Raw genomic sequence first — 72,089 nt, 5'->3', positions numbered from 1 at the left:
AGAGGCTTGCTTGGTAGACCATAAAAAGTAAGAACGTGGAAAGTGTAAAATCATGGGAATTTTCAATTCCCACAAAATATGGGAATTTAATTACCAAGGTCCCCCTTGGTAATTCAAAATTTCCATGATTTATAAATACCAATATATCAACCAAACAAGTTAAGTAAATTCCTAGGAAATTTGATGTGGGATTTTAATTCCCATGAAATACAATTGCTCATAGGAAATAAATTCTTTTGTCGACCAATTTCTATTGCACTATAGTTGGGGCAACATTTGCTTCTAAGTCAGTGTTTTACACATGTCACAATGTCTATATATACTTAAATAATTCGACTCACATTTCAATTTATAAGTTGATTTTACCAAGTTGTTTTTATTTCCTACAATACTAATTCCTTTCTTGATACAAATCTATAGTTTTAACAATCACAACATGATTTTGTTATAAATTTGGCCACATCCATCATCATTAAGAGAGAGTCCAATTTATAAGATGTTTTTTTTTTTTCAATGTGCGACACCCTCATATGAGAATTCCCATAATTCCATGCATGTTCATAAATTTTATTTTTTTATTGCCCACTATTTCACGCATAACACACACATACTTTTTGACTTTTCTGAAGTGTGAATGGGCATGTATGAGTAGTAAAAGACATAGATAATCCTCTAGATAGTGGAATATTATATATGGCTTTTGGTTGAATTTAAGGATCGATCTTCTATGATCGACTTACTGATGGTTAGTGCTCTGGATCTCTATCGATTATGTATTGCTCAATGATTATACTTTTACAGTTAAGATTATAAATTATTATTACATACAAAAGAACAAAATAATAGGAGGAATATTATTATAAACATTCATATTAGAAAGATCTTACAATACGTGACAAGTGAGGGTTCTACTAATGGGGTACAAGTAGATTTCCAAATTCAACAAACATTCTCTTCTAGCATATTGTAACCCTAGATGAGAGTAAGGGATAGATCAAGTGGTTAGAGCTCCCCTCCCGGTTTCAAGAGATCTTGGGATCGATTCTCATCACTTGCCCTTGTGGCTCTTTAAGCACCAAAAAAAAAAATATTGTAACCCTAGATAACATTGCCCTTTCGAATTTATTTCCATATATGCCAGGTTAACATACATCATATATATGGAGACGACGTAAATAAATCCATTTAGTTCGTACGTGCTTTTAGCCTTAAAATTTTATGTAACAAAATTAATAGAATGTCGATCACCAACTAATTAACTCATTACATACACTTAGCTTGTATATTCTAGCATTACTCCTTAATTATACACGGTGCACCCTTATTCTCAAGTCACGATATTGGGGTGAGGAGAAAACACTCCACATGACCACTTGGCCTCTTAGAAAACTCAATAACACAATTATAACAACATGAGACTTCTATTCCACCACACTATAACTACTGGCTAAAGAGTAGAGTGACGCCAAACAATTAAGATGTTTCCTCTTCACTTTATGCTTACATATGTTGCAATTAGCCAGCATGTATGTACTGTTCTATTCTTATATCTCATGTTGCATTCTTTAGAGCACTATACAATAACACCTCCGATCTTATCCAATGGCTTACAAAACTATGCCCCCAATCTCCTCCCTACAATCCTACATACAAGTACTAGCTCATCACCGATGAGCCACCATGAGGCCCATGACTGCATAACTCTTGGCCTAGGTTTGAGATTCATTGCCATCTACGACTGTACGAGTGACTTCTATACTTGTACATCCATCGCTTGTATGGTCATTCAAGATCTCTCGTTGCTCACTTGCCAATTTATTGGCTACTCTTATCTCGCTTGCTATATCTTGGAATTCAACACATGCGTATATGCTTCACTTGTACTCTACGAAGTTGGCCTAATTTAGGCAATCCATTCTTAGCATGCACAACTTATATGACCAATGAATTTTGATGTATTCATTATATATATAATCATTAAATTATAGCTAGATATAAATATTAGAAAAATTACATGAATTGGGAAGTAATGAAGTATCTGATTTCAATAAATGAATTGGAAAGCTTTGATCGTTTTGTGTCTTAACAATGAAAGTTAAGTTTTGAACACTCTTTTTAGCCTTTTAGGTATACTATTCATTATTCATGCAATGCTATTTTCCTATAGTAACATGTGCTTACCCTAAGAATATGTACACAAAAATAATTAGCTAATGAAACAGTTTAAATAGGGAAGGTTGCATAACTAACGTAAATAACTCAATAAGAACAATAGTTTAAATTATTACGGAGTATTTTATATATATAAGATATACTTCGTACAAGATATGCAGAATATTTATACATACATTAAAAATAAATGAATAAATTAAAGACTAAAATTCGCACTCAATATTGTATTAGCGCTAACCATTCATAACTGATCCTCGAATCCGAATTAGCTCAAAAGGTGAACCGGGTTGAACACCCATAAAAAAAAAATCCTAGAGAGGAATCATATAAATAAAAGATTTTGGCACTTGAGCTAAGAGCATCCTTATTCATGAACAAAAAAAAATTTGTTCATGTTACTATTTATTAAAAAAATATTTTCAGTCTCATATACATAAACCAAACAAATAATTTCCAAAATCCTCCTCTTAACCATAAATAAAAAAAATAAAAAAATAAAAAAAAAAAGTGTTCATGTTACTATTCACCTACCACACCTCAATTTATCTTTTATTAAAAATTAAAATACATACATAAATAATAATATTATAATCTCATGGATGGACAAACAATTTTCATGAATGGTTTGGAAAACCAAATCATTCATACTTGTTTATCCCACTATTCACACTTTTTTTACATTATTTTATTCAAATAGTAACCCAAACAATTTTATTTATTTATGGTTAAGGTTGCTCTAAGGTAGCTCCTCTCGAAGGTTTACAACAACTTAATATAGTTTGAACAACGATTTGCTATAAATTTATCCTTTGTGTCTTTTCTCCATACTATCTAATGGACCATTTAATTAGCTCAATCTGTAAAGTTGCAAGGTCTGAATAGGTTTATCCTATCTTCTTAGTGTTCTTACTATGAGTAGTTGTTTAAAATAGATACTATTGTGTAAAATGTTGTTAGATTAGTGTTATACTGTTATTGCATACATCCAAATACTCAATCACTATAATCATATTTTAATTTTATAAAAATAATATTAATGATCAAAATTATACTTTATTAAATGTGAAATTTCATGATGTAACAATTTTAAAAAGGGGTTAAGTATATAATTGTTGTCCGAATCGAATATACAAGTTGGTGAAAACTTGCTTGAGAAAGTGAAGAAATAAATGGTTAAATATATAGAAAGAACAAAAGGGAATTGAATAGTCTAATTCAAGCTAGAGTGGATTAGAGAATCAGGGATTAACTTAACAAAGAGATATTAATGTAAACTTGTAAAGTAATCTTTTGTAATTATGGTGGAAAGTGGGCTCATAATTCATATAAGAGGTTTAATTAGCAAAAAAAATGATAGGGTCGAATCACAATTAGCTAGCTAGCTACTTACAAGAATCCATTATATCTACTTTTTTGTACTATATGACTATAAAATAAATTGATCCAAAGCTTCCAAAAACTCGTGATATTATAAATATCTACAAATAATGCACACTATGCTAATTAAGCTAAGACTAGTAATCGACCTTTATTTTCTTAAGTATAGTTAGCCTAACCACCGTCAAAAAAAAATAAAAATAAAAAGTATAGCCTAACCAATCTAGAAATTTGCTGTTAATATAGTCATAAATTAGGTTAATTAATTAATGGTAAAATATTATAATTTTAAGAACTTAGGTCACCTACTCACCTCGTGACCTCTAATTATGAAAGTATCATGAAAGTTCTAAGATGGTCAAAATTTCTTCAAACTTAAGACACCACTGTAATTTTATATTAGTCCTAATATAAGCACAATGGTCTTATTTTCTTATCTGATTTTTTAATTTAACAAAAGTTTATTTAGCCTTGTTTTTACACCTATATAAAAAATTAAATGAAATTTTATAGATTCATTTTAATATGTACGGTCGTATAGAAAAGATGTAGTCAAATTACTATATATTAACGTACAAGAAGATAAAGTTAAATTCACACTCCGTATTAAGGTTTAGATTTTGTTACATAAACACTTTCAATAGAAATTATCATCTATCAAACGAATACTATACGATATCATCGTTAACATGTTTATCCCTTAATACAAAATTCTCAAGTCGACAAATAGGTGAAATTTTGCACCACGTAGAGAACACATTGAAAAAGAAATACTCCCTTCGTCCCTTTTTTACATTCTTATTTTTCTTTTTGGGTATTTTAAAATTACATTCCTACTTTCCTTTTTTAGTACTCCCTTCATTCCCGAAATTTTGATTCTTTTGGCCTAATTTTAGTCTCAAAATAATTGACCCATTTGTTTTTCCCAACAACTATTAATATCATGAAATTCCCAATATTTCCTCAAATATTTTTATTGGGCATAGGATAAAGATAAAAAAAACCCAAAGGTTTTCTCTTAGAAAATCGGTGAAGGACAAAAAAACAAGGACTTTCTCTCTCTAGGTATTAATTTACAAATTATTGTAACTTGTGTTTTCCCATACATTTGTACTTACAAATTAAGTTTCTTAATATCCGTAAAATCAACCCAAAAGGGTCGAAGTTACGGGGACGGAGGGAGTAAGTAAATTTTTACCAAATATCCCAAATTATCCCTATTTTTCTGTTTTGTAATTAATGCTTTCTCTATTTTCTCACTCTTATTTTCTAATTTTCACTCTTATTTTCTCACACTTATTTTTGGTCCTTTTTTTCACAAAAAAAATTATTGATCCTTTTTCTTTTCAAAGGATTGATGACATGTGCATCATTAAATATTATTCTATCTTTGTTTTACTCAAAGACATCAATTAATGTTTTGTAATTTCCATTATACTTTGTTTTATTGTTCCTTGTTTTATTTCAAGTTTCTTAATTTCCAAGTAATTTTACAAGTAGAAATGTAAAAAGGGACGGAGGGAGTAGGAAAGAACGCCAACAACGATAGTGGTAAATTAGATTATAGAAAGGATAGGACATCACTAGCAATAAATTTTCAGCTTTTATTAATTTTGCGTGTAATAACTTTCAAGTTTCTATGCCACATAATTTATTTTGTATTTATTTGTCGAGCTTTATATGATGGTCAAATTAACATTTGACGCAAAACATAACCAAATAATTAATGTGTTCACTTTAATTTTAGTCAAACTCAAATGTAATTTTGTCTAGCTTGACAGTGTTGAATCTCCTGAAAGAATTTATTTTCATCACGTAAATTTAATTAAAAATTTATGTTGCCGCGTTGATAATTATAGTATTTCTATGGCGCCTTGAACCTTTCACTTCCAATTTTTCGAATGAAAATGATCTACATTTATGCATGCGTAGAAATGTCTTAGGTATTCTGGTAACTTAACTAAGAATAATAATGCATATTATGGTCGGCTAATAAGTACGAACTATAAAAATTTGTTACTCCTTCTGTCCCTTTATTAAAAGTCTATTTTTAATACTCACATAATAAAGAGAAATAGGTTTCTAATTTAGAAACGGAGTAATATATACTTGTATAATACTAGGAGTACTATAAAGAAGTATTGAATATTGACATGAGATTAATTAATATAATCCCTCCTTGACTCCTTGTATATATACTTAATTCAATAATTCGTAATAAGAACCATTGTACCAATGATGTAAGAATGTGACTTTTATATTATCTAATATGGTTGAATACTGATACATTTGCCCTCTTAATATTATATTATATGAAGTATTATTGTACTGATTGTTATATGTTAGGAGAATGTTACTCTTATAAGTTATTCATTAACATTGAAGTTAGTTGTAATTAAACTAATAGGTGTGTGTTAAAAAAAAAAAAAAAAACCTAATAGGTGTTGGTATATGTACCTCATCATTCTATTATATTCTATTATGTTGCAAATACGAGTATCTTTTATATTACAATATTAACACATGCGATGTCCCTCTTGGAAAAATAACGAAAGAAATCTCATTGTTAATGGCGTTACTTTCTCCTACAATAATTATAAAAAAATGTCCATATAAGTGTATAATACTCTTACATACGGAGTACTCTTAAATAGTGATTTTTCCATATATACTTTAAATTCTTAAATATGGCTTAATGTGATTGAGTTTAGTCCACCACGCTAGGGGGTATTTCTATCTTGAAATCAATTAATGATTAAAAGGCCTCATTTTAAACAAAGAATTATACGTATCTTTCATGGAGTAATATAAAACGATTAACTCATACATGAATAATAAAAAAGGGATTTTACTCGATTTTCATACTATTTAGTATGTACCTACCAAGAGCAACTAGTAAGCTAAGTGCTTTCAATCACGAGTATCATGCATTCATGCTCTAGTTGTCCACTCCACGACCACGATTGAACATTCTAACATAGAGAGCTAAAATGAGTCGAATGGAGGCTTTTGAGCTATAAAATGTTTACAGAAAGGCAAATCGGTGGATTGGATGATTTATCCACTTATTTTTTTTATTTCATTTTTTTTGTCTTTTTTATTTGGTTTTTTTGCCTTTTTTAGCATCCCCATGAATTCGAATTGATATTTCTGTCACTTGTACAATGTATTAAAAATACGGAGTTAACACAAGTGATTTCGGCGGAGAAAATGGAAGGACGGAACACAACTCATAATTTGCCCCTATGTAATGCACCCAAAGATAAAAGAAATCAATTTCTTCTATATCCTTCTTTCAAAAAAAATAAAAATAAAATAAAAAGGATTAAGGAGGTTCCATACTAAAATCAAAATCAATTGCAATAATAGAAATAACTCCTTTACTGTATATTTCATTCAGGGTATATGACTATATGAGAGTCCACTTTAAGGCTAAAGAGGTTCCACTTTAAAACCGTATGACAATGAGGGGGCAAAAAATCTTACGTGGATCAGACCTGAGGTTTATATACACACAACTGACATTATATTAAACATAGTGACCCTACTTTTAACATATATCTAACCTTAATTTTAACATTATAACATTTATTAAAACTTGTGTGACCTTTAATGTTATTATTGTGAACCTAAAGTACGACGTTATGTTGAATATAATGACCTAATTTTAATATAGTGATCTTTTATAATGTCACAATGACTTTGCACCAAAAAAAAATAAAAAATAATGTCACAATGACTTACTATTCATGTTGATCAGTATATTAAAAATTCAATTAAAAAAACATATTATACGAGTAGCTTTTATAATGTCACAATGACTTTTATTTAAACATCATAACCATGTTTCAAAAAAAATAAATAAATAAAAATAAAAATCATAACCTTTATTTTAAAATAGTGACCCTTTTTTTATTAGTAAAACAATCATATTGTCTATAATGTTAGTGATCCACAATTAGTGTTGATGAGGTCCATTTAAGAAATTGTATGTTAAGGGTAGTCCTGTAAGAATTCCAGAAAAAGCTTCGAGAAATCAAATGAACAGTAAAAATGGAGAACAGAGGAGAGGTAGAAGGACGGATTTTATTGAGTCCTTAGAGAGAGAAAATGTTTACAGAGAATTGAAAATCAAAGAGAGAGAAAGTACTGAATTAATTAATTAAGGAAAAGACAACTTGCTGGTTATTAATACCAGCTAACCAGCTGTAAACGAAAGAAGAAATGAGCTGTAAAAGCTCCAACCACCTAGCAGACGTGGCAAAGTTGTTATAACAACCTGAGCTGAGCTGTCATACTTAACAAGTCCTTAATCTTCTAAATTGAGTACTACTTTCTTGTTTATTTCTTTATTGTGGGATGCACATCTCAAGTCTCAACACTCCCTCCTTTCCCCTCACTTACAGAAGGAACAACATGTCTCAACTGACTAAATGGCATATGCCCTAGTCTTAGGTGCCAAAGTTTAACACTATCATCTACATTACATTCAGAAGTGTTATTAGTACTAACAGCAGAAGCAAGATGCTGCATGGATTGAGAAACATTTGAAGACATGTCCTCCACTGCATAGTAGAGTCCGGATTTGAGTTTTCCAAGAACATTCTCCTTTCCCAAAAGAGGATCCTGTATCATGCATTTATCAGATGCAAAATACACACTGCATTTCATATCCTCAGTTAATTTGTGTACTGGCACCAAATTAAACTGAAAATCAGGAACATAAAGTACATCCTTCAGTATTATGTCTGGAGATAACTTAACAGTCCCTATATGAGTAATTTGTGTTTGACTTCCATCAGGGATTGTGATAGTGTTTTCATTACTATTCAGCAAGGTATAAGAGTCAAACAATTTTAGGTCATGACATATATGATCAGTGGCCCCACTATCAATAATCCAACCAAGATTAGAATGAGAGAAAAGACAGAGTTTACCTGCAAAGTAAGCACTGCCATTTTTGTCATCTGCCTGAGTAATATCCTGAGATTCATCCTTAGCAACTGAATCAACTTGTTCACCAATCATGCTCAAGATTTTGGAATACTGATCCTTGGTAAAAGTAGCAGTTACAGATTCTTCTCCATCCTCATAGTCTGGATAGTCATCTCCTTGTGCCATATGAGCAAACTTTCTTTGCCCTCCATTTTGACCCGCACTCTTAAAATCAGGTGGAAAGCCATAGAGCTGATAACATCTGTCAATTGTGTGTCCGTTCATCTTGCAATGAGTGCAGAAAAGCCTTCTTCCACTACCAGAATTTTGTCCACCAAAATTATGTCCACCAAAATTCTGTCTGCCAGCAAATATGTTACCATTCCCCCCTTTATTCTGATAAGAATAACGATTCTGAGCCTGAAAGAATAACCACCATTGCCAAAACGACCATTATTGTCATGGAATCTCCTTCTATCAGCACCAAAAGCCATGACATCATGAGAAGAGCCAGAAAGATCACTCAGCTGCTTATGATTCTGCTCTTGTAATAACATTCTATAAGCAACAGTCATTTGAGGTAATGGATGCATCATGATTATGTTACTCCTGATTTGCTGATAACTATCTTTAAGTTTCATAAGAAACCTTAGAAGTCTCTGATCCTGCTGAATTTTCAAGAACTTAGCAGTAAGGTTACATGTGCAACCAGCACATGCACAAACAGGTAAAGGACATATATCATCTAATTCGTCCCAAAGCACCTTGAGTCTAGCAAAATACTCAGCTATCTCATCAGAATCCTGTTTCACCTCATTGATTTCCTCTTGTAAGGCATAGAGTTGTGCAGAAAACACATGACCATATCGTTCCTCTAGGTCTTGCCACATTTCTCTCGCAGTTTTATAGAAAAACACAGATTTCTTAGTCACTAGACCTAATACCCCCAAAATCCAACCAATTACCAGATCATTACAACGTACCCAAGCCTTATACGTTGCTGAAGTAGATTGAGGCTTAGGCAGTGAGCCATCGACAAAACTCATCTTATTCCTAGTAGAGAATCCAATAATCATAGACCTCTTCCAGGAGCTATAATTGTCTCCATCAAAAACCTCATTGATAAACTAGCTATTATTGTTATCAGAAGGATGAATGTAATAGACAGAACTAGGATCTTGAGTTAATTCCACATATCTAGCGTTATCTCCAGCCATGATTAACAAACCTCAACAAAAAAAATATCTCCAAAAAATTCCAGAAAACCAGAAAACCTCCAGAAAATCTCTAGAAAACCTCAAGAAGAAAAAACCAGAAGTTCGACTTCAAACAACACTCCAAGCAACTAAACAGAGAGGAATTAATCAAGAAAACAACAATCGAACAATCGATTGAACCTCAAACTCAAGAAAATCCAGCAGCAGATCAGAAATTCGCAAAAACAGACCAAAAATTCGATTCAATCATAAAATCAACCAGTAATTGATCAAACAACATCACAATGAAGATCATCCACAAGAAAACTACTCAAAACACCAAAACACAAGAAGAATACCAGAAATCGGATCAAAAACAAGGAAAAAAAGATCGCGGAAGAAGAATTACCAGACAAGCAACTCAGCAATCGAAGACTCGCTCTGATACCATGTAAGAATTCCAGAAAAAGCTTCGAGAAATCAAATGAACAGTAAAAATGGAGAACAGAGGAGAGGTAGAAGGACGGATTTTATTGAGTCCTTAGAGAGAGAAAATGTTTACAGAGAATTGAAAATCAAAGAGAGAGAAAGTACTGAATTAATTAATTAAGGAAAAGACAACTTGCTGGTTATTAATACCAGCTAACCAACTGTAAACGAAAGAAGAAATGAGCTGTAAAAGCTCCAACCACCTAGCAGACGTGGCAAAGTTGTTATAACAACTTGAGCTGAGCTGTCATACTTAACAAGTCCTTAATCTTCTAAATTGAGTACTACTTTCTTGTTTATTTCTTTATTGTGGGATGCACATCTCAAGTCTCAACACTCCCTCCTTTCCCCTCACTTTTTACGATCTTTCAATTTAATATGGGACAAATAATAGTTCTTCTTACACAGTCACATGTGGATCGGTTCATGGGTTTAACATTAACACCTGTTTATGATTGACTTACATCATAAACTTCTACACACTTATTTTAATGATTGAAATAGCTTACTTTATTGCTCATGGGGCCATGGCACTATAATGTAGCATGAAGATAAATCACAAATTCACAATCTATTATCATTAAAAAAGGATAAATCATAATAATGTAACCAAAAAAATGGTCCAAATGGAGGCTAATAAAGAGTTGAAAGACTTGGCGTGTGAACTTGTGACCGTGTAGGAGGGGACGAGTGAGTGACGACGTCGACGGTTCCAAAAAGAGTTTCTACATTTTACGAACTACATTATTATTTCCAACTTAGAATATACCCACCCTTTTATATTCAATCCGTGTTGCGTTTCCTTTTCAGTTTTACTCATAAGTCATAACCACTGGCGGATCTAGGGGGTACATAGATTTACAGTTGTACCCCCATTCTGCCAGGAAAAAAAAAAAAAAAAGTCTGGTAAGAAAAGAGATCGCCTTTATCAAAGAGGTGGTCTCTTAGGTTCTGTTATGTAGTTAGTTATTCAGCCCGCCTTTTTGTGTAGCATCAAAGAGACCGCCTACTTTAAAAACAGGTCTCTTAGCCTCTTTGGTGATAATTTTAATTTTTTCAGCGGAGATAAGTATTTTTTCAATCAAAGAGACCTGTTGTTCCAGATAACAGGTCTCTTAGATAATCTCTTTATAAAACTTATCGTCGGAGGACGGGATGTATTGTACACGCCATTAGTAATACAAAGTAAAATGATTTATGACTTATTAATTCAAAATTTAGTTAGGAAAAAATTATTGCAATTTACATTATTTTGTAAATTTTTTTTTATTGAAATTCATTTCGTACCCCCATTTTACAAATCCTGGATCCGCCACTGGTCATAACAAGTTCCAACAGTAAGAAAAAGGGACAGTAAAATAACTATAGTGTGAAAACTTTCTTCTTCTTGTGTGGCTTTTGCTTAATTAGTAATTTTGACGGAAAAATAGAGAAGGAATGATCGAAATGGAGGTACTCGTAAATGTTAGGAAATCAATTTAACCAATACTTGTATATAATTGGATAGACTTAGGGCATGTTTTGATTAACTGAATTGAGCTGAACTGAACTGAACTGAATATTTTATGAGAGAAGGAAATTAAGATATGAACTAAACTGAATTGAACTAAGCTGAACTGAACTGAACTTTTTGGAGCTGAACTGAACTGAACAGGCTCTTAGATTCAGGACATTTTTGTTAAAATGACCCTAATACCATATTAAAGGATCAAGTCAACCATAAACTTAATTACTTGTATATATTTGAAGTTTATAATTTGTTTATGTACACTATTAATTAGGGGTGTCCATTATTCGGATAAAAACCGAAATCCAATCTAATCCAAACCGAATTATCAATTCGGATCGGATCCAAACTTTAAATCGAATCGGATCGGATTGAATTTTATTTAAAATTCGTATTTTCGGATTGGATCGGATTGACCTTGTTCGGATCGAAAAAACCGAAATAACCGAATTATGAAAGCGTTATTTTACAAAAAAAATATTGTTAATATTAATCATGTTAAACTATGTTTATGATTATAAAAATATTAATCATGTAAACCTATGTTTTCAATACTTGTATAAATCATGTACTACTATAATTTCAAGAATTAAAATTTTATTATTGCAATTTTATTTTTATAATCAAATAAGACCCAAAAAAATTAGCAACGTATTTTAATTCGGATTTTCAGATTGGATCCAAATAACTGAATTATAATTCGGATTGGATTTGGTAAGTAATTCGGATCGGATTGGATTTGAAAATTAAAAACCGAAATTTATTTCGGATTAGATTGGATTTGGGCTAAATCCAAACCGAAAACCGAATGGACACCCCTACTATTAATATCCGTAGGAAAAGGGGAGTTTAAAGTTTCTTTTAGGGCCCGCCTGGATTCCAAGAAGTAATTAAGGTAGTAAAAATCAATGGGGCAAAAGTTACAGAAGGATTTGTTATTGGGTGATATTTACTTTTTCAAGAGTTTGGCATCTTTACCGGGTAAAAGCAATAAAACTTTCATTCGCCTCATCCTCCATAGCAAGCCAAGCTTGAAATAGAGCTACACCAGTACACCATTGAACGGACCACCACATCAACCACCTTATAAACCTAATCCTACCTTGCAAACTACCATTAAATGCCCTGCTTATAAAAAATAAAACAGCAGATCTGAAGAAGAGGAGAGGCGAAAGAAAGAAATAATTCATCAAAAATACTCAATGAAGGTATAATTCAACTCTTTTGGGGTGAAATTTGAGTATGAAGGTTGTCAATCTGAAATTATTGGTCAATTTCAATCGCTAATTGATTGAATATAGCACACCTTGTTTATAAAAAAATGGAGTAAAGATGATGGTGAAAAGAAGTGATGGCGGTAGAAGGGAGATGGTGGCAGTAATCGGTAAGAAGCCTTGGCAGTGGCTGGCGGCGGAAGGTTGAGGAAGGGCTGGTGGTAAATGCTACGGGTAGAAGATGGAAGAAAAGAGGAGAGAGATGGAAGAGAGAGGAGTGAGTTGTTCAGGGGAAAAAAATTACGCTAGGGGGGCCTGGGTAATTTTTACCCCCATTTTTAGGGAAACATATTACCCTTCTAAAATATTACTTCCCAACCAGGCAAATAAAAAAGCTGAATTTTTTCTCCCATAGCTTTTACCCTTCTTTTACTGGTAATCTAAACGGGCCCTTAATGTTATACTCCGTAAGTGGTGTAGATGCAATTTAATGCTGAAATTTGAAGTGAACACTCCTAACCTGACATGCAAGGGATCGAAAATGTTTTTTTAAAAAAATTTCTTTGTTGTCACATGAAGACGTGAAGTGCGTAAGTGTAATGGTTGTACCATATACGAAGTAAATTACTATTCCGTGTCTAGGTAAGTAGACATCCAATGGTCAAGAGTTCAAGACCAAAGTCTGTATTTTTTTTAAAGGTAAGATTAATGACTCTACTACATCGGCATTTCTAATAGGATTAGTCAATTCAGGCATGTAGGTCAACGCTTGAGAGTAAAGGGGGGAGGTAAGGAAATCCTCCTACTCCCAAGCATTTTGTAGTTAGTGGAGCTCAAACTTATGACCTCAAAGTAACAAGGTGAGTTCTCCACCAATTTTACCAAACTTTGCTTGGTTAAGACCAAAGTCTGTATTATTCATTGGAAAATGGATATATTTAGGCTTATTGTTGTTGATGGTGGTGGTGATGGTGTTATACTGTTATTATAGTTTTTCAATTTTTGTTTTTAGATTCAAAAGGTCATATGACCTAATTTGTATGATGAGCTTATACTTGATCATAAACTTAACTAATCATGTTAGTTTTCAAATACTCCTTCCATTTTTTTTTTTCGGTGTATCATTATTTTGACCGATACACATTTTGGCCATCAATATTTCTACATTCCGTTAGTAAATACATAAAATTAAAAAAGAAAATATATAAATATGCATTGTGACTAATCTAATACAAACATTTAACATAATAAAACTAACATTTATATATTATCAATAATACTTGGTCAAAATTAGTATATAAAAATTGCAAAATTCAAAGTGATACACTAAAAAAAATAAAAACGGAGGGACGAGTAGTTTTTACTTTTCAAAAAACTGAAACCTGAATACGATACCTAACAAGACCTTAATTTTAACATAAGACAAGCGCGAGTATATCAAAATGAAAAATAAAATATTATAATTAGGGGATTCTAAGAGCACATATATATGATTTTATCATAATGATTCATTTGTCATTCACTCATCCCCCCTTTAAGCTACAAGTGATGATTCATAATGATGCTTTAGAAAAATGGGCAACCCAGTGTCCAAAAAAACTTTAGTTTTCAACAGTATAATTCCTTTTATAATGCATCAATTAAAGGGTATGATGAAGCTAATACCTGGGAAATATAAGGTGGTCAATGGCTGCCTTAGTGAACAACCAAGGAAGGTTTTATTTGATAGTGATCAACACACTTGTAAACTAACGTTGGTTGTTGCAACTGTTTTTACTCGATTTTCTTGTTTGAAAACGCAGCAGGTAGGGTTTCAGCAACATTTGATACCAACACAACACTAATGCTTACTTTCTAGTTTCAACGGTCCATTGTCTTAATTTGTCCTTTGATGAGCAATAAACCTATTCTTACGTATGATTTAGAATCGCCTCATTATTTATTATTGTTTTTGTCAATTTCATCGAAAATGTTAGCTAGCTAGGACATTTTTCAAATTAAATCCTTTTCTGTATATGAACGTTATGTCATATGATCTCGTCGTGACTAACATGTACTATGTATGTTACCAGTTTGAATCAAAGCTACACAAACTTGTATCGATAGGCTCTTTATTACCATAACTACACAATTTCTTAAATCGGAATCGATTATGCCTTTGTTCAATTTATACTATTAGTTTTCTATTTAATTATTTGACATTAGCATGTAAGAGATATGTTGGAAATTTTTCTAGCCAAAAATTAATTCTACGTACCAATAACCATTATTTTTAATAATAAACAAATTATTATCTTACTAATCATGTGCTTCATGTCATTATCTATTGACATTAAAATTAACATGATATGGTAATCTTAAAACATACGATTCTTTTAGATCCTTGAAAATTCTTTTTGTATTAATTCGAGTCATTTATTTGGTCACATCTACTTCAAGTAAACTTCATTTTAATCATCTAAGGTCAAACAAAAAAACCTTTGTTTGTACGAAAACTCTTAAGCAGTTCAAACTTATAACATTGCATGATGTAATTCATTGTACAAACTTAGATCATCATTTTGGACCAATAACAAGGTTCTGCCACATTAGATCATAAGAAATAATAAAAACTCCGTGTTTGATTTAATATTTTACTCGTCTAATTAAATTAAATGTGAAAATAATTAAATGTGAACCATAATACAAGAGTTATGGATGCTCCACCATTTGAATTTCAGGTTCAATCTTGGTAGTAAGTAATATAGTACGAAGTAATAAATCCTATGCTAGTACCGTTGAATTTTGTGTGTCTAGTTCATGATCATGAATGCTTAGAAGGTAATAAAATGGTCCATATTTTAGGTGCAATTGCTGAGGATATCTATTGCTTCCAGAATTCCAGCAGGTAGGCATAAATTTTTTATTGAACTCTTTATTCTCTAGTTTGACTTTCATGGTTTGCATTGGAACCATTAGTTTGTTTTTTTTTTTTTTTTCCTAGAGATTTGGGGCCGTGGTTAGGTTCCATTCCCCTTCCAATTATTGCTGCAGGAGATTGAATATGTGATCCCTTATAAATAATGCAGTTTCAATCACCGCTACACCAATAATCAATTGGTACATAAGTTGTGTATATAGTTACGTGTTACAACACACATGTAAGCTTGCACATACATCTCATACCCAAAGACCCACCCTCCTATCTCACCCTACTATGACTTGACCCTTAGAATTCCAAATTCTATTTTGCTATTATTTTGAATTTTATCGGAATATTATAGTTTTAGTAAGCATAAGAAAACAAAGTAGACAATTACAACTTATTGTCGAGTACCAATTTTTTGTTTTATCGATCGTCACTATGAAACAAAATACAATGCAAATTGATTTGGAAAACAATTGTGACTGAATGTCTTGTATCCCTGTATATTAGTCACAAGTTAAACAGATCTTTTTTTTTTTAGACAAAAAGTTAAACAGAATTAGCAGCCAGAAATAAATATTTGTTTTTATAAACTATAAACGGCAATTACCGGACATCAAAACAATGTCAAAGACAGTACATTGTTAATTATTTGTTACCCGTGTTTACTATTTAATTATGTACTTTGGAAAACTAAAGACAATGATCAGATTGATCACAGAAGATTTTCGCTTGATGAAAAAATTAAATAGGTAAGGTACTGTAATTTCTTTTGGAAGATATTCAATCAAATTTTCCAAGATTTACAACAATGTCGTAAACACGAAGTGTTCCCGAATTTAGTGATATCCCAAAATATTAACCAAATAAACTATATTTGACATCTACAATTTGTCAATTTGTACTAGTTTGACCGTACGAATGAGTTTTATTCATTTGATTTTTACTTATTTGAATTTATCTTATCTTTTTTGAATTTACCTGATCTTATCTAGACTTATTATGCCTTATACAAACTTATTTTAGTTGTAATTTTTACTTAGCTAACCTTTATTAGAACTTATTTCCTGATATGAACTTATCTAAACTTGTATAAACTTATTTGATGAATTTATTACTCTTGAAATAAGTGAAATAATGTGAATTGAACATACACTAATGGTCCATAATTATTATCTCATACAAGTACATTTGAAATAAGTTTTTGGTTAAGTTGGTCTCAAATCAAAAGCTATGTCATGTCCATAATTCAACCCCAAAAGATTCTCATATAAGTGGACATGATAGAGTATATAAATCAATTGGGCTATAACAATCCGCTTAAAGAAGTAATTTAATACTCTTGTAGTAATCAACTAATCATCATTGTCGAGTATTTGGAATTTGGAAACTTTAAAGGAATCTACCATATGATAATTTTATTTATTTATTTATTTATTTTATTTTTTTTTATTGAGGGAATCTACCATATGATTTTTTTTTCTACTTTACTAGGTTAAAAAGAGTTATAAATCACATTTATATAAAGCAACTAGATGAAGCCCGTGCGATGCACGGTTTGTTAGTATTTTTTTAAAAAATATTTTTCATATTTATGCGATTAAAATTGTTATTATATTAGTTTTAAAATATTAGATAAAATTCCTAATCTCAAAAGATAATATTTTGTATTTAATTAATTTAAACTTTAAAATCTCATTCGTCAATTTTGCTTACGTGTCATTTGAATTGTTTAATTGCAAAAGAAATTAATAATCTCTTATTTAATTGGCTACAACTTAAATTTATAATCCTACATGGCGCACTAAGAAAATTAAATCCTTCGTGGCTCTCTAAAAACTCGGGAAAAAACTTCCCTTTATATATATATATATTAGATTTAGGGAAATTCTCAATGGTAGCCTTGTGTTTTTGCTTTTTCTCAATGGTAGCCAATTTTTTTTTTCAATTCTCAATGGTAGCCTCAAACTTTTAAAAAGTTACAAACGTAATCTTATTAAGCTTAAAACGTCATTTTCCCGTTAAGTTTAATGATTTGTGGTTACATATGTGTACTAAGGTTAGGTTACCCATATTTTTGGCTCCAAAGTTTCCCTCCAAAACAAATATTTCCTTTATAAAACCCCATTCCTATCCTCTGTTTCTCATATCTCTCTCTTTCTCACCAAACACTTTCTCTCTCCTGCCAACTTTCTCTCTCCTGCAAATTTCAGTTTGGTGTCAATGGCTGAACAATGGACGAAGATGAAAAGGTGCAACTGCTATCCACCCAAGTACGCAGACATTAGGATATCTGATACAAGAACCAATCCTGGGAGAGCATATTACAAGTGCAACTTATGTGGATATTTTTCGTGGGTTCATGAAGTGGATGAAGCTGTATTCTGGAGCAAAGGAGTTGGGTCAGATGTTCTTGCTGCCATGAAAGATGGGTTGAAGATGTGTGTGAAGATTGTTGTTGTGCTGGTTTTCCTTTTTCTTTTCATGAATATGATGTACTGAATATATGTATGGTTGGGGAAGGGTACTGATTATATGTATGCGTGGTTGAGGGTAGTTAAGGTTGTAAGCATCTCAGTTGATAATTGAATAAAAATGTTGTTTGCTAGTTTACTTCAATTTGCAAATCAATTCTTACCATAAAATAGCAAAAAAATTTGTACTTTTCAGAAGTCTGACCAAAGTTGCCTACAAAATAAAAACAGAGTTATAATGTCATACACATAACTAGGACATCAAAGCTAATAGTGTTCACTTTCAAACAGATACATCACATTTCTGTGAACTTGAGTGGGAATCAAAAAGGCTGGGAAGCAGCTAATGGGCCAACAGATCTTGACTTTCCTCTTGTGACTGGCTGAGAAGTAGTTGCAGGCTGCTCTTTCTGTTGTTGCTTTGTTTGCTTTTTCTTCTGCTTTGCTGTCAACCCTCCTTTGCAAGTCAACTGATTGTGGCCAAATGCATTGCACTTACTGCATCTGATGGTCTTAGCCCTTTTGCCCTTCCTGTCTTCATCATCAGCCCTTTTTCTCTCTCTACTTGGCCTCCCTATGGCCCTTTTCATAGTTGGTGGCTGAATTGCTGGCATGTTGATGTCTGGCCACTGATCTACATCTGGTATAGATCTAATGCCAGAGATATATGCTTCCCTGTATTTGCTCACAGAATACCACTCACTTACAAATGAGTGTGGGTCTAGCCTTGCATGAATTATGGCCCTAATTCCATGCTTACATGGTATTCCAGTGAGCTGCCAGACATTACACAAACAAGTGTGTTTGTTTAGGCTCACTGGAAGCACAGACTTACCATCCATTACCTCATACTCTCCTTCACCACACATGTATGGTATGCAAGTCCTGCTGTCTTGACAGAGCTGTTGAATTCTTCTGACAATGTTAGGGCAAATGTCCTGCCTCTCCCAAGTCTCACAAACTTGTCTCCTTGTGGCAATCCTAACCATTGTGTTTCTTCTTATTCCTACAATTATTACAGTCATTGTTAAACATACATATAAATATGGAAAGTGATGTAACTTGATGTATAATGCAATACCTTCAAGTAATGTAAGGACAGGCCTGCATCTGTCTATCCACAGAGTAGCATTAAAGCTCTCTACAAAATTTGATTTATTGACATCACACTTCAAGTCAGGGTTGAATTTGTGTTTGGTCCACCTCTTTTGTTCACCTAACTTTGAAAACCAAATTCTTCCAGCTGGGTTAACCTTCTGCATTTTTTCCATTGCTTTCCTAAAAGTAAATTCTAAATTTGCCCCAACAGTCCTCCAAAACAAAGAGAATAGCAATGGTCCTGGGAAAGATTTCTTCCAATTTGCACAAAGGTGCTTGCAGCAGTACCTCCTATCAACATCTGACCAAATCTCAGTCAATGCCACATCAATCCCCTGCACATGGTAATGAAGTCAGTTTAAGTGATTACTAAGCAATTATTGCAAACGAAAAATGAATTAAAAAAAGCAATACAAGCTCACCTTCTGCCTATCTGAAATAATACACCAACTATCTCCCCTTCCCAAGTCTTGCAGCAGGTTTTTCAAATGCCAGACAAAGAACATCCAGCTGTCTGAGTCTTCAGCAGTGACAATTGCCCAAGCAAATAGGAACAACTCATTGTTCCCATCCAAAGCTACAGCAGAGAGTAGAACACCTCCATGATTGCCCTTGAGGTGTGCACCATCAACACCTATCAACCCCCTACACCCTTTCAAACCATTTGTGACCCCTTTGAATGCAACAAAAATGGTTTTGAACACTAGTGGCTTCTCAGGCTGTTCTGCTGACTCAACCCATGCACAGTGAGCAGCAGATCCTTGGTTTGTACTCTTTATCATCTCACAGTACTTGGGAAGTAAAGCATAGCTTTCATCATGAGATCCATGAATCTCATTTAAAGCATGTGTTCTCACCCTATAAAGTGTACTCTGGGCCATTTGGACACCATACCTCTGGAAAAGTATAGCATTTAGGGACTTTGCTGATATATCGTTGTTGGCCCTCACATCTTCCATCAGTACCCTTGTAGCCCATGCACAGTTCACCATTGGATTATTCACATCTAACCCAGAACAAGTGTGTTCAGCATTTTTAATGGACTTAATTGCCCATGTCATTCCATCAGGTAACTTAGATGAGTGCAGTCTCCACTCACAGCCCATTGCACTGCACTTCACAGTGTACCTGCTGTTTGTTGCCCTCTCAACTATGACTGAAAAGCCACTTTGAATACAATAATCCCTCACCACATCCCTCACATGTTGCTTATCAGTAAATAGAAGCCATGGTTTAAGGACTATCTTGCCAAATTCTGCATCTTTGTAAAGCTCACCATTCCTATATAAGTTGATGAAATAATTATCATCATCTTTCCCATCATCAAATACCTCATCATTGAAAGGATCAAAGTTGTCATTTATTCCAAAAGCCCCATCCATCTCATCTTCATCTTCCTCATCATCAACACTCTCATCATCATCATCGTCCATCAACAATCCCTCATCATCATCAGGGATGTAATCATCCTCATCATCATCTTCAAACCCTTGTTGCCCATCATCACCTAAATTGACAGTGACCTCCCTTCTCCTTCTAGTCCCAACCCCTTGACTAAGACTGTTGCTCCCCCCACTGACTGAGTTTTCTATTAATATCCCTTTCCTCCTAGCTTTTGTAAGAGGAATCTTCCTCTTAATAGCGGTGAAAGCTTGGGAAGACCTAGTTGACCCTGATGTTTTTCCTTGCTCCCCTATTTCAGGTGTAGGGTTGACTGGAGTAGGAATGACAGAAGGTACAATAGGGTTATCTTGTGTTTGAATTTCAGCATGCTCATTGGGAAGAGGTGGTTGGGTTAGGCGTGCAGGATCAGTGGGTTGAATTTCAGCTAGTGATGACTGGTTAGCATTTTCTGGAACAGGGATTGGGGCTTTCTTGCCTTGTTTTCTTGGGCTCCTCCTTACTATAAGAACTGGGGGTGTGTGTAATTCAGTATTGGGAATGTGATCTGCAGCAGGTATTTGGGTTTGAGTCTGATTTTGAACCCCAGGATTGTCAATACCCAACCACTGCTCAAAAGTGAACCCAATACTTCTACCCCTCCCTCTGCTCCCTCTGCCCCCTCTACTTCCTCTCCCTCTGCCCCCTCTGCTACCTCTCCCTACCCCCCCTCTCCCTCTCCCTGTATCCCCTCTTCCTCTCCCTCTTCTTCCTCTACCTCTTCCAGTACTAGATTCCCTATATATTTCTTTTTCTATTTCTATGTCAGCCATTGTCATGTCAGGGTCAATCTGCATATCACTTAATTGCTGGTGCAAAATTTGATCTTCCCTAGCCTGCATTGTACTTTTCCAAGGTACTAATTTCTTTGTTGGTTCCTTTGGTACAGATTCTACTAATTTCTCAGTTTGATTAGATTCATTGACAGCTTTTCTTGCTTCCTCTGCCCATTCTTCATGCAGTTTTTTTGTTAACCTACTAGTTCTTAAATTAAATGCAGCTTGTGCAATATCTGTTTCACACTCACCATTATCAACCCAAATATGAATCAGAGTTTTACCAGGTAGCCTCTCAAACATTTCCATGAAATCAAAATCATTCCTAAGCTCATATTGTCTCATCTTCCAACAATACTCAAACCTAGGGTATCTAGGTGTTTCCAATTCCTCTATCCTACATATTTCCAAGTAGTCTACGATCACATCAACCAAAGAAGCCTTATCAATGTCATCTATAATAACCTCAACATCAGTATGCTTATATTGAAACTTAAGCACCACTGGATAATCCATTCTGCAACAATTTCATATGAAAAAAATTCAAAAAATAGAATACAGATCTACAAAAACAAGATACATGCTTTCTCACAACGCATGCAATGCAATTTTACCCCTAAACACATACAAACTTGCGCATTTCATGCAATTTTACCCAAAACTAACAAAAACATCAAAACCCAAACCAAAAAAACATAAAATTTATACAAATAACATCATACAACTGCGTAATTCAGCAAAAATAACCCTAATTGTTCCAAATTCAACACCAAAATAACCATTTCGCAACTCATACAACATCAAACAGCAAAATCAACCAAACCAAGAATAATTGGACATACCTTGCGTCTTCCAAACAAATTATAACAAGATCGCTTCCTTTTACTTGAAATCCTGCCCAAAGATCTTCCCAGAAATCGAAATCCTCAAGCAGAACCAAGGTCGAAGATGAATGAGATGAGTGATAGAGAGAGAAAAGCTTTTCGAGTTAAATGAGGGTTGGTGGGAGTTTTTATTACTCACCAGATTTAAATGTAACCACAAATCATTAAACTTAACGGGCAAATGACGTTTTAAGCTTAATAAGTTTACGTTTGTAACTTTTTAAAAGTTTGAGGCTACCATTGAGAATTGAAAAAAAAATTGGCTACCATTGAGAAAAAGCAAAAACACAAGGCTACCATTGAGAATTTCCCTTAGATTTATAACCTTTTGTTTTTAGGAAAACTTTTTAAATTTCTTTTATACATATATCAATTAATTCAACTCTCAAACTTCTCCAAGAAAAAATGATGTAATTTTTAGTTTCACAAAAAAAAAAAAAAAAAAAAAAAAAGAAAAAAAAATTGTAATTTTAATTTTAACGTACATCTTATCCAAATTACCCGTCACTTCTCTATCATCACACTCCCACTAATTACCTCAAAACACAAATTTTTTCACTCTATATAAACCCACAATTTTCTCTAACTTCTTCACCTAACTTCCTCTCATTCTCCTCTGTTTCCCCTCTATTTCTTCTCCTCTATTTTATTTTTCCCTCTGTTTTCACAAACTCCAAATCCAGAAAACCAATTAACAAAAAACCACAACAATGGAGGACGGAAATTACGATCATACCCATCACCACAATGTGAACTTTGCTCAACCAAGAAAATTTAAACAAAAATTAAAATCCAGTCTTGCTGAAACATTTTTTCCCGACGATCCTTTTAGAGGATATAGCAATGACCCTCCAAAAAAGAGATTAATAAAAGGAATTAAGTATTTTGTTCCGATTTTCGAGTGGCTTCCGAGTTATAATTTTAGCCTTTTTAGGTATGATGTTCTTGCTGGTCTTACCATTGCTAGTCTTGCTATTCCTCAAGGTATCAGTTACGCCAATCTTACCAAAATTCCTCCCGTCATTGGCCTCTGTAAGTACCTACCTCTTTTCTCGCTTCTTCTTCCGTTTTTATTAACAATCAATTAATTATTAGCGAAGACATGTGGCAAACTAAGAGAGAGAGTCCACTTCACAAGTCCAAGGAGGTTCCATCCCAAAATCATATGGCAATAGGAGGAGTAGCCTCTTAGCCTTATAAAGTGTTTAATTCTCTCTTCTTCAACCAATGTGGGACACTTACATGTGGTGACACTTGAGAGGTTTATTCTTCAACACTCCCCCTCACATGTAAGGTCCCTTTAACTCAAGGATCACTTGATCCAATTTAATTTGGCCCAGAATACTTGATGCCATTAAAGGTCCCAAACTTTGGGCCTGGCAATATACTCAAACCATTAGAGGTCCCATACCGTGGGCCTTGCTCTGATACCATGACAAATTAATAGAGACGAGTGAATAGAATGGTTTCTGTATTGCTTGTTTATTATTTATCAATAGGTTGAGTATTTATACAAAACCTAAGAACATAAGATATGAAACAATCTTCCTAAAAGATATACTTAAATAATATCTTAACATATAATAAACCTAAATATATTATTCTTCTAATAAGATCAATACAGAAAATATATCACACATATATTTTCCATATTATCTCTAACAGAGTGAGAGAATTCTCAAGTGGTTAGAACTTTCCTCCCGATTAGGAGATCCTAGGATCGATTCTCACCCCGCCCTTGGCTCTCTAAACACCAAAAAAAATAATCAGCGAATTTATTTCTATAAATGTCGTAAGAAATAGTCTATCGATATAACTCCTTAGAGTTTCCTTCTAATGTGGATCGTGCATTAGTCTTTGACTGTGTTTATGCGGTTATATAAGTTATACTATAGTCGGAGATTCATATATACACATGGTGCAAGATGAACATACGAATTTGGTCATTTTCAATTTGTATAAGTCTGTGGTATAAATCACAAATGCAAATGTCACAATGATGGGTTTAAATTATGAATCTGGTGTGCACGTTTAATCTTTGCCAAGTAGTGCATCATGGTAAATTTAGATTATGGAAGATACATTTAGGTTTTCTTTTGGTGAAGAAAATCCACTTTGTTTTTAATTTTTTTTTACTTCAACTGTAATCTAATTTCATATCTATTAAACTTTAAAAAGTTATCTCAAATATGTACAGTTTATATCTCAAATCAATCTTGATTTGTTTTGTTTTATTACTTTTAATCAGCTATTTGGTTTATATATAAGTACTCCATAGTAATTATTCTTAGTATTTTCCTTTTGATAAAAAAAACCATTATCAATGGGCACTTTTTAAGCTAAGTTAGATGCTATATAAAGGGATTAAAATTAATTTTATAAATACGAATATAAAGTTTTATCATAAAATATAATATATTCTTTTCATGTCTTTTCTTGTTGCTAGAAAATAAATTGAACTTAACAACTGTCCATAATAGATAATATTGTAGGTCCTAAAATTGAATATGAATAAATTAATGTCACCAAGATCGCAAAAACTAGAATATATATCTTGAAATATCAACTTAAAATTATTGTACACAACTTAGAAAAAATCATGCATGTCAGCATGTGTATTGAAGGAGATAAGACATTTTTTTTGTCGTATGATATAGGAATAGAGATGGGTGCAGTAGCAGCAAGGATAAAATTAAAGGTTTGACGCCAAGCTATATTATGTCTACTAGTGTGACTTGTGTCTATCAAGATCGTCGTCTAAGATACGTAAATTGGGGCTAGAAGGCGACATCGGGCCTCACGTATGTGTTAATTGTCTTCTGTGACTAATATATGTGTCACGTATGTGTTAATTGTCTTCTGTGACTAATATATGTGTCGATTATGTCGAAAAAACTTGGTTTATCGACCAGTTAAATCAATTGGTAGTTGGAAATTCAAACACGCTCAATTTATTTCATTTAATGATATTGGTTACATTATTAAATACCCATTATCAATAAAGTCGTGGTCTCGTGGAATGGTTAATGTTGAAGCTAAAAATTTAACCTACCATTTGTTAGCTTATTGGATGTCCGTGTGTATTTCAATTTTTAGATGTTAAACTTAAACTCATTGTTGCAAAAACTTTTTAAAATTTTAATTAAAATTAATTAAATGCAGATTCAAGTTTTGTGCCACCATTTATATATGCTGTATTTGGGAGTTCAAAGAATTTGGCGGTGGGAACAGTGGCGGCTTGCTCCTTACTCATAGCAAACACTATCGGAGAGACAGTTTCGCCAACGGACAACCCGTCTTTGTATCTCAGCTTGGTGTTCACTGCTACTTTCTTCTGTGGAATCATTGAAACTGCTTTGGGTCTATTAAGGTAATGCATGTCTTTATATGTATGCATATTGCATAACATACACGGAGTATTTCATGGATATTTTAGATCGAAACGACCGAAGGATGAGTCAATCATACGGAGTAGTAATTAAATTACATAGGGTGTATTCTTTCTACTTAAACGTATGATTAAACGATAAACTACTCCGTATAATTTTACCTTATCAATGATTATTATATTTAATTAATCTTGAACTCATTTATATAAGACGAAGAGAATACACCCATAGTAATAATATGTAGATTAGATTTCTTTTAATGGTGAGTCGACTTTTGGTGACATAGGAGTATACTATTCTATTATGTGCACGACTTAATGGGTTGGTATGTCAAATTACCTTTTCCTATCACATCGGAGTTTCTTAATGATTTAATACTAAAAAGTATTAACATTATAAGTAGAGGGGAGTTGGGAAATAGTCCAGGTTGTATCTGAATTTATGGTTTAGGGGTCCATAACTCCATTTCCTAGTCAAAAACATGTCTACTTTTCATATGGTTTCATGGATGAGTCAAAGTTAATGATTTCACGTTCGATTAGTTGTTACAATAAGTTAAATTTTTTAAATAGTATGGTTAATGCTTGCTATTAATTAATTAAAATTGAAGTCGACGAAATGACTTTACTAAAATGGAAATATTGCTGTTTGTATATATTAACTTTGGTTTATAGAGAGTAACAAAGGAATATAGACTTTAAAGTCAACGAGTTGGATCTATTACGAGTATAATGTAAAATCACGCAAGTATTAATTTTAATGGACGATATTAATTTGTGCTTTCCTAGTGTTATACTACGTAGTTGGTTACTTTGAACCATATATACCATGACGTGCCACCAACCTCTTGCTTATTTTATGAGACCAATTAGCGTGTCAAGATCGATCATTTTCCAAAAATAATGAAAGATGTACCAAAGAGGTGATGAAATTTGAAATGAGAATTTGATCTAGTGTTCCAAATTATCTATAAAACGGATCAAAATTAGGTAGGATATTGTGATCTGTCTATGATGTAGATTTTCCAAACACGACTAATGCTCACATGTGATATACCTAAGTATATACTTATATCAAGTATTTCAATGATAGAAATGTTATTAAGGCCTTGTTCAATTCATGTTAAAAAAATAATATTAAGTAAAAATAATTTCAATTTAGTAAAAATAAGTTCAGTTCAGGAAAATTAATTTCAGTACAGTAAAAATAATTTCAGTTCAGTAAAAATAAGTTTAGTTCGATAAAATTCAGTTATCTTAAAGAAGAATTATAATAGAAAATCTGTAAAAATAATTTCAGTTTAGCAAAAATAATTTCAGTTCAGTAAAATTAATTTAAGTTCAGTAAAAATAATTTAAGTTCAGCAAATATAATTTTGTTTCAATAAAAATAATTTCAATTCAACAAAAATAAAGTGAAGTGAACGTGGATTTAATCGTATCATACACCCGTGCAATAAAGCATTTAAATCTAATCCTAAATTGCATGAACCCTATAAACATAAATTATTTGTTCCATTTAATATGCAGATTAGGAATTCTGGTGGATTTCTTATCGCATTCAACGATTACTGGGTTTATGGGAGGAACAGCAGTGATAATTATTCTGCAACAGTTAAAGGGATTTTTGGGGTTAACACATTTTACTGCTAAGACTGATATTATCTCAGTAACGAAAACCTTGCTCAGCCACAAAAAAGAGGTACATTACACATCTTACCTTTTCAATTCTATCCTTTAAATTTATGGCTGTTTTTATTATTATAAAGATTAAGGCCCTACTACTTTGTTCTGTCGTTTTATGCCTTTATTAGTATTATCCTTGATTGATAGTAACAATAATTCCCTTAGTTTGTAAAGCACACCAAATACAAAATTGAGTTTTTTTTTTTTGTCACCTTTAAATCGCGATATATGTTGTACTACTATTTAATATGTACAAATATGAAATTATACATATGCGACATATGTTGTACTCCGTATGTACCATCAAATGCACAATTGCATATGCCTTGTGAGCACATAATTATAAAGATAACTTACCAAGCTTCGGTGGAAACTCACCTTAGGTTCAAGCCCCACCAATTACATTTCCTAGGGAGTTGGGAGATTCCCTTATCACCCCTTCTCCCTCTACTCTTAAGGGTTGACCTATGGAACTTAACCTAACTTGAGTACATTTGTACAATTGTACATAACAAGATCCGTACATATTAGTATATATTAGTAAAGGGATACTCATTTTTTTATGATTTTTTTTTATTGAATATATTAGTATATATTAGTAAAGGGATACTCAATTTTTATCATTCAACAATTTCTGTTTGATTTTTGTTGGATGAAGTGGGACCCAAGGTTATAAGTTGCAAAATTGAATTTTCCTGATTACTTGCATGATTGAGAAAACAGATCATCACTCTCCTTTGTATGTTGCAACGATAGTCAAATTAGCAGTTATTGAATTGAGTTGTAATTTTAATGTTTGAATTATTTGGTGTATATGCAGTGGCATTGGCAGAGTGCACTTATTGGTATAATCTTCCTTGTTTTCCTACAGTTCACTAGATACGTGGTTAGACTCCTTACCTTCCTTATTCTACTTTTTCATTTACTTTTAATTTCGTCTTTAATTAAAAATGTTGATTTATTCAAAAAAAACATTATGGGTTAAACAATCACAGAGATAAACATGGGCGTCCTTAAATTAATTAAATGCGCTTTATTATTTATTTTAAAACAAAGGGTGTAACAATCTCTAAAATCATACTTACCTACGACTGATTTTTGTAAAAAACAAATAGAAAAAAAAAAACGAAACAATACTTGATTGACATTTTGGCATAGTGTATAAATGGATCTTTGGACGGTCCAAAACTTGGTCCTGTATGACTCGTGATGTATGGAATATGTATGCTGATAATTATAATGTATTGTAATCAAAGATTCTATAACTCGTGATTTCATGAATCATGTAAGCATGCTAATTTATATTTTTAATCCTTTTTTTTTTAAAAAAAATTCTGTGGACAGAAAACCAAAAGACCAAAGCTATTTTGGATTTCAGCCATGGCTCCTCTGGTGGTTGTCATAGTCGGCGGCCTTTTCGCCTATCTTGCCCATGCCGAAAAATTTGGTGTCCAAATTGTGAGTTGCCACATTTTGTTACTTACTGCTCTTATATTTTAAGTGATTAAGCAAAATATGACATGAGATTGTCTTGAACAATTAAAATTAAGACCATAACACAATTATCACAAAATACCGTGATCTAGGTATACAAACAATAAACGTGACATGATCATAGATGGGTTTAAAATGTATTCTAGTATGTATTAAGTTGCAAAATCATGACATGTTTCCATACCTTTGGAATGTTGGACTTATTTTAGTTTTGGTATATTATTCATAGGTTAAGAGTTACGTGTATCATTTTCCTATGTTAGAAACAATTTTTCCATTGAATTAACGATTGATGGTGCATATTGCAGGTTGGTCATTTGAATAGAGGGATTAATCCATCCTCCATTAAACAATTGAACTTTGATCCCAAGTACATTGCTACACCTATTAAAGCTGGAATACTTACTGCTATTCTAGGTCTTGCTGTAAGGCTACTAATTCGTCTTTGCTCTAATCAGTACTTGGTGTTAATGTTCCAAAAATAATTGAATTCATTAATCAATATAAGAAAAAAAATTTAATTTGAGGTCTGGAATCTAACGTAACAGGAAGGAATTGCCATTGGAAGAAGTTTCGCGATAATGAAGAATCAACAGACTGATGGCAACAAAGAGATGATTGCGTTTGGTCTTATGAACATTGTTGGCTCATTTACTTCTTGTTACTTGACTACAGGTTTGTCTAAATTTCTTCAACTCTGAAAAAAATTATTAGACTTGATCAGGATTTCATGTTTCTTATGATGTATTTATGCAGGGCCATTTTCGAAGACTGCTGTAAACTTCAATGCAGGATGCAGAACACAAATGTCCAATGTGGTGATGGCAATAATTATGATGATGACATTGTTGTTCTTGGCACCATTGTTTAGTTACACTCCTATGGTTGCGCTTTCTGCAATCATCATGTCTGCCATGTTCGGTCTAATTGAGTATGACAAGGCGTACCACCTCTTCAAAGTTGATAAATTTGACTTCTGTATTTGCATGGTTGCCTTCTTAGGAGTCACCTTCCTCAGTATGGATATTGGCCTTGGGATGTCGGTAAGAATAGCCTCGTTTATCTGAGTCTTTTGATCTTGTTTTTATGTACTCCGAAAATTTACTTCCTTGCTTGGTTCAATGTATTCATGCATTTTGTAGATTGGATTGGGAATTATAAGGGCACTACTATACACAGCAAGGCCAGCAACTTGTAAGTTAGGGAACCTTCCTAACACAAATCTGTACCGCGACATTGAGCAATACCCTAATGCACAAGGGACTGCAGGAGTTCTGATTCTTCAACTAGGCTCCCCGATTTTATACTCAAACAGCACATATGTTCGAGAAAGGTGAGTGATTATTATCAAACTCGTTTATGCCCCCATAGTTTCTTATTAGGATGTTCTTATAGCCTAAAATACTTTTGTTTTATGTCATGCAGAGTTCTAAGGTGGATTAGAGATGAGGAATTGAACAAGGATTATCAAGGGGATTCCATTGAGCACCTTATTTTGGAATTAGGAGGTAATTACATTTATCTCACTTTCCTTATCTCTAACATTAATATATCATCAACAGTACATGTAGGGTAGAGAGGTGACAAGTTTGATATTTTCTTATTATAGGAGTGACAACTATAGACATGACCGGAATTGAGGCTTTGTACGAATTGAAAAGACTCCTAGGAGCAAAAGAAATCAAGGTATGTCACATTCTTTCATCTTTCTAGTTGAGTATATACTTCTCGGATTCTTTGTTTTATGTTTATAGTGTGTATGAAAAGATCGTGACTAATAGTTGGTTGTTCATAAAAAATGCAGATGATACTGGTTAATCCAAGGATTGAAGTAATGGAGAAGTTGATAGCTTCAAAGTTCATTGATGTAATTGGCAAAGAATCTGTATTTTTGTCGATTGATGATGCAGTTGAGGCCTGTAGATTTAGATTGGGCGGCCCAAGTAAATTGAATGGGGCAGAACAAGCATGAAGCTCCCACATTTTTGTGTAAAGAAGGGATAAATTTGCAATGCTATTGCAATTGCCATGTAATATTTAAAATGGGCTTTTAAATTTTGTAACAATTGTCGGCCCAAGTATACTTTGAGGCTGAATGGGTGCAAAATGTTCTACTACTTCTAAAAGAAGAGGAACAAAGAGAGGTGGAGGGATGGGGAAGATGTGCTAATGTATGTAGTATTTTAGAAGGTATATTAAGGTTTTCATTCTTTTTTGGAGCTTTAAATTTGTATAAATGATGTTGTATGGTTGTCGAATTTATAATGAAAGCCATATTAATAGGCATTTGCCTAGTTTTGCAATAGAAATTTTACAATCTAAGTCATTCAGAATACTTTATCGATCCTAAATTTTATTTTACAACATATATTTTTAGTTCACAATCTGTTAAACAAACTATTGTAAGGTTATTTATCAAAACAAATCACAACCACTTGTTATAAAATTGGTTTGACTTTATGAGCCCATCGTAAGTTTGAAATAATATGAGAGGCATGATGGTGGGCCATTACCTACACATGAAAGACATCGTATTTGAAATTGGGCACAAGCATAAAAGACTGACATTGCTCCTTTAATAAGTAGGTCCGCTGTCAGCATGGCACTATACCAGACCATGCATGAGCTTCGTTTATGAAATAGTGACACAACCACAAGTACAACCACAACATTCCACAACACGTTTCAATTTTGACCCACTCGAGCACGAGGCCAAGCTATGGCTAGATAATTAATTAAAGCTTTAAACAGGCCAACAAAGCCCATCAAAAGCAAGAAACTCCTAACTATAAAAGCAACACAAAGTGATCAAGATTAGGGTAAATGGAAAGAACAAGAAAGAGGCAAGGAGAGGCCATGGGAGTTTTTGAGGACCGTTTGCCACTCTCCTCTTTGCCGATGATTTCTGCGACCAAATTAAACGGCCCTCAAACCATCATCATCATCAACAACAAAAACAACAATTATACTAGTACTACTACTCCTTCATTTTTCTTGCGTTAACCAAACGCCCCCTTATTTTATACGGAGTACAAATTACATGAAACCATAATAATAATAATAATAATAATAGTAATAATAATTTTATGAGGCCGTGATGATTTTGTTCTTTCCATTGTTGTCGATTTCAGTTTGGATTTGTGGCTAATTTCTTTGAGTTGGGTAATTTTCCCATTTGGCTTGGCAGCAATTTAATTTAGATTTGGGGTTTTTGCAATTGTTGGTGATTTTTCTCTCCTCAAATGCTTAAACTCAAGTCTTGTTATTTTGATTTGCCGCCTTTTGGTTGAATTTTTTCCCTCTCTTGAATTTTGCTGCACCAAATTGGTTGATGAATTCCAGATCTGAGCCTCCAAAAATTAAAAATGATTTTTTTTTTTTCCTCGACTAAATCGGTTTTTGGGGTGTGATTTTTGGAGAAAATTAATTGCTCAAAATATTAATTTTCAGAAATTATTGATGGGTTTAAAGAGGGCGTCTTTGATTTTCTGGGTTGTCAAAGATTGAAGCTTTAATGGGCATTTTAAGACTATTTGATGGATATTGAAATGTGTAGTTCAAAGTACTACTATTATAGATGAACTTATAATCTTACCATTGCAATTGTAACATTGTGAACATACTGCATAGCAAGTGAGCGACACTGTTCAGCTCTATACCAAAAGACATTACATAGCAAGTTGTGTTATTAGTCACAGTTGAACACAATTATTGACGGAAACTAGAGTTGTACATGAGTCAAGTCGGCCTAGTATGGCTCGTTCCGGTTATATTGGGTATTGTATTGATCATATTCGACCTATTATCACGAGTTATTGATCAACAAACGAAATAGGGCAAATTGGTACTCCATATGTGGAACTAACGAATTGCATAGCTAAATGGAGTAAACCCTATATCATATTAGCAAATTAAATCAAAATCATTTGGAACTGAATGGTTAGACACCTAAACCCCATATCACACAAGCAAATTAAATCAAAATCATTTCCGATTAAATGGTTAAACTCTAATCTACTCTTACATAATTGAACAATTGCTTGCAGGATTATAACAGGACATACTCCGCCCTCAGCGAAAGTCTGCTGCTGGAGGTTAGTTCTCTTTCAACCCCATTTCTTTCTTATTTTCCCCTTTTTTTTTATGTTAAAATTATAATTGTGATTTAATTACATAGAATTTACTTGCTTCTTTCGTTTATTTGGATTTACTGGCTCCTGCATAATTCTGTATTTTCATCAATTTAGAAGTGAAAATTCTAATTCGAAATATAAAGGGGAGTTATAGAATAATGTTTTCATGTTAATTCTCTGTATTCTGAATTATCTTATCAATTAACTCCCGATAAAAATAAATAAATAAATGCTGAAATGTCGATTTTAAGCTAGTTATCTTTCTTGAATGAATTTTGCAGAACACAATTGAATAATACTAATGCGTAGAATCAGACTACTGTAATTGAGTTGCAAAAGCAGAAAATTGGGTTTATAAAGCTGATTTTTATAGAATTTTGCAGTCCATAATTTATAAGATGATTTAGCAGTATTGCAGTGACTATTGATTAAGGCTGAAAATCCTAAGATTAAGACAATAGCAAGATTTTTAGCGAGTTATTGCTGTTATCAGGCTAGTGTATAATGTATATTAAGTTTGAAGTTGCGATTTGAAGATAGGAGGATGGAATGAGTAAAAGAGCACCAGAAAAGTTGTTATGTAACAACTTAGTGTTAAAGCTGCTTCTTTTGTTGAATTGAGTTTTGTTGAGGTTAGTGCAAATTTGCTAATCCGGAACCTTGGGAACCTGCCAGATTTTTATGGACTGTTTATCTAGAGTTAGAAGAACAGAAGCTTTCAAAATTAGCCTGCTGCGATTCGTGACTGTAATGGGGCTGTACAATTGTGGAGTTTTATAGCAGTAAATTTAGTATATGTATAAGCCGGTCCTTGTGTAAGGTTAAGCCTGCAATTAGGTTGCCCAGGAGCATGTATAAGGGTTACATTTGTAGGAAGACATCTAAAAGGATTGAAAGAAAGTCTAGAATTTTGTTTGGGTCCATTGGTTGACCCACTAGAGAGAGTGAATATGATATCACTAGTGCAGAAAACGTCTATCATCCTGCACTTTGAGGAGGGTAAGGCGTTGATGTTTAAAGTAGAAAGAGAGTAAAGAGAAGAACTTTTAAGAGAAGAACCTTTGTGGATGTTGAAGAACAATAGGTCCAAAACATAGATGGTATATTAAGAACTTAAAATCCACAGTTTGCTTGTCGGTGTACGCAAGGAGTATTACATCATATATATTTTTGCATATGAACGTGGAATTGACTGCATTACATCATCAAATAAGGTAAAAGAAACAAAATTTATTAAAGAAAGCCCTTTAATTGCCTTGACCGACTTCACATAACCTTCTGAAGGTTTCTGTATGATCTAGTTATCCATTTCATGTTGTGGAGGACGCAGTAGAGAAATTGCTTTGGGACTTGAATACTTGATACAAATCCGTTGATGGTATTTTGTGATTCTATTACCTTGACGAAGCTAATACTAAAGGCTATAATACACGGCTTTTGAGGCCCTTTAAGAGTTCATCAGAACATCTTGAAGGAGGGGAAGAGGGGTGGAGGTTTCTAGGTCGCTTATAGTTAACAGGCGGTTGAACAATCAACACCCATTATGATAGGCTGTTTTTTTTAAAAAAAAATTGCTTGGCTACACGTCATTTTATAGAACAAACCTTGGGCATGTAGACTTATATGCTGTTTTGATAGTGGATTAAGCAAAGAAAGAGTATTTATGAGATTGCTACCTTATGGAAACCGGGATAAATAGTCATCAAAGAAATGCAGTTACTTTTTCCAGGAGAAATTATTGTTTATATGATTGGTAAAGAGGATTCATGATGGTAGAATTGATCATCAACTCATAGATCATAGGGCTTTAATTATTACATTGATGATGATGATGTATGACGATTGATAAATCAATTGTTATTAAAAGTTATGTTTCATGAGAGCTTTCCGTTTCATGAGAGCTTTCCAAAACCTCAACTCTCAACCCACAACCAATCTTGCTAAAATGTTTTGAGTTTCGTTAAATCCCTTCAACTTAACATACCACCTGCTCAGCTTTTTTGACCTGATCCTGGGCCAAGTCCAACTTCTTTTTTGTTATTTCCAGCTGGGAGTATTGAGCACTGATTATAGCTGTTGAGCATCAAGTCTTGAGCTCATAGGGCATATAGCATGAGAGAAGTGTTTGCTTTATTTTCTAAATTTCTGGACTGTAGTGCCCAACTCTTAAACCTTCATGTTTTCTGTGTATACTTTCTTTTTCTTTTTCTTTTTTTTGTCCAAAGAGAGCAGCGATATTATCAACTCGTGAATACAAAGGTCTTTCTTCATGCTTTATTTTGGCTGTGACCAGATTTAAAGTGTTGCTGATGGTTTCTGGATGAATTACATCAGAATACTTTACATTTTGGGTGAAAGGAATTTGTCATATACTTCGTATATTATCTCATTTTTCGATATAGATGTTTGCTACAGAGTATATCACAACATGTCTTTGCAAAGCTGGAAGAACTGAATTAACATGTCCAAGACATCAAGTTATTGTTTGTCTTGAATCCCTTTTTCTCTTTTGAACTGAACCTTCATCTGTCTCAATTTGCTAATGATCTATTGCATCATCAGTTGTTAAATTGCCTCTGATATGAATTTTACAAGAATAGAGTTTGATCTGACAATTTGAACCTGCTATTTACCGCTTCATAGGGTGGTGACATAGGCTGTACTGAATTCAAACCTTATCTGATAACCAAAGATATCATACTAAGAACATGTTGATAACGCAACAATACTTTAGTTTAGACACACTACCGACAATTTTTTCCTTTAACCTTTCATTTAGCTCTTTTGCGAATAACTTCCTTTTTAAAATGTTTTAAAACTGAAAAGTTGCTTGCAAACAGTTCTATATACATGTAAAGTGGTAATATCAAACACATTTTTTTTCTTTTTCTTTTACTTTTCCTTCAATGCTGTAAAGTTTTTTCCTTTAGGTTTATCATGCTAGCTTGTTTTGATGTCGTACAATCTTTATAGTGACTTTTATAAACTGTGATCAAGTGAAGCATAAATACGGATACAAAATGACTTTTGTTTGTATAATGAGCCCTGACTATGGTGGCCACATGTTCAAGTCCATCCTCTAGATAAATGCTGTCTTTGATCTCATATATGTGACAGTGTGACTCCTTGTTTCAGTCATTATGCTCTTATCTTTAAGTTTCAAATGTTGATTTCAACCCTCTGGAAGTCTAGAATTATCTCTTTACAAGGCTTGTATTCGCTCACAAGTTCACATTTTATGTCTGTTTTAGGGTTTATTTAGTTCATGATGTTATTAATGGTAAGGACTAAGGAGTAATTTGAGGTTCTTAACTGTGTTTGTCTTTGGTGTACTAGTCAGTGCAAGTAATTTGAATTTCCACACCTAAATTACTCAAGTCGTGGGTCAGACTGTCTTCCTCTCAAATTTTCATTGGGCGCTTTTATACTTGAGTCAGTGGGACTACTTTGCTTGATTACCTTAGAACAGATTCCAGCTGTCTTAATACATCATTTGATGATAATAATGTCTCTTTTAGATCTTTTCATAATCGTATTAACTTTCAAATATAGTCAGTATCAACCTGGGGTCGCATTGTTTTATCGTGATAATTGGATCTTCATCGTAGAGAATTTATTATATTGTTCTTTATAGTGCAACTGATAGGAATTTCTTCTCCAGAACCTTCCTATTTGATATCTCTGTCTAGAAAAGTATCTGCCTGTGAATGCTTTTAATTTTAGGTAGATGTATGTACGGCTTTGCTAGTACAATGTCTAGCTTTTACATCTAACCCTACTACATTAACAAATATCAAGTACCTTATTATAAGTTTTATTCTTGTTTTATATAATTTCTTGTTTGTTTTTTAAGGTAAATGTGCTAAGTGGTTGGTTTTGTTTAGTTGTGTTGAAAGACTTGAAACTAAACAGTCTTCCACTCTCTAGGTGTAGGGATAAAATGGCTGGTAACATCTTACCACTCGTCTGATATGACAGTAATGGTAATGCATCTGTGTATAATTTTGCATAGAAAGTGCATGCTGGAGTTCATGGTAATGTGATTTTCAGTTGAAACTTGTGTGAAGACTGAATTTAAAGTTGCATTACTATATACATTGACATGAGGTTTTCCATTTGAATCCATTACTGTTAGCATCATTCATACTACCGCCTAATAAACTGGTCACTATTGTCACAGGACTTCATATAAATTTGATGGTTGATACACTCTTGTTGGAAAGAATCTGATACTTGGGGACCTTGTGTTTTTGATCTGTCACCAAAAATGACAAAGAATTGCTTTATTCATCTACAATGTATTCTCAGAAATCTCTAATCTGAAGCTATGAGAGCCATTCATTTTTGATTAGCTTCGCATCAGCCATTAGGCGTTAGATTATTTGTTTAGCATACATCAACAAAATTAATTATGCTCGGTTGAGTAACTTTAGTCAGTTGGCTGTCGGTTTTCACCATTCTGTTCATGCTAATGAATGTTCATGCAGCTGAATGACTAATCAACCCTACTTTTGGTGCATGCTTCTTCTCTACATGTGCCAAAAACTGTATGTTTACCCTGCTACTAAACCCCTCCTCACCGACACTGCTATTTGTGTATTGCTAATCTTGTTCATGAAAAAATTCAGAGATTTTTATGGAAATCTGTCCTGTAAAGTGTCCCATCTTTTAAATTTATAGGTACAACAATATCTCACATTCAATCATCAGAAGCTTTATTTAATGTGGGTCCTTAGTTTTTATGCTTTAAAATGTACTGTAATCTTCAACTGTTTGATATGCTCTTCTTAACTTCCTCTATTTCTTTTCTTTCTTTGCTTCAGGGTGGTTTGCAACATGTCTGTAAGAAGACCCCCACAGAGGATCTTGCTTTGTTTAGACTGGTTATTATTCTTGTGATTCCTTACTTTACAGAAGCGAAAGTTCCGCTTAAAAGAACTATATCTCCTTTGCATTGTTTTTAAATGGAACTGGTTAGACTTCCTTTCATCCACCCTTCATCTTTACTTTGTTTATAACCTTTTTTTTTGGGGTGGCAAAAGGGTTGTTTGGTTTGAATTAATTTTCTTCAGGTCTTATTAGGGAGATGAGTCATTTAGTTTGGATTATATTGGTACTATTGAAATTAGCTTGTTATGATATAAATCAATACAATCCATTAGTACTCGGCTTGGGCCACAGGTAAAATCGGACAAGTTCTTATGGATAGAGAATTTGGATCATATACGGGTCAATTTTTAAACCAGCCTTTTTCTATCCTTTATAAGATTATACTAGAAAATAAGATCAAATAGAATGTACAACTCAAAGAACCTTCCCTCTCTTTTTGTGTTTGCCTTTGATTAAACAATAATTAACCAAAGTAAACTTTAGTATGGAGATTAATATATTATAACCAAAAGCCACGGTTCCAAAATGTCACGCTGTTCTTTAAGTTATCGCCTTTTTTTTTAACTGCTAATGATTTGTGAAGAAAGCAGCACAGTATCTTACTTTCCTCCATTTTCGACGCGTTTAGGTGCTGAAAGTTGTTGTTAGTCATCTGTTAAGAATATTCTTAATCAGGTCTAATCATCAGGCTCTACCTTAGCTATGAACTGATAATTCTGGGCAAAAACAAAGGTGGTCATCAACTTTAAGCTCAGAATGTAACAACTGAAGCTGTAATTTAGTGTCTTTTAGTGTGATTTGTGTTAATTTGGTGGGACTATGAGTTGGCAAAGTTCTAAAGTTTGTTTACATATTTTAGTTAATTTGGGTGTTACATTATTAATTTTATTATTAATATGCAGGTCCAATGATTTTTTGAGTTTATATTATAGGCGCAAAATGACAATTTACTTAAATTTACAGGTTTTAGAAGTGATACATTATAGGACAGTTTTAGGGCGATTTGTAATTTTACTTGTTTATATTAATAGCCTCTTATTATTGGGAAAATCTACTTGATGTTATGTTTCAACTGAAACTTTGTACGAAAGAGTATAAAATATCTTTAATGGCCTTGTTTTTTAAGCGTTAATGAATGTCATTGGCCCTAACATTCACACCTTTTAGAAAACACTAATTAGATGTGAATGCTAGGGACATGGTTACCTTTCACTAAAGGCCCGTCGGACATGATTGGTGTCAATGATGTAATTTTGTTACAAAAGTCTAATCAGAATATTCATCGCGATGGTTGCTAGATTATCATTTCGCCTATTACTACTTGAGGGGTGGTATTGAGTGAAGCGAAATTTGTAATTCAAATTCCATGAAGATTTTTCATTACTATGGAAATTGGCATGAGATTTAACTTACAAACTAGTTATTGGTCCGAGCGATGCTCCGGGTCATTATAAATTTATTACTTTTCACCGCACTATATATATTTTGGCTTGTTTGCCACTGATAGCTTAAGTGTTTTTTTTTTTTTTATTAAAGATGATAACTTAAGTAGCTTGTTGTTTGTATGAGCTGGTTTGACTATAAGAATAATTTTTTGCATTAATAAATATAGGATAAATGATAAATCAATCTGTTGGGTTTGAAAAAAAATTGATAAATCAAATCTGTATAAATTTGATGTCAATATATATATTATTTCATAATGCACAAAAAATATATTAATCTATAATTACAATTGTAATACATATTTGCATAAAAAAAAAAAAAAAACAATTGTAATATATAAATCAAATCTTAATTACTCCCTCCGTCCCTAAATTACATTCCTCTTTCTCTCTTTTATGTGAGGAATAAATGCTAGAAAGAGGAATGTAATTTAGGGACGGAGGGAGTACAATTTTATGAATTAATGCACACAAAAAAAATGGAGTAATATTATTTTCTTACAAATTTTATTATTGTGCAATTATTAAGGAGTTACATTCTAAGGGAAATTTAAATAGGGTGTTATACATATGAAGTGTTTTCCAATGAAACTAAACATTAATACATGGAGATTAATGCATGGAGTTTTTCAATATTAATGGACTAATATGATATGGCGTCACATCATATGCCAAATGGAAAAACTGATGACACATGACAAAATAGCATGTCTTACCATGAGTTTTAATAATATATATTGATATTGATTTGTCTTTATTGTTACTAGTATTATTGTTTTACATTACCGTATGGTAATTAATTTTTCTTTGTGTTTTGTACCTTTCTTTTCCTTAACATAAAAGTGAATGTGTGTATTAATAGTTCTTTTTTTTTAGACAGAAAGGTATTAATAGTTCTTGTTAGGTTACTTAAAGCCTATGGAAAACTGCACACAAAATTTATGTTCAATACCGAGTTTATGGTAAAATGTACCATATACATTTATTTTTAGTAGGGGTGTCAATTCGGTTAAACAGTTCGGGTTTGGGTTGGGTTTATCAGTTTCGGGTTATAACAGGTCGGTTTATAACGGATTGAAATAATAAGCGGGTCGGTTTGGGTCGGTTTTGAAAATTATCGGGTCAATTCGGTTTGGTTTTTTTAATTGCAGTTTCTATTCGGATCGGGTCCTTATCGGGTCGGGTTCTAGTCGGATCGGGTCATAATCAATTTGGGTTGAACTTGGTCGGTTTGAAAACGGGTTTAGCCCATTTAATGTGGGTTTCGGTTAAAAACAGTTCGGGTCTTAATCAGGACGGGTCGTAATTGGTTCGGGTCATAATCAGTTTGGGTTTAACTGGGTCGGTTCGAAAATGGGTTTCGGTTCAAAATAGATCGGGTGAAATCGGGTCCAACCATTATTGTTTCGGTTATATTCGGTTTAGATTGAACTTGGTTGGTTTGAAAACGAGTTTACCCAATTTGAAACGGGTTTCTAATCAAAATCATATCGGGTTAAAATTGAGTCGGATGATTATCGAGTCGAATTAGTCAGATAATGGGTAGGAACGAGTCATGTTATAATCAAGTCAAGTCATAAATAAGTTGGGTTTATCGAGTAGTGTGTTGTAACAGATTAGATCATAAACATATTGGGTAACAGGTTGTAAATGACTCAGTCATAACAGGTTTACGGGTTTTAAACAGTTTGGTCATAACGGGCTACGGGTCGTAAACGGTCGGTCACAACGGGTTACGGATTATAACCGGTTCGGTCACAACGGGTTACGGGTTGGAACAATTTAGGTTTATCGGATTTTTATCGGGTTTTAACGGTTTTCGGTTTAAAACGGGTCGGGTTACTATCGGGTTTAAACGTAATCGGTTTGGGTTGCTTTCAGTTTCGGGTTGTAACGGTTTGGCTTGATAACGGGTCGGGTTAGTAACGGTTTGCACAAATTCGGTTTAGTTCAGTTTCGGTTTGGAAAAAATTGGGTCGGGTCAGTTTTCGGTTTCCAAAAAACGGGTTTTAAACAGTTCAGTTCCTTTTCGGATCGATTCGAAACAGTCGGGTTTAACGGTTCGGGTCAGAAACTGACAGCTCTAATTTTTAGGCATTATTAAGTATACTTTATCAACAATGAGATCGTTGTATACAAGATTTTGTATTATATTATTAATTTTCGAGTGTTTTCATGAGCCAAAGGAATATTATGATTGACAATTAAACTAAGTCCCAAACCACCTAAAAAGTGTCCAGCCTCCCTTGTTCTTATATGGGGTGCCAATTGCTGCTAGGATTCTTAGGAGTGGATTAACCTACTTCATAATCTATTATTATCCTGTCGATGCAGTTGGTTACATAATAATACAGCCTGATTTGCTTCTTTTATTAATTAACAACTTTATCTTTCGTATGCTACAAAATTTATAACTACTTCATCTTTAGAAATGTAAGGTAGTTTGTTTAATAATGACTGGTGTATAAATTTGCTAACACAACGTTTATACCATGCATGATGCATCTAAAATTCTAAAGGCATCGAAATCTCTGTTAGTCATGTATGATGGAGTATACACTCACGGTACCTTCTCATGCACGCTCGTATTGTGCACATACACTTCATTTATGTAAATGCATTAGATTGTACGTGAATGCTTCATACGATTCTTATCAAGTCATAGTCCTTTCATGCTTATTTAGTTTACATAATTTTCTTATGAAATACTCGTATATGCATGAGTTTTAAAACAAAACATCAAATTTACAATGGTTTCTCATGTAAATGGTATCGCCTTTTTTTTAAAAGCAAAGTTGTTGTAGTATCAACCAAATCTTCTTAACCGATATCACATCTTTTCTTGGTCAAATCTTCTTCTTTCCCAATAATTTTTATGCTAACTACTCCCTCCGTCCCTTAATTACATGCCTGTATTCCTTTTTGGGGTGACCAAAATTAAGTGCCTATTTCTATTTATAGGTTGTACCTTTTGCCAATATTATTTTTGTTTTGATGATTTATCATCATTTTTCTTTTTCTTTTTTGTACTTTACATCAATTCCCAATACTTTTTCTCTCCTAATTCTCAACAACTTTTTTCTTTCTCTCTATCTCTCTCTAACCCCACATGCATATTTGTACTCCCAATTTTTAGTTTTAAGGAATCTTTAGCTTTCTTAATTCCCGTGCAAAAGGAGAAATAGACATGTAATAAAGGGACGGAGGGAGTACTATATACGTAATGATGTTACCAACTTAATGTAGTGAGTAGGTTATTAATCAATAATCATTATTAGTTGATAGAAATTAAATTCAATGAGTTTACATAGTTATAATCCTATAGTACTTCGTATATGGTATAGTAGTTGTTTTCTTGCATATAGTTTTCTGATTTTGTTTTCCCTCAACTTTATTCCAAAATTGTAAATTTTCAATTCGTAGATTCTTGATAGAAGCAAACAAAAACTAACTGCTGTCGCATAAACTATAAAGTTCAAGATTTATCTACTCCAATTTGCACCTCTTCAACATCATTCTTTATAAAGTACGTAGAAATTGTAACACATTTAAAGTATAGGACAAAATTTGCGGTTGTTTTTTTCCTCTTCGGTTCAAATAAATTGTATGATCCAAATGTTATAAGTGGGACTTGAATGCTTTATTACGTGTCTTACCAAACTAACTTCTTCATGAATGCTCGACAACAGGAATACAAGTATTACCATGATACGGTACAATTTTTATATCGATTTAGAAACGCGTTACATACAACTGATTAACATAACTTATTAATTTGAGATGAAACAATAACAATAATGTTGTTATGTTGACACATTAAAAATTGATTTTGGCAAATTTATGGTGAGCAAACGAGTTTTTATTACTTCTAAAAAAGATATTCCAAAATCAATTTTCGTTAGTAATAATTGTTAATTTGAACTAATAAGTAGAATTCGCAATTAATTAAGTGTTGTTGCAATTTAGATTGAATAAAATATCATTTTCCTTCTTCCCTTTGAATATTAATGTGTATTTGTCAAACAGCATGGCAAAAAGAAACTAAAAACTGAACTAACAGACCACATATTAAAGGCAAAGGGACCCAAATGAGTTTTGTGGATACCATGTGGAAGGTTTGACAACACTTTTTATAAGGCATGTTCTTAATATTAAGGACCCCTCTTGGGCAATTAGTTCACAAAAATATCAACTAAATTTCACCAACTACATATATACTAAGTATTTCTTTTAATTATTTTTATCACTTGTAACACAATTTTATAATTCGTACTTTGAAAAACAGATTAGATAATATAAACGTATATTGAAAAGCCATTTTAGTACCTAGTCGTTCCAGACATATGCAAATAAGAAAAACGTAATAGGTTGTTTATCAATATAATTTCTTGACTAATTCGAGTATGTATATGTAGAAGCAATTATTTTACACTTTATATCATTATACAAAAACTAAGTGATTAGAGGTTTAATTAAGCATGGAGAAAGCTTCAGGATACTTGATAAAAAGGAAAGCATCTTATCTACAAATTAAAAGGACAATAAGTAAGGTAGGGTATTTATAATCTATTTTCCTTTAAAATATGGCTTCCTTACATTATATCCAGAGGTGTTAATATTCTATGGACCACCTTTAATTTTAGTCCTTTTGTTTTTTTGCCATCCATTCATTTATTTTGGTACTGAGGTTTTTGCCCTCATGCATACGATTTATATGTTGATTGGCTTAATAATTTTCATCAACATTTATTATCTTTGAAAATTAACTCCTATCCATATATTTTTGAGTCAAAACTATGGCAATGAACTATATATATACTCTAACAAATATATATTACCGGTTGTTAAAAACATGAATTATACTCGTAAATAATTTATCAACGTCTTTTGTAGAATGTGTCCTATTAAACCAGAACTTTACACAAACATGAAATACATTTGTCCTTAAACCTCTCCTACAAATCATACCGTGGGTAATGTACGGATTGCATTGTATGGAGTATGTAATATCGTATAACCTCGACGATGTGAAGAAATGTGAGTGTGCATGTGTTTGTGAGAGAGAGAGATGAGAGAATAGCATTGAAGGGGGGGAAAACGTTAGAGCTTCAATTCATGCATAAAAGTAGTTCTATGTACTGATGAAGGAAAGAAATTAATAGCAATATGAAAATCAATGCATAAAAAGAAAATGCATGTGTCACAAATAGTTCTAATTAAGTGTAACAATTTGGGAAAATGTCTTAGATGAGTTAGATCAATTCTTTGCATTGGCTTGCTTAATATGACTTGTCCTATATATTATTGTCTTATTTAACAACTCTTTTAAGAGTACATGTGAGATGTTTTACGAGACAAAATAGTTTGAAAAAAGATCGAGTTTGTGAGCTTTAGAGTGTATGTGTTGAAGCTATAATTAGTATTTGGTCCAACAAAATTGTTGATCACAAAACAATTAAATCTACATTACATTGCGCGTTTATTTTTTACTGTACAACTTAATCAAAGTTCATTTTAATCAATATATATATCAGTATTTTGTATTAAATAGTACCAATATTATGTTTTTATTTCCATAAATAATAGAAGTATAGTACTATAAACAATAATTCAATTTACAAAACAAAGTAGTCATATATATATATATAAATATATATATATATATATATATATATATATATATATATATATATATATATATATATATATATATATATATATATATATATATGTATATACATATATATATGTATATGTGTTATATATATACATATATATATGTATATGTGTAATATATATATATATATATATGTATATGTGTATACATACATATATATATATATATATATATATATATATATATATATATATATATATATATATATATATATATATATATATATATATATATATATATATAAAATAAATAAATAAATAAAATAAAATAAAATAAATTTTAGTAAGTAAGCAAATTGGTTTGTATCTCAATTAAGCAGTACGGAGTAAATATTATTTCAAGTACTTCATACTATAAATAAATAAGATGGAAATAATACACATGTAAAAAAAATTGAAATGTTAAAATAAATAACCACTATAGGTATTACAAGTATATAGAAACATAAAAATCAAAGATGGAAACTAAAAGTTTGCTCTAAACTTCTTTTTTTTTTTCTTTCTTTTTTTTTTTTTTTCCAACGACGGGTAGTTCTAAATTACTCACTATTGGCATTATAGGAATTTCATTTCCTTTGTGGCTTTGATTAATTGGGTTATCCAAATTAGTGGCTTGTTTTAACACAAGATTACAAGAGAATAAGGTTCTCTTCCGCCATCTTTGACATTTGATTGAGATGTTATTATTATGACATTCAAATTGGCTTCTGTTTGAGAGTAAATTCAACCAATCATCTTTAAAGTGGGAATATTTTGAGTCCAAGTTATTCAACCAATTAGAAGTAGGCTTGTAACTTTGCTTTCTAGAAAGCAACTGTGTTACTGCATTAAGCTAAGGCTCTGTTCTCATCGAATTATTTTCAATTCAATTCAGTTTAGCTCCTAATTTCCTTCTCTCATAAAATATTTAGTTCAGTTCAGTTTATCTCTAATAAGTTCAGTTCAGTTCAGTTCAACTCAGTTTAGTCAATGAGAACATGCCCTAATATGTACTATATTCTACGTACTTAGGTAGTTTATTAAAGCTAGGGTGGTATATTTATATAATTCTATACAAACCACAAATTGCATTACAACAATATTCCATTGAAAATATTTACGAGTAATAAAATCCTTTGTTCATTGATAATTAAGTATTGATTAAACTTTCTATTAACTAATACTTCGTTTTTAATACCTATTCACTAAACATATTATATTACAAAGTTTTTAATTAGTATGAGACACATCAAACCCCCAAGTATTAATTGGCAATATTTTCTCTTACAAATTAAAGGTCAATATACTACCTCCGTTAATGATTATCTGCAACTTTGGGGTATTATTTGTGAGATATAAAAAATTTCAAAGTTGCAGATAACTATTAACGGAGGTAGTATTAAAAATAAATATGTTGAGTTATAGACATACATGATGATGGTCACCTTAGAAAACTCCAACAATATTATTATTATTATTATAATATAATATGACAAAGAAATTATTATGTTATTATCATATGCAATTTTTTTATATATATATAATAAAATGCATACAAAAATTATACTAGGCTAAATTAGTAGGAAGATTAAAACAACATTGACGTGTGGATTAGTGGGAAATTGACCTAGATTTTTTAATGTTAATTCTACACACCGTTTGGCACGCTGCGTTCTCATCGTTGTAGCTGGCACCCGCGCCTATCGTTCGTCTAGATGGGTCGCATAATCTTTTTCTTCTTTTGCGTGCCTCGCTAAGTCTCTAGCTCTACAATATCCTATACATAAGTTGGCATTCTTGGCATTACACAGGTCACGTACTTATAGGACAAGATCAATTTTAGGTCGGGTCAAATTTTATTATGGGTTTGAATTTTTTACCACGATTCAGAATGCTCGGTTACTAAGGGATCAGTTAGAACAAGATTTTTTTTGCTATTTCAAAGCTTATATTTTTGTTATTTTTTTCCTTGACATTGAAAAAACAAAAAAAAAAAAAAAAAAAAAACAAAACAAACAAAAAAAACAAACTTTTTTATACTTTAAAATACTTTTAGGGTCTGTTCTCTTCAACTTATTTTCAGTTCATTTCAGTTCAGCTCTTAGGGCCTGTTCTGATTAACTGAACTGAGCTGAACTGAACTGAATGTTTTATGAGAGAAGGAAATTAAGAAATGAACAGAACTGAACTGAACTTATTAGAGCTGAACTGAACTGAAGTGAACTGAACTAAAAATAATCTGAAGAGAACAGGCCCTTAATTTCCTTCTCTCATAAAATATTCAGTTCAATTTATTTCAGTTCAGCTCCAATAAGTTCAGTTCAATCAATTAGAACAAGCCCTTACTATTCTATAAAGATAGCTTGGTTCTCGTGCTCTACCAATGCACAATTTATAGTCAATGTTTAAAACATTAATCACTAATATATTAGAATAAATATCGTCAATGTATTTATCTCGTGTATTTTGTTAGATTTGTCTCAAAGTGTTTTCTAATGCTCTTATTATCTAATGTTATTTTTTTCAAAATTTACCTACACAAATTTGAAGATATAGTCATTACATGTGTCTTTTGTAGACCATAATGGGATGATCTTAATTCTAGAGTTTAATATATATGGTATAATCTTTCTTAACCGTGTTAATGTCTTTAAATTTATTTCCTAATGATCTTCTAATATAAATCCAAGCATTCCTCAATATGATGCAACGAATGATCATCATTCAGCAATGAATAAGTAGAAGGTCCAATTCAATCCAATTGGCATTCGCTTATTGACTAAGATTAATTATTGTTATTGAAATGCTTCATGAATGATGATTATAGATACAATCATTTCTTTAGCACTTGTGAAATGATTTACGTCTGATTTAAAAAAAAAAAAAAAAAAAAAAAAAAAAAAAAAAAAACCTGGTAGTTGGTTAGGACTTTTTTGCAAGTTACCTTTTTCTAATCCCATTTTATTTTACTTTTGTAACTAGTGAGATCGACTCTATCTAGTACTTGAGCACACTTATGCTCACCTTATGTTACTTATTTTGGAAAAAATAAATTCAATATAGGGTCCATAAATCTTAATTAAGACTATCAAAATTTAATTTAATTTACAATTTAAATAAATTCAATAAATTTTAGAGAATGTATTGCGTCAGTTTAAACTGATGAAATGCAGATTTTGATATCCTCAATTGGCTGGATAATATCCTCTAATGGCTAGATGATATCCTCTATTGGGTATATGATATTGGATGATATCATATAGCCAATAGATGATATCATCCAGCCATGATATTATATAGCCAATAGAGGATATCATCCAGCCATGATATTATATAGCTAAAGAGGATATCATCCACTCAATAGAAGATATCATCCGGCCAGTAAAAATATCATCCAGCCATTAAATGATATCATATAGCCAATAAAGGATAGCATCTAGCCAGTAAAGGATATCATCCAGCCAATCGAGGATATCAAAATCCGTATTTCGTCAGTCCGGACTGATGCAATAGTTTGTGTAAATTTTAATAATAGAAATTCAAGTTAATATAACACACTTTACCCCGACCCTTTAGTAATTACTTAAAACACTTCTATAATTATATATGTATAATTAATACTTGTATAATTAAATAGATGATTAGAGAATGCAATCGAGGCTCAATTATTCAAACATCAATATACTTAACATCTAATACGCTTAATAACTATAAACTTAATCATTCATTCCAATCGACATGTGTCATGGGAATAAGATGATGATAAGGATTTAGTTAGAACAAGAACAAATTAAAGGGAATATGAATATGTAATGATAAGATGATTATAAAATAGAGACCATATGATATGATTTTGTTGAATGCGTATGGTAGGAATGTTATTGACAAATTGTGTGACAAATAAACCTTATGAATCGAAACCTCTCAATCATGGCATGTGCCTTTGAATAATATGATGGTCTTTTTAGATTTTGTACTCCTATTTTGTGGCATCCTTCATGCTTTTGGTCCATTCATAAAATTCCATACTTCAATATGTTTCATATAAGGTTCGTACTAGCTTAGCCTTTTTTTTCTTTTTTTCTTTTTTTTTTTTGGAAAAAAAGATGAAAAGGGTTTTAATTAAACTTCATTTAGAACCTACTCTTTCGGCTATTAAAATAATCAGTAACTTGATATACGTTAGGAACATTTAGCATGTATAAATTTAGCTATTTATCAACGATGGATAGTTAGTTTGAAATATTTCTTTAAAATAAAAATAACGATTCTTCTAATTATCATTACCTATATAGATTGTTAAATTAAGGTATTTAAATGAATAGTTGGGTTTGTTTAGGGGCTATTAATCATTAAAGATGGTGTGCCAATTATTTATCGTTAAGCACATAGATTATATTTTAACATAAGCATATCAACAAACACCTTGTGTTGTGTCATAAGGTTGACAAAAAGCTAAATTCTCATCCATAAGAGCTTCTCATATCCAAGCTGTAACAACATATGATGTGGAAGTTGGGGGCTATAAATTACCAATCATGCATACATCAAAAGAATAACACTATTTGCATTTTGACAACTTTTTTAGTCAAACCACATAAGGCGCCAAAACTAGGTCTTTAATTAACTAACAAAGATATATTTCGCATAGTAAAGCAATTTACAAAAGTTAAAGTTATACCTCGTAAAACATATTTCTTCAATTCGGTTCAAATGCAAATAATATTTGCAAAAGTTGATACTTCATATTTTTTTCGGTTCAAATTAAACTATCAATGTGTTAATTTCATCACTTCAAATGCCGTTTTAATCTCTCAATTGAAAAAAAGAGAAATAAAATTGAGGAAGTAGTAAATAGTCTTAAATAAAGATTTAGAAGTAATCTATACTAATCTAATATATATATATAAAGGGGAGTTTTTTCCCAAAATTTTAGAGCGTCACGTAGGATTTTTATTTTTAAAAAATTATTAGAGCGCCACATAGAGGGGAGTTTTTTCCCAAAATTTTAGAGCGCCACGTAGGATTTTTATTTTTAAAAAATTATTAGAGCGCCACATAGGATTAATATTTTTAAAACGCTACAATAGGATTATGCCACCTAAGATTAGTTAACGTGCCACGTAAGATTATAAATTATAGTTATATCCAATAAATTATTCAAGTGCTACATAAGCGACCAATGAGATTTTAATGGTTACATTAATTAAATACGAAATATTATCTTTTGAGATTAAGAATTTTATCTAATATTTTAAAACAAATACGGAAAAAATGATATATTACGTAAAACTAATAAAATAACAAATGTAATCATATAAATATGAAATTTTTTCAAAAAAAAATAAAATAAATCGACCCGTGCATCTAATATTTTAAAATTAATACGGAGAAATGATATATTACGCACGTACGACTAATAAAATAACAAATGTAATCACATAAATATGAAAAATATTATTTTTTTAAAAAAAATAGATCAATCCGTGCATCGCACGAGCTTCATCTAGTATTTAATAACAGGAACTTTTGCAAATAATATACGCTCCCACGTGTCCCATTCTTATTGGTACACTTTAATTTTATTTTTTTCCTTTAATTTTTTATTCCTTCATTTATTATATGTTATTATTTCACTAAAGAGACACTTTTATTTTGTAATTATCTTTTACAACTAATGAAGTTAGTTTCTTTTAAAAATAATTTTTCACTCGCATCTCTTGGTTGGTTCTATCAACTTCTTATATAGAGTAAGAGATAGTTAATTCTTATTAAGTACTTCGTGTATCTTTTTTACGTGAAAAAAATGAAAATTGAAAATATGAAACAACATCATTATTTTTACTACTAATCTTTCATTATTTTACTACTATATACTATTTTTGTATTCATAAACATTTTAGTTTAATTCCAACTAAATAGCATTCTCAATATACAATTGAATCCATACTAATAAATATTTTAGCAACAAATTTAACCCGTGTATATCACGGGCTAAATTGTAGTGGGCTAAATTGTAGTTTATTTTATTTTAAGGAAAAAGAGGGAAATAGTGATACGCAAACGCGTAGAAAATAGAGGGCGGAGTGCAGCACAGCTAAAAACGGGCCGAACAGACTGGGCCGGTTGGGCTGGGCTTGAAATGGGCTCCACAGCATATTGGTCGCCGACGATCCAGCCGTGCAAGACGTGACATGTGGACCCCCAACTCTTTCTATTCTTCCTTCAATTTAAGGACTCATCGTCATACACATTCTTCCTAGTTCCTACACCTTTACGATTTACGGAGTACTACATAATTTATCATCTTTTCCTTTTTTTTTTTTTTTTTTTTGTCAAACATTTTTGTTTAAGGAAATTATATACTACGGGCCTGTTCTAGTTTACTGAACTGAACTGAATTGATTGGAGCTGAAGTGAACTGAACTGATTGGAGCTGAATTGAAGTGAAAATAAGCTGAAGAGAATAGATCCGTCCGATTTATTTTTTTTGTCAAAAAAAAAACGGAAAAAAAATAAAAACAATGTACTCTCTCGTTTTTAAATACTTGCTTCATTTCTCCATGCGCAGAATTTTAGGAGAAATTAGAGAAAGTAATAAAATATAGAGGTAGTAGGGTTAGTGGAAAAATAAAAAATTGTAAAACACCAAAAGTAATGGAGAAAATTAAAGGAGAGAGAATATGGAATTAATATTATTGGGTCCACTTGGTGAGAGAAATTAATTAAATATTATAAAAGCTTTTCAAATAAGGAAATAGAGCAAATATTAAAAAACGGCCGAAAAAAAAAGTAAAACAAGTATTTAAAAACGGAGGGAGTACTGCGCATTATTATATATACTAAAGTAATAGGAAGTACATACAAATTAAAGTCATTGCTAAATATTAATGCATTCGTTCTATTCTAATTGCATTATTTTTTGAGTTTTAGGTTACTTTTTAAATTTAAAAATAAAAATGTATTCTCTGAACGTATACTTCATATATACTAATAGTGTTGTTTCAGCTCACCTTGAGAGACATCACTAACTATATTAACGAGCGAAAAACCTGAAGGTAGCTAATCTATATTGACTGTGCAAATATCAATTAAGACAATAATTCGTTGGGTAATTTTATTTGTTGACCCATTGAAATTGTAGGTGTAATATGGTCTTTGAAACGCTTTGCATGCATGTTCATCTTCCATATATGGTTTCCCTTAAAAATTATCAAAATAATTCAATGTTACAATTAAATAAGTGTAATGGTCTACGGGCTATAGTATTTAGTAGTGCATTTAGTTATAGTCCTTGGTCTTCAAAAAAAAAAAAGTTATAGTTCTTTTGATTTAGTTAAAGACATTAAATACGGGTCAATAAGATGGGATTGAGAGAAAATGAGAGTACTTACCAATTTGCTATAAGTTGTCTAACATTGAATCATTAAATTTATGTGTATTCTCTAATAAATTTCACATTCATAATTATAAATAAATTTTGAATGTGAGGGATCATCCTACATCCAATGTATAAAAAAGTTACACTAAACAAATACAAGTATTATAGAAATAGATAGATATCAAATTTTAGGTATCACCCTATATTAATGAATTTAACCAAAAGGTGCTTGACACCTACTGATCTAAAACAACTCTCCCATAGTGACAAAAATTGACAATTGTAAAATGCGAGTAGTAAAACATAAATCCTTTTATATGACTCTATAGACACTCCACGGAGTCCACGCATTCACTTCATTTTTCCATTTACCTAACGTCTTTGAGAGATCATTTGGGTGGTTGCATCGTCGTCCACTTAGCTATTATCATTTAACAGTCAATTTACTGGTTTACGTAGACACCTCTCATTCATAAATTCAAAGCAGCCACAAGCTTTTATGTGTCCAACTAGTAGTCAAATATATGTTCTACACAACATATTATATGATTCCATGATACTTTCCCTACTACTTCGAAAGCTTTTAACACTGTGCCAACGGTAAAAGACCAGGTCAAATTATAGTACTTAAAAGAAACGAAAAGAGTATGAGATAAGTGATTTGTGGGTCCGTTGTTAATAATATAAAAAATTATTAATTAGTAAAAAAAAAAAATCAAGATTAGAATACACAGAAAGAAATTTGAAAAGGAAAAAAGTCATAATCTATTACTACGTACGTAGTGTCGGAGTATAACAAAAGAGAAGTACCATACGTTCACACTAGCAACTTCCTAGACGCGATATCTTTTATCAACAACTTTATTATCTTCAATTTTTTCCGTAAATGATGCCTCAATGCAATTAAATAAATTGAGGACAAAGATTGGAATTAACATCTTTAGAGTTATATTATTTTACTAGTAACTTAGATTGCGTTATAACAACCGTATGATTACGTTAGGAATTGGGAATATATAGGAAATGTAGCCTTTGATTATGCCAATATATGAAAATTATAAAATTATATCTTCTCATAGTTTCTCTTACGTACTTCGTGTGCTTTAGAGTTTAATCATCAATGCTTAATATGAAAGATTAAGAATGTTAATACCGTAATTAAAGCCATTGAAAAAGTTTGCTTGAGAAGAAAGATGGTATCTAAAATAGTTTGTCTTTTTTAATTTCTCTAGATATCCTCTTAGATTTTACTTTAAAAGTAGCTCATCATATACCCTACTACATAGTTTGATAAAAATTATTTGTATATGTACATGCATGCATGAAAAAAACAAAAAAAAAAAAAAAAAATTTGCTTAGCTTAGAAAAACCATCGCTTGTTTTTTAATCCTCATGATTTGTTTTCATATACTATATAGTCAATGCTCTTATGCTCATCAATTTTTGTTATTTACAAAAGTCGTCAACTGTGATGGCATTTTTTTTTTCAACCCTTCATAATTGTTATTATCACATTATTATAAATTTAAATTAAAAAGTGTGTCTAACTATGAAAAAATAAGTGAAAATAATTATGAAACAAATAGTGTAATTTTTGAGATCAAACTTATTAGAGTTGTCAAGCTTTAAAGATCAAACTTCATACTTTGTCATCATTGTAATGTCATGTTCTTTTGAACTTTTGGACAGAGCAGAACAAAGTTCAACAGAGCATATTTCATTAAAGCAGAGTAAGTGTTAGTAGAGTAAATTGAGCCAATAGAGCAGGACTTGACAGACCACATTTCAATTGAGCAGAACAACTCTAAAAACAGGGCCTTAAGTTTATCTTAGAATTGAAGTTGAAACAAACAATTATCGTCATAAAACCCTATACTTAATATGATTATCAAGCTATGTATAGACTTAGCCCACAGATCAATTTTTAAAGGGGGTACAAATTAGGGGTGTTCAAAAATATCGGATTCGTAAATCCAATGATCCGATCAGAAATTTCGGATATTCGATCCGATTTTTAAGGTTTCAGATATTTTGGATCGGATATCCGAAAAAAATTTCGGATTTTCAGATCAGATACGGATCGAATTTTGTCCGAAAATTTTAACTACCCGATCCGAAAACCCGACTATCCGAAAATCCGGATATCCGATCCGAAAATTCAGATATCCGAAAATTTCGGATCGGATTCGGATCGCAATTTCTCCGATCCGAAAATTTCGGATATCCGAAATTGAACAACCCTAGTACAAATAGAAGCATATTGTCCAAATTGAAAAGCTTTTCAACCACCACTCACACTCATCAATCACCACTCTTTTACTCATATTATAATCAACTAATGCCCACTGAGTAGGGGTACTTTGGAATTTAGGGTATGTTTTGTTCAGCTTAATTTCAGTTCACGTCAATTCAGTTCAGTTCCGTTCCTAATTTTCTTCCCTCATAAATAATTCATTTCAACTCTATTCAGTTAAGTTCAGCCTCAATCAATTTAGTTCAATTCAGTTGTTTTCAGTAAATCGGAAGAGACCTTTAGACCTTGCCTGAATGCCAAATGAGTTGATAATGTGTGTTTTTTTTAAAAAAAAAAAATAAATGACTACACTTTACTTTTCCTATTTTAAAACATGAGATTTTACAAATACGAAGTATAATAGCAAATAATGTATTATAATATACGGAGTATATTTTATTGGTAAAATTGATTCAAGTTTAATTGATCAACATAAAAATACTTTAAGTTCAGTATTTATCAAATAAAGAAAATAAAACAATAATTAGAGGTTTTGAATTTGAGCAAGCATGTACTCTTTCTGTCCTTCATTTTTGCCCCATAGCTAATTTTTGGATTAATTTTTAAAAACTTTGACCAAAAATTCCCATTAATGTATAAGAGATAATATAATTGAGTGAAATCTTGTTAGATTCGTCGAATTGTATCTTTTATTAATATCAAGTTTTTATAATTTTTACGCTTATAGATTTTGAAATATATATATTTCAATACGTGTCTCGGAAACCGTGAAAAAAAATCAATAAAGCAAAAAAAAAGGGACATAGGGAGTAACTAATAACAGCAACATTGATAGGGAGAGTTCTCCCTTCTTTGAAATTATGAGTGGTTCATAATTAACTAATTTGATGTGACTATCAAATAAATCATATATTTCCATCAACAAAACAAATTTATAGAGCTTAAATAATTGTTTTCATGTTCATTAGAGGTTGAAATAGTCATTAGTTAATTATTTCATTTATTAATAAATCATGTCTAAAATGCCACAATACGTATAAAAATTACAAGCACGAAAAAAAAAAAAAATTATTAATTGTACCCCAAACTATAAACTCCAACAGAGAGTTTCAGAGTCCCAAACTAATTTAAAAAATAAATAATTATTTAAAACTTGGCATTTTGCTAGGTACTTTGTATAATGATATGCATTTGTATCTGCAGATTAAATAATTATTTACAACAAAAATTCATGGCACACTGATCACATTTTCTGACAATAATCATCCAAAAAAAGATGACTGTTTGTTTAAATTTTATTTATAAAAGTCATTTGGGTTCGGAGTACATGAATCTGCTATGAGTTGAGCATGTGAATGGCAGTGCACAGTCATAAAATCGCAATATATACATACACGCAGGTGCAACACTAAGCATTTAAGAAGATATCGATATATATATATACTCGTACTTGTACTCCGTATAAAATTTCATTAACCATTTAACCAATGCAATTCAAATCTTAGTTAACTTTTTTTTTTTTTTTTTTTTTTTTTGGCCTTTTTTATAGTTAAGTGTACTCCATAACAAACTAATATTAGTACCTTTGGTTTAGATTGAGAAGAAGTTTGCTAAACTGCTAGGCTCTAATACCAACACAAGTTATATGCAGCCTATAGTATTATCTTACTATGTGCTAATAACAATATTTATAATTTTAACTTTAGTACAAAATAGTTCCAATACCGTGTACAAAATACATGTATATATAAAAGCTTGTGAGAGTTGTGTTATACGAAGTAGATTAAACTAACTTATATTGAACAAAAGATTGGAGCTAGGTTCAAATTCATCTTTTATTAAAATGGCTAATTTTACAAAAGTATTTACCAAAACGGCTAATTATAAATTTTAATTCCCAAATTAGTAATTTATTAACTTGAAAGGAATTTATCTATTTCTTATATTATTCCTTTGAACATTGGTTCACATTATGGGTTTTTTTTTTTTTATTTTTTTTGGTTTTATTTAAAAAAAATGTATATTTTTTTAAAAAAAAATTTGAAACTTTTGTTTTTCTTAGGGAAATTCTAATGCCATAGTTTGAAATATCCCATTAATTTGAACATTGACTAATATATTTGCAACAATTCTCAACTCTTAAAAAAGTTACACAAAATAAACAATCACTCAAAAAAATTGATCCAAACTGCCAATCAACAAAAAAAAAAAAAAAAAAAAAAAAAAAAAAAAAGAGAAAGAAAAAAAAAACTCTTTTTTTTACACATAATTATAGAAATATACTTCGTAATAAGGTCTAAAGGCCCAAAGTTTCTAATGCACTTATAGGGAGAAGAAGTGTATTAGAATATAAGATAAAAGCCTAAAAGTTAGAAAGCAAGTAAGAACAATCAAGTCTTGATTATAAATAACTAGAGTTAGGCCCTGTTCTCTTCACCTTAAAAAAATAATATTAAGTAAAAATAATTTTAGTTCAGTAAAAATAAGTTCAGTTCAGTAAAATTAATTTCAGTTCAGTAAAAATAAGTTCAGTTCAGTAAAATTCAGTTTTCTTAAAGAAAATTTATAATAGAAAATCAGTAAAAATAATTTAAATTCAGAAAATATAATTTTGTTTCAGTAAAAATAATTTCAGTTCAGCAAAAATAAGGTGAAGAGAACGGGGCCTTATACAACGGTTGACAATAGAATCATTTTATTTGTTTCGAAAAAGAAGAACAATACTTTATTTCCCTTATCGTGGTATAGTTTGCGATAGTCTTGAATTCTTGATAGACCAATACTACTTGAAATTCCAAATTTCTGTAATTGATATGATCTAGCTAGACGAAAAATTAGGGCTTTTTTTTCGGATTGAAATTAGGTTTCTGCCATTGTTTGCATACTCCGTATTTTTGTATATTGCTTAAATTTTCCAACTAAAAAAAAAAACTTTAAGAAAATTAAAACAAAAATTATATATATAAAAAAATCAATAAAGTGATCCAAACCAGTTCAGCGAAAAATAACAAATAGATAATTTCCTTCCAAGTTAATTAATTAGCTAGTTTGGGAATTAAATTTTATAATTAGGCCCTGTTCTCATCAGATTATTTTCTGTTCAGTTCAAATCTAGTAAGTTGAGGTTAGTTCAGCTCCTAATTTCCTTCTCTCATAAAATATTCATTTCAGTTCAGTTCAGTTCAGTTCAGCTCATTTCAGTCAATAAGAACAGACCCTTAACCATTTTGATAAATACTTTTATCAAATTAATCGTTTCGGTAAAAGATCCTTCAAATCCTCTCTTTAGCTCTTCTTTTTTTTTTTATTTCGTCCCAGAAGTCTAGAACAATTTGCAAATGCTAAAGATACAAAGTACTACATATTTGATAGGTGAATCCGTACAATAAAACTCATATTTATAACAATTTAAAACATTTTATTCATAAACTTCTAGCAGACTCGAGAATTATTACTCCGTATATGAATATTTCAATAATAAGGTAATTTATAACATTGTCGAAGATTTCCCGAGCAATAGTGACCCAACGGCCAGCCCAAAAGACTCCTCACTCAAATAATTAAGTGTATGTTCAAATTACACAACTCAAAATCAAACTACTTGTTTGTCATCGGTAAATATCACACAATAAATTTTTCATTCTCCGAAACTACTCCCAACTAATATCATTAAGGCATATATAGAATTATAATGCACAATATTCAAAGTATTACTCTATCTGTCTCTATTTTTTTACCCCATAGTTAATTTTTGAGTCAACTTTTAATAACTTTGACCGCAAATTCCCATTAATGGACAAGAAATCATATAGTCAAGTGGGATCTTATTGGATTCGTCGAATTATGTAGTTTATTAATATCAAGTTTTTATAATTTTTACACTTATAGATCTTGAGATATATACGTTTTAACACGCGTCTCAAAAACGATAAAAAATCCAATGGAGCAAAAAAAAAAAAAAGGGACAAAGGGAGTATAAATTCAATTTATATCTGCTATCCCTGAACGTGAGGAAATTAAAGCTAGAGGCAAACAAGTGGTGAAGTTATACGTACATATTTTAAAAAAAAAAACACATACACACACAAATACTCATTGGAAAAAATAGTGATGAACTGAAGATATAATAAATACTCGTACTTGTGTGAGGGAAATTAAGGGGAGCGTGGCAAAAGGCAACGTTAGGAGAAAGGTTAATCATGTGAATTCAGTAGACGTTACTATTTACTAATACTGGCAATTCATTGACTCTACTGAGCTCCTTTCTTTTGACAATTGGCGCCTCTATTCCATCTCCCAATTTTATCCACATTTTTTTAATCATCTTTTCTTTTTAACGGGTAAATTGTCCTTAAATGGGCTAATTTATATGCTATTTTATTATGTACTCCTTCTGTTTTAAATTGTTTGACCTCATGCTATATTGATGAGAGAGTTTATTCTTTGTGCTTAGTTGGTTTAGTAAAAAAAATTTTGACAGAAAATGATATTTTTACCAATACATATGGTTGAAATATACACGTAGAGTACTTTAGTTGTTTAGTAAAGAGCTAATTGTAAATTTGTGATTAACCAAATAGTCTCTCCATAATTTAAACAAATTTTTGTGGAAATTTTCAACCCAACAATCCATAATTCGTGGCTCAAGGTTGCTTTTTTTTATAGTGCAAACAAAGTAACCCAATCTTTGTTAGCTAGAGTAGCAACTGTGAATACGCCCTTGAGGTGCTTTTAAGTTGACGCATTTAGTTAGTTTAATACTCCGTAGTAAATAATCCGGTGATCACAAGTGTTTTGAAGTAGTCTTTGTACAATTGTACTGCTCCATTTAGTATCTTTGTAATTTTCAAATTTTGTTATCTCACGTTAAAGATACAAATTTGAGTATATTTTGTGTTAAACTGTATTATATGTTAAAATTCTAAATAACCTTTTTAGATTAATATATACCCTTTTCTTTTATAGAAGAATAAAATCCTTTTAATAAAGCAAGAAGCACGAATTTTTGACTAAATATACTACTACATTGAAAATGAAATTTCATTGCTGAGAAATATTTAATAACGTGGTCCTTATCATTAGTAGACAAAGACTTCACTAATAAAAATGATTATGATGATAATTACTGAAACAAACAGAGTGATACATGCATTACAAACAAATTCTAAGCCTCAATTCTAGGAAAAAAAAAACTCTTTAGACGCGTAAATTAGATAAAATTTGGCACTTGTACAAGAAATTAGAAGAAAAATAATAAACCAAAAAAGAAAAAGAATTTTCTTTTTTGAAAATGCTAACCAGCTAATTTCTTGGTGGACAAAGGTTTATTAGTTCTTGGAATGTTTCATTACCATCTCCGCTAGTTAGTAGTGATAAGACTAACAAACCTGTATTATTGGCAATCATAATTCTAACAAATTCTCTATAATCATGTGATTAGTTTATTTTAGAACATTTTATTACATGTTTGACTTATTATTACTATTATTCAGGATCATCAGAAATTACTATTCAACTCTACAATTTTTATTTTTCATTTTTTCTAGCATCTAAACGTGAAAAATTCCCGCCTTCGCATGCAATTATATGATTGGACAGTTTTTCACGACCAAATTGTTTTAGGGGGCCTAACTACATGAATCTTCTAACTTATTTCATGGAGTAAGCATTTCTAACCACAATTTTTTGTAAAACAAAAACAAGTAATGTTCTTTTAGAATATAAAATTTGGCTGGTAAGATGTTTTTAAAAATGACGAGCATAGTTAACTTATCCTTACGATCGATGAAACCGATAATGAATTAGTAGAAATTATATAGACGGACTGAATTATCATAAAAATGCCACCTTTCCAAAAATTAAATTCTTTTCTTCTTCTTTCAGTTGGAAGGGAATTAGAGTTATGATTAGATTTTGTCTTAATATCTAGGTAGCTCAAGTTCATAATTCTACTAAAACATTTAAGTAATGTACTCATAATTCTACCTAATCAAATTTATCTAATTAAATTAAATGAAAAGGAACAATATTTTGTCTTCCTTCGGTTGGTCCAATATTATTTTATAATCTCATATTCCATACACCCTTAACTTCCAAGAGCTTTGAATACCAAAACCAAAGCTAAAGAAGAAAAGAATAAAGTCGCCAACCTTATACTATAAATAAATATATATTATTAATTTAATTAATTAGATATCAATGAAGTACCCTAAAAAAAACTACTCCCCCTAACAAACACGTCCTTAAATTTTTTTTTTTTTTAAAAAAAAGAAAATTCAAGTGGGCTTTGAGCTGTGATTTAGCTGGCCCTTGATGTAATATTTTCTCTCTCATCCTCACTAAATATACACATACAACTCTCCTCACATTTCATACACTACCTACATTACATAGAAACCCCCAAAATTTCCCTTACATTAATAAAAAGGAAAATTCATTACTTGAAAACACAAAAACAAAAACCCTTCTCTTCTTCTTCACCTCACACTCCTAAATCAAAATCTCCTCTCTTTTTTTCTCTCTTGTTTCTCTCACTAAAACAAGAAAACAAGAACAACCCACATTATTATTTTATTTTTTTTCTCAGATCTCATTGCTCATTACCAAAACCAAAATCAGTGAGAGAATTTGAGAGAAGCTCACTCTCTTTTCACATATCCTTGTAAAAAAGGAAGAACTTTTGATTTGATATTATAAAATTTTTCTGGGTTGTTTTATAGATGTCTCATTTGAGATGATGAAGAAAACAACCCATATTTCAAACCCTTTGTTACTTTGCTCTTCTTATTTTGTTATCCTTGTAAACATTGTTTCTTTACTATCGGATACCTCCTCGGCTTTCATCGGACATGGGAGGCTCAGCGAAGCAGAGGTGAGGTACATTAGCCGACGGCAGCTTCTGTATTACAAGGATGAGTTCGGCGACAGAGGTGAGAAGGTAAGCGTCCCGCCTAACCTGAGTTTCGCCAACCCAAGGTTGAGGGACGCCTACATTGCTCTCCAAGCATGGAAGCAAGCCATCCTATCCGACCCATATAACTACACGGCTAATTGGGTCGGATCCGACGTATGTCATTACACAGGTATTTTCTGTGCTCCGGCACCTGATGATAAAAACATTGTGACAGTAGCCGGTATCGACTTAAACCACGCGGACATCGCTGGGTACCTCCCGGAGGAGCTGGGTCTCCTCCGTGACTTAGCGTTGTTTCACATCAACTCGAACCGATTCTGCGGGACTGTCCCGCAGAGGTTCCGCAACATGAGATTGTTGCACGAGATAGATCTGAGTAATAACCGCTTTGCTGGGAAGTTTCCGAGGGTTTTGCTATCTTTGCCCAGCTTGAAGTACCTAGATCTAAGGTTTAACGAGTTTGAAGGAACTGTCCCACGAGAGTTGTTTGATAAAGATCTTGATGCCATTTTCATCAACCATAATAGGTTCCAGTTCGAGCTTCCGGATAACTTTGGGAACTCGCCGGTGTCAGTGATTGTTTTGGCGAACAACAAGTTTCATGGGTGTGTGCCTGAGAGCTTGGTTCACATGGAGAATTTGAATGAGATTATTATGATGAATAATGGGTTTAGATCTTGCTTGCCGAGTGACATGGGTTTGTTGCAAAATCTCACAGTTTTTGACGTCAGTTTCAATGAGTTGATGGGTTCATTGCCGGAGTCGATTGGTCAGATTACGACCTTGGAGCAGCTCGATGTGGCGCATAACATGTTCTCAGGGTACATTCCGGCTAGTATTTGTAAGTTGCCCAACTTGCAAAACTTTACTTACTCTTACAACTTCTTTACCGGTGAGCCGCCGGCTTGCCTGCGCCTGCCTTCTACTAGTGATAGACGGAATTGCATTCCCAAACGCCCCGTCCAACGCTCTGCTTCTCAGTGCAGAGCGTTCTTATCACATCCTGTTGACTGTAACTCTTTTGGTTGTGGCTCATCTACACCTTCACCTTCACCTTATTCTCCAACTCCAGCTCCATTTTATCCTTCACCACCTGTTGTGGTCTATCCTTCACCGCCTCTTATCTCGTCTCCCCCACCTCCCGTGTTTTCGTCTCCACCACCGCCTTCACCTCCACCACCACCACCTCCGCCAGTTTACTCGCCACCTCCACCCCCACCCTCACCTCCACCACCTTCACCACCCCCACCCCCACCCCCATCTCCACCACCTCCATCACCGCCACCACCATCTCCACCACCGCCAGTCTACTCTCCTCCGCCGCCACCACCCTCCCCACCTCCACCTTCACCCCCACCTCCCTCGCCTTCACCGCCACCTCCTTATCTATATAATTCACCTCCCCCGCCCCCGCCTTACGTTGAACTCCCACCCCCACCAGCACCATCATCACCGCCGCCTTGTCCTGAACACCCACCCCCATTTATGCCACACCCTTCGCCGCCTTATGTATATGTATCACCACCCCCACCTTCGCCGCCACCAGCTCCAACCTATGAAGGTCCATTGCCGCCAATCTTTGGATTGCCATATGCTTCACCTCCACCCCCACCTTTCTATTGATTCTTTTGTTGAGATGAAAATTCAACTTCTCTTTCCTCTAACTTCCCCTCTCTTGTTGAAAATCATGATCACATTCTTAGCTACTACCATTATTACTATTACTAAAACTATCATCATCACATTTTACTATTTCGCTTCTTCAATTGGTGTTTTCTTTTGGGTAATAAAAGAGGTTGTTGTAAGCTTGTATCATAGCTTATATAGTCGTCTTATATCAACGGTGATGACAACGACGGCGACAAGTCAACAAAGAAGTGAAAAACAAAGAGGAGGAACAAGTCTATATTCCACAAAATTCATTCATAAATTGTTATGGATAATCTGAGTTTGTCAAATAAAATTTGGTGCAGCGGAAGTTCAAAAAAAGAACCAAAAAATTCTCAAAAAAAACAAAAAAAATTAAAAATTGCAGGGGAAAAGTGTATGTATAGGCTTTTGTTATGCAAAAAATTGAGGAAACAATCATAAATGTGGATGGATTAAGGGGGAAATTTGCAGCTATAACACTTATCCCTGGTGTTGCTGCTGCTGCTATGTGGGTTTGTTATTAATTTTTTTTTTTTTTTTTTTTAAATTTATGATCATACTTTTTTTTTTTTAATTTCATTTTGATTCTCCATTTATAGTATAATTTTGGAACAATTTTTACTTTGTATTCATTTTTCAGAATTCATATCACTTTTGTCTCTCTTTTCTTTCATTTGTGTTGTTCATATTTCTTGCAGTTTGTATAGTTGTTCTAGAATTGGATTGTTAATATCAAACGCGTATATATGTGATTGCTATGAATACAGAAGAATTGATTGATTGATTCGATTTCGATATGGTTTAGTCATATATGCATGATATTCTGCAGAATTTTGCAACTTTTAGTTCATTGTTATAGTGCTACATTGTCAACCAGAAATTGAGCACAAAATTGGGTGTGCTCCATTTTAGTCCAAGAACTAAAGTCTACATCAAATTCCCAAGATTGGGAATCCACATGGGGTTGGTTATTTGGTGATCCAATTCTTTTCAACAACTTGGATCAATCCATTTTGTTCTAGGATTAGGACATTTGAGTACATTACATACTCTGCTAGTTGTTTACAGCTTTTCGTGTTTGCGACTGTAATTAGTGTAATTTTATTCAATTCATTCTCTCGAGTGATTGCGATATGATTTAGGTGAATGATTAAGGGGGGAGTAACATGAAGGGTGTTAGTATAGAATTTTGATCTGGTGATCCATAATTTTCGACCGAGGCGAGCAAGGGGAGAGAAATATAAGTAAGAAATGAAATACTAAACATATAGTAGTACTCCGTAGTACTGTATTAGAGTCAGAGGTTTTTAGGTTAATTAATTAGATTAGTGTCACGAGATCCCACCATTATTTGTTCAAATTTCAAACTTGTAGTGAGTAGATAGTTGGCCTTAACACTTCTTGCTTCAACTATACACTTTAAAGTTTAAACACCTCCTTGAATTTCGGGAAATTATGACCCCTAGAAAAGATACAGAGAACTATGGTGCACATTTTTAAAAGAAATCTTGCCAATCTTATATCTTTATTCAAAGGGTTAATTATTCTCTTAAATATTCTTTTTAAAATGGTTTATCTCTATTGATTATTCAATTATGAGTTAGGTTTGAAATTATTTACTGATTGAAACTTATTTTTACTTTTACGAGTTATACTTAGGCCATGTTCTTATCAGATTATTTTCAGTTCAGTTCAGTTCAGCTCCTAATTTTCTTCTCTCATAAAATATTCATTTCATTTCAGTTAAGTTCAGCTCAGCTCTAATAAGTTCAGTTCAGCTCATTTCAGTCAATGAGAACAAGCCCTTAATCTTTTAGGGCTTTTTTTACTCAATGCTTTTGATTATTGTTAAAACCAAAATAGAGGGTTAATTCTTCTCTAATTTTTATTAAAGTGAAATTATTTTTACAGATCACAATTAAAATTTACTTCTAAAGACAAATTATTTACTTTTACTTTTACGAGTAGCTTCTTAATTTTGCCGATAAGAATACAAATATTCTTTAAAAAGTCCTTTATTTACTCAATGCTTTTGAATGTTAATGAAAGTATGAATCTTGTTTTTATATATGAAGAGGTATTGATTATTAAAGTAGGAAATGAAATAACGTGAAAGAGTTCACAAGTGGAGGTGTAAAAAGTCATTGCTTTCATGTTTTGTTGTGCTCTTTAGGAGAGCATTATAAGGGATGGCTAGGTAGTGAAGGAGAAAAGCACAGTAGTACAGAGAAATATAATAAAGCAAATGGTTCTCAACAATTTACCGACAATAGGGGATGGGAATTTGAGAACTTAACATTTTTTTCTTTTTTTTTTTTTTTCTTCTTTTTGTGTGGGCTGATTGACGTCTTCTATTTGACACTTGTCATCAATCAGTTATAGAATAACAAACTACGGAGTAGCTTAAATGTCCTTTACAGAGTACAAAATACAAAGAGTAATGTATATTATGCAAGTTCAAAACCCAATGACAATAGAGGAGTAGCCCTGTAGCCTCTTACTTTTATAAAATGTTTAACTCGCTTTTCTTTTTTCAATATAAGACACTTATATTGAGAAATTTTTAATTTAACAAGTTAATTACCACTTATTTTTACTGAAAACGATTTATCATGCATTATACATATGTACCAATACAACAATAACAAGTTCTATGCTTAAAATTTGAGAGGGTTAGTTAATATGCATTATACATATGTACCAATACAACAATAACAAGTTCTATGCTTAAAATTCGAGAGGGTTAGTTAATATGGGAGTCTAACTAGCTAAGACATGGAATAAACTATGGAAAAAAAAATGGTCGTTAAAAATGGAGCGGGCAAACGACGCACCACCTTATCTCTCGTGCAACTGATGATCTCTTTGAATAAGTCACTGCTGACCCCCCACTAATTAAGGGGTAGTTGGATTTGCCATTCACTATTTCTGCTTCTACTATTTTGCATGTGACCTCAAAATTAATTACTCCTTCAAATGTCTTTTTCTTTGCTATAAAATACGGAGTATTGAAATATAAAAGTATAATAAACAATGTTATATCAAATTATATTACGTGGCTATGCAACTTTCTCACAAGTCACAAGTTACACCATCGGATTAATAAGAGAATTTTAAGAAATTAATCCAAATGCAAATTAATTTTAAAATTGTCTAAATAGTAAATATATAACTAATAGCGACACATATAATATATATACAACGGTAAAGATTGAAGAATATCTCAAGTACTTAGAGCTCTCCTCTTGAATTTAAGTGACCATCGGATCTATTTCAAGTGGTAAGATATTATTTGAATTTCATTTTCCTAATCTTTCTTACAAAGTTTTTGTAAAGGTGCGCTAACGGTTCTAAGCCGGCATTGGCCAGAAAATTTTGCCAAAAAAAACAAAGAAAATCACGTACTCCGTATATTATTATCTGATTTAATTATTTTTTGAAAGAAACGCATTAGATAACTGAAACCACATGCATTTTTAATTTGCATGCGTTTTCACATACAAGAATGATAAGATAATAGGCTTTTATTTTATTTTTCCAAATGAGATTGAACATGACTTTGTTATCATTTCTAATCATTTGTCTATATTTGATGTTGACGATCTCCGATGTGAACCTTCCTTTGGGTGATACGATAGTATTCTTATAAGTTGCATGAAAAAGTTTTTACATACTACCTTCTATTTTTTTAGTTGCAATATTAGAATATTTTATATCTCTCAAATAATACCCTAAAGTTACAATTAAAAAAAATCGGAGATAGTATTTATTTTTTGGAGTAGCAGAATTAATAATATGGATCTAAAAATTAAAAATATGTAGAGCTCATGAAAAAATCCACATGTGAGTGAAATTGTTGTCCCACATTAAAAGAGTATAAAAAGTGAAAAAAGAAAAATTAGATGTATATCCCACGTTGAAGAAAAGAAAAAGTCATATTAACTTTATAAGGTTAAGAGGCTACTCCCCTCATTGCCATGTGATTTTGAGGTGAAACCTCCTTAATCATACAAAGTGGACACTCGAGACGGGTGTGGCCCAAGCCCGTTTATCAAAATATTACTTCCTCCGTTTTTTTTTTAATGCATCACTTTGATTTTTGCACTATTCACATACCATGGTTGACTTATTTTTTTCACCTCTATAAAATAAATAAATGTTATTATATGATATATCATTAGATTCGTCATAATGTCTAGTTTCATAATATAATTTTGTTATAATTTTTGCTAATCAACAATTACAGATAATAATGGTCAAAGTTGCGTCTCGACAAATGTACCGGTCAAAGTAGAGCAAATAAAAAAAAAAAATAGAGGGAGTATCTTACATTAAGAAATTACGTACGTCATGCAAATTTGACTAACATGAATTTTAGATGAAAATAGTACAATAAAAATGTTACTCATACAGTCATACTCAATACTAAAATGTTTCATTAATCTTTTTTTTTTTACCCTTGTAATATATAATATGTCAAAATCGAAGTTAAATGTTCATTATTATGTTCTTAGGAACACCTAATTCGATGAAAGTTAAAACAAAGTCCTTAATTGATTATACCCCAATTAGAACTTTTTGTAATGTAGACATTTTCCCCGGCCCAATTATAAGAAGTACAAACATAATTTCAATATACTCCGTATTATTTTCGATCTCATAGACTTTTAAATTTTTAATCACTCTAACGTATCCAAAACCCTACGTATTTGCATATTTTTCCTACTTTCCATCTCTTATTTCACTAAAAAAAAAAAAAAAATCCTTAGAGTTGACCGATGTACCAATTGAATGTGAAGAACCGTACATGAGTTTAAAGACGAAATGAAAGTTGACCGATATGAAGTAGCACATAATGTCCATGATTCAATTCAGTTGTTCTTGTACTTACTCAAGGTTAATGCAACCTCTTTCAGTAAACGAATCCTAGGAGTTAATGAAAACGTTCAATGATAATGGTTATTATGCTCACAAATAATTGATTCAATGCATTAAAAAAAAAGGTACAACTTTTATTTTCGTTATTACTCAATCTTGATTATAAACAAATCTTCATTGATTTGCTTATTGATCAAACGTTGGTTAATTGTGAGAATTATGTACGTATTTCACAAGTTCATGGTGAAAAATGAAACAATATTTTTTCATGTAATTCAAAATGGCTGTTCAATTATTAATTGGTTTGAAGGATAAAGCTGTTAAATAAACATCATTTGTTATTTCATCTGTGATAGTGGGGTCTTTTTATAATCTTAGTTTTCTCTCTATCTTCAAGATGTTATAAATTGAAAACAATATAATATGTCATGCTTAATGATAAAGTAAGTTTATAATCGAATTTATGCTTACTTTACGAATAGAGTGAGTTTCCTCGGCTCACCATTAAATGGATCCCACACCATACACAGGAAAATTGACTCTATGATGTATTCATTTGGATTGAGTTTATTGTTTTTGAGTTTTCTTTTCAAAATAGCTCATTTTCCATTAGTAGCCTCCCTTGAACATCTTCGCATCGACAAAAAAATCCATCTGTCTAGTGTAGAAAAAACTAAACGAAAAAAGGGCCCCTAAAAACATAGCTTATCACATGGGTTGTTAGATTATTTCTCAACTTAAATTTTAATATCATAGAGTATATATGATGATGTTTGTATAATCATACAATATATTGAAAAATGATGCATACATTTACACAATATAGTTTGTTTTTCGTATATAATAATTTGACTTTTTTTTTTGTTCCAACGCATCACAAAAAAATTGATTACTACTACTGTATATCATTGATACTGTGTAGTCATGTAACGTAGCTACTTTCATACATTAAATTTGTAGGCTCATCTTACAGCCTGTGAGTGTGAGTTAGTTCGAATAATTTAATGCACTCTTTTTGTAATTGGTGATGCTCATGCTATTGACGTCAACTTATGTTTGGTCACGTACTAACCACTTTATTCATCACTTTGCATTTACCATTTTCCATTTATTATTCATATTTTAGAATCTTATAAATGTTATAATCTATTTTAAGTTTTTAACCATATACCATACATTTACTACTGGTATTAACTGTTATTTATGCGTTGAATTTGTTTTTTTGGGCATCATGCACCAAGGTGGTTTGTAGTCTTTGATGAAAAAGTAAATTAAAGCTCCTGTGAATAAGTATAGCACAATTGACAACGTTTCATACTTTAGCACTCCGTCTGTATTGAATTGGTATGAACTTTTAATATGATGAGATATTTACCATAGTCCTTAAATGTTTCTTATTACAGAGTTTAATGCACACACAATGAATAATTGTGCGACAATAGATATTATCCAAAACTATGTATTTTCAATATAAAAAAAAAAAGGTACTGTACTCTCTCTATTTGGGAATTAACAGTTCAAATTGAAAATGTTTATAAGATCATAAACAACTTTTTTATGGTCAGTGAAATGTTGTGATGACTACAATCATAAATTTAAGTTCTATAATTCCATAAAGGTCAAGGATATAGTCGAGGATGTAACACTATAGTAAAAATAGGAAAATGATATAGACAACCTTAAGAGCTCTCCATATATATGGAACTAATAAAAGTAGAAAAATAACTAATATATAACATTTATTACTTCGGTTTAAGCTTACGTGATCATATACTTTGTATCATATAGTCCTAAACTAATATTGTACTTTACAGAGATTATACACATCATTACCCTAATAAAATCTTCGTAGTATAAATAACTTAACGGATATTCTTTAGAAGATTAAAGATCCATGAACTCGAGGCATCAAATTATGCATAAATATTTCTATAATGTCAACCTATCCCATAGAGTATTACCACATTGTTCTTCAATGTTGAAGCTTAAGAGTTTTGATGATGATGAATATAAACTAGTAAACTTCAATTAATAAGATTTCTCTAAGTATTGTAATTAGAACAGGTGAAGTAGACTTTGGAAGTGGAAGTAACCTAAATATAAAGACTCGAAGAGATCTCAAGGAAAGTTAAAGAAGATAGAAGAAGAGTTCCAATCAGGAACTAACTGAGTTCTCTAACAGGAATATGAAGACAGCAAGATTGAGAAACTCAACTTGGCCTGCGTTGAAGACAACAAGTTTCACAAGAACTTGGTCTAGGAAGTTCCAGTAGAGAACTGGAAGTGAAGTGACAGCAGGAACTTAGTTCTGGATTGCGTGAAGCCCAAGTATCCTGGAATTCAATAATTGACGAAGCAATTTAATTTTGTTAAGTTTTTATTCTTTAAATTTGCTGTAAATATGTTCGGCAAGTTTATACATGAGATTTATTAGAAACGTGACAAAAGCTTGGCAAGCTTAAAATAGGAAAGTTTTTAAAAGATAAGTTTTTATGAAAAGATTTTCTAGAAAGATTTTATTTCTTAAAATCCGGATTTTCTAAAAGATAATATTCTTTTCATAATTTATCTTTGATAAGTTTTTCTAAAAAGATTTTCTTCTAAAAATATTTACTTAAAACCGTGTTTTGTGATTTTTGGTAAAATAACATATTTATCTTTCGAAAACCCTACTATCTATATGAGCTAGTCTTATATAAATTGTAGTAATTACATTTCATATTTTCTGTGAGTTTATGTGTGAAGAATTCAAAGAGTGCTCAAAAGTGTAAGTTTGCCAAGTTCATACTTTATTATATTAGTTTCGGATTTCATGTGTATCTTACCTTTCATATACTAGAGTCAAATTATTGTATTGGTTGGGTATTGGGTGTGTGTGTGTGCATTACTTCTCTGCATACAGTTGTGTAAGCTTCTAGGTTGAAGCTGAGTGAGAGTACTTAGGAAGTACGAGTGAATCTAGTCAGGGACTTGGATTGGGTAGAATAGGGTTATACTGTGTAGCAAGTTCAGTTTGAAACTTGTGAGTAAAGGTCTGTGTATAATAGGTTGTAACATGTGAGTTTGCCCTATTATAATGGATTGGTTTGGTTTTGGAAATCGCTCAGAGGGTCGAGGTTTTATTTACAGTTGGGCCCTGAAAGGTTTCCTCGTAAAATTCTGTGTGCATTGCAAGTTTCTTTACATTTTGTTTAAAATTCCGCAAAAGTAGCCAATAGAAACTCACATATAATTCACCCCCTCTTATAGCGTTCGTCTTAACTAACATTTAATTTTTTGTTGCTAGAATTGTGAAGACAACGTTGTCAACCGTAGAGTGTGCTTCTAGAAATGTGCAACTTATTTAGTAGCTAGACTAGTTCTATACTCCCATACCAAGGCTATTATAGAGTCATAGTTTCCACTTTCCATAAAATAGTCTATACAACTAGACCCACCAAATCTACCAAGTTGTTACGTATTGTATTATTCAACATTCAAGTTTTAGCATAACTTAAAATATTATGCTATCAACCAACCATTCATAATTTTCGATCAGATAGATTATATGAATTTTGCAAACTCCCAAACAACTACCTAAGTTAACTAGCTTAGCTCACATGCACGACGAAAATTACCTAGAATTTAGCTCATTAATCTCCTAATTAGGGTGTTAAATAATGCTAATTAAACTGTTTGGACTTGTAGGAATGTCAATGGCCGGTTGTGAAAATTAGAGGCTAATGCATACATTATACGTTATTGCATGCATAATTGTTACATAAGTACATAGAAATAAGATTAATAATAGTAGCATCTATAATGTGAACAAAAATATATTAATTGTCTAATTGAGTCCGAATTTATTTAATTAGT

General features: G+C 31.9%; 2 protein-coding genes and 1 long non-coding RNA gene across 3 annotated transcripts; all 3 read left to right on the top strand.

The window, feature by feature from the left end:
- Positions 1-23,048: 23,048 nt before the first annotated feature.
- Positions 23,049-31,344, top strand: LOC145579858 (putative sulfate transporter 3.5). The gene is made up of 12 exons (XM_081637144.1): positions 23,049-23,499; positions 25,630-25,837; positions 27,386-27,557; positions 28,362-28,427; positions 28,886-28,999; positions 29,344-29,460; positions 29,584-29,710; positions 29,792-30,078; positions 30,178-30,368; positions 30,461-30,543; positions 30,645-30,721; positions 30,840-31,344. The coding sequence occupies exons 1-12, from the start codon at positions 23,178-23,180 to the stop codon at positions 31,005-31,007; spliced, it is 1,932 nt and encodes a 643-aa protein (XP_081493270.1). The 5' UTR covers positions 23,049-23,177; the 3' UTR covers positions 31,008-31,344.
- Positions 31,345-32,589: 1,245 nt separating this feature from the next.
- Positions 32,590-39,183, top strand: LOC145578573 (uncharacterized). Its single transcript, XR_014098887.1, has 4 exons — positions 32,590-32,974; positions 33,082-33,129; positions 37,992-38,141; positions 38,961-39,183. It is a non-coding gene; the product is annotated as an uncharacterized LOC145578573 (long non-coding RNA).
- Positions 39,184-61,156: 21,973 nt separating this feature from the next.
- LOC145579857 (leucine-rich repeat extensin-like protein 4) lies at positions 61,157-64,029 on the top strand. Its single transcript, XM_081637143.1, has one exon. The coding sequence runs from the start codon at positions 61,527-61,529 to the stop codon at positions 63,327-63,329; it is 1,803 nt and encodes a 600-aa protein (XP_081493269.1). The 5' UTR covers positions 61,157-61,526; the 3' UTR covers positions 63,330-64,029.
- The last annotated feature ends 8,060 nt before the right edge of the window (positions 64,030-72,089 follow it).

Source organism: Chenopodium album, chromosome 14, assembly GCF_948465745.1.
Source record: "Chenopodium album chromosome 14, dcCheAlbu1.1, whole genome shotgun sequence".
NCBI lineage: Eukaryota > Viridiplantae > Streptophyta > Magnoliopsida > Caryophyllales > Amaranthaceae > Chenopodium > Chenopodium album.
This window is presented reverse-complemented; position numbering and strand designations above follow the sequence as displayed.

Excerpts from the sequence above, each read along its gene's own strand:
- LOC145579858 (XM_081637144.1), top strand. The coding sequence starts at position 23,178 with ATGGAGGACGGAAATTACGATCATACCCATCACCACAATGTGAACTTT. Across the intron at positions 27,558-28,361 it reads TGCTCAGCCACAAAAAAGAG|TGGCATTGGCAGAGTGCACT; the intron begins GTACATTACACA and ends GTGTATATGCAG. Across the intron at positions 28,428-28,885 it reads TACAGTTCACTAGATACGTG|AAAACCAAAAGACCAAAGCT; the intron begins GTTAGACTCCTT and ends TTCTGTGGACAG.
- LOC145579857 (XM_081637143.1), top strand. The coding sequence starts at position 61,527 with ATGATGAAGAAAACAACCCATATTTCAAACCCTTTGTTACTTTGCTCT.